General features: G+C 47.5%; 1 protein-coding gene, 2 long non-coding RNA genes and 1 other non-coding gene across 15 annotated transcripts; 2 read left to right on the top strand and 2 right to left on the bottom strand.

Moving 5' to 3' along the window:
- Nucleotides 1–17,091: 17,091 nt before the first annotated feature.
- LOC123595506 lies at nucleotides 17,092–17,198 on the top strand. Its single transcript, XR_006711207.1, has one exon. It is a non-coding gene; the product is annotated as a U6 spliceosomal RNA (small nuclear RNA).
- A 9,920-nt stretch (nucleotides 17,199–27,118) lies between these two features.
- On the bottom strand, nucleotides 27,119–56,103 carry LOC123594148. Its single transcript, XR_006710692.1, has 3 exons — nucleotides 56,017–56,103; nucleotides 52,108–52,113; nucleotides 27,119–27,161 (listed from the first exon to the last, which is right to left on the bottom strand). It is a non-coding gene; the product is annotated as an uncharacterized LOC123594148 (long non-coding RNA).
- On the bottom strand, nucleotides 28,751–40,807 carry ZNF75D (zinc finger protein 75D). Of its 3 annotated transcripts, none has more exons than XM_045470800.1 (6): nucleotides 40,542–40,807; nucleotides 38,280–38,800; nucleotides 36,847–37,039; nucleotides 36,020–36,111; nucleotides 35,559–35,685; nucleotides 28,751–29,708 (listed from the first exon to the last, which is right to left on the bottom strand). In XM_045470800.1, the coding sequence occupies exons 2-6, from the start codon at nucleotides 38,724–38,726 to the stop codon at nucleotides 28,999–29,001; spliced, it is 1,569 nt and encodes a 522-aa protein (XP_045326756.1). In that variant the 5' UTR covers nucleotides 38,727–38,800; nucleotides 40,542–40,807; the 3' UTR covers nucleotides 28,751–28,998. The 3 variants fall into 3 exon arrangements, with proteins under 3 accessions (XP_045326756.1, XP_045326755.1, XP_045326757.1); XM_045470799.1 differs by having other exon boundaries at nucleotides 40,305–40,796; XM_045470801.1 differs by lacking the exons at nucleotides 36,020–36,111; nucleotides 36,847–37,039 and having other exon boundaries at nucleotides 40,542–40,797.
- Nucleotides 52,443–64,585, top strand: LOC123594147. 10 transcript variants are annotated; one of them, XR_006710686.1, is made up of 8 exons: nucleotides 52,444–52,574; nucleotides 54,700–54,770; nucleotides 56,637–56,891; nucleotides 58,035–58,226; nucleotides 62,804–62,835; nucleotides 63,227–63,272; nucleotides 63,353–64,420; nucleotides 64,476–64,582. It is a non-coding gene; the product is annotated as an uncharacterized LOC123594147 (long non-coding RNA). The 10 variants fall into 10 exon arrangements; XR_006710688.1 differs by having other exon boundaries at nucleotides 54,700–54,788; nucleotides 56,795–56,891; XR_006710684.1 differs by having other exon boundaries at nucleotides 54,700–54,788.
- The last annotated feature ends 6,347 nt before the right edge of the window (nucleotides 64,586–70,932 follow it).

Below are 70,932 nucleotides of genomic sequence, written 5' to 3'. Positions count from 1 at the left end.
TGAGCCACCCAGGCGCCCCATGAAGCATGTTAGATCACTTTAAACAGTTATGAGAAAGGGGTAGTTTCCTTTGTTCCTACCGGGTGTATTTTACTTGTTGAATTCATCCTCTGTCTCTCTTGCTGAATAACGGGACCGTCTGGTGCTTTCAAGAAGCCAGGTATCACAATCAAGAACAATGTGGCAGCTTGGCATCATATGTGATCTTTGTACTTGGCACTGTTGCCACGAGGAGCAGTCCGCATGGGGAGTGGGGGGTGGAATGCAGAGATTTGTATTTAAACATGACTGGCCAGGTTCTGACACTGTTTGCAGGCATAGACACAAAGCACGGGTTTTTAAAACCTTGACAACAGACCAGAGATGTAGGTGAGGCAAACGCTGGAACGTAAATGACAATATTTTATACAGTTTGGCTTTCACCATAATAAATACACATACGTATTTGTGGGCTTTCCTCCGTCACCTCTATTAAAAACGAGACAGAGTCCACGACTTCTGTGTGCCCCGTACTTGCTAAAGTAAGCTACAAAAAAATACAGCACCTGGACAAATCGATTCAATGTAGAAAGGAGCCCAAAGGTGTCGCCAAACACGCACTCTGTAATGGTAGGAGTTGAATTCTACGGGAGTCATGGCATTGCACAGACAGCATATAGTCCCCGTGTTAGGTGTGTGAGGACCCAGCTGTTCTCTCCAAGGAGAGAGTGGAGTCTCACCTGCGCCCTCCCCCATAGTCTGCCAGGCACCTGGAGAAGAGAGATGGCACTCAGAATGGAAACCAGAAGAGATGGGGTGGAAGCCATGGTTAAGCACAGGAGTTAGAATGATCTGTTAGCGTCAAGAGGGCATTTGAAAGCAAGAAACCTAAGCAAGGTAACTGAAAGCTTGACAGATCTTCGCATCCACATAAAATGATCATTTCTGACATGTTAGTCTCCCAGGATCTGCCTGCAAGACCTTGTACTTTCTTATTGTGCACAATCCCCCAAAGATCTCGACCACCCTAGACACTTCTATCACCTTCTATAAGCTTTTGGCTTGCACACCTCTATCCCAAACCCTGATCTCTCTCCTGAGCTCTGATGCCACATTGGCCATTTCCACCTGGAGACCCATAAGCCTCGCAAGTTCCTCACATACAAATCTAGACTCACTTTGACCCACCAAATCTGACCCTCTTCTTGTGTTCTGTGTCAGTGAATAACGACGCCATTTACCCAGTTCACCAGAAACTGGATGCCATTCCCAACGCTCACTTCTCCATCACCCAATGCCTAGTCAACCACCAAGTCCTGCATTTTCCACGGGCCACGTAGCTTTTGAATCAGTCCCCCTTTTCTCATTCTGTCATCACCAACACGACCTTAGTTTAGACAATCATCCTCTCACCTGGGTGATTGCAACAACCTTCAAATGGTGCCCCTGCCTCAAGTCTTGCCCTTTCCTATTGCGGTCAGAGTGATGACGTAAAATGCAATCTGTGTGCTAGGTCTCTTCCCTGAGAACGCCCGGTGACTCCCCGTTGCCCTGATAAGAAAGACTAACTTCTCCACAAGGCTGACAAAGTTGTTCATGATCCAGGACGCTGCTTCTCCCTCCAGCCTTTTCAGTGCTACTCAGGTTCCTTGGTACCCCTCAAGCTGTAGCAGGACGTCCTCAAATATACCAAGCGCTCTCTCCTCCGAGCCTCTGCACGTGCTGTGTGTTCCGCCCAGAGCTCTCTCCCTTCCTCACTACGATGCATCCTACGGGTTTCCACGCAGACCCCCCCCTTCCTCCAGGACGATTTCCCTGTCTGCCACGGGCTGGTTAGGCAGTCCTCCTATGGATTTCCATAGCATTTTACAGTCCTGTACGCCTCACAGATAGTACCTACAGTCCCATTTACATAGGTGAACTGTGCACAGCTCTTAGTAGGTGCTCATATATAGTAGTTGAATGGATAAATGTTCCAAAGATGTGGAAAAGGGACCTGGTTTCGAAGCCCAGGCACTGAGCTGGTTATGGATCTGCCAGATATCAACATTTCGTAACTTGGGCTATTCTCGATATGTTCATTTTTTACGTCTCCTTGTTGTCTCAGCATTTCAACGTCTTAGAAGTGTCAACATGTTGGGGCGCTTAGGCGGCTCAGTCGGTTAAGCATCTGACCGGCTCAGGTCATGATCTCACGTTTATGAGTTTGAGCCTGGCGTTGGGCTCTGTGCTGACAGCTCAGAACCTGGAGCCTGCTTGGGATTCTGTGTCTCTGTCTCCCTCTCTGCCCCTTCCCTGCTCATTCTCTGTCTCTCTCTCTCAAAAATAAATAAACATTAAAAAAAATTTTTTAAGTGTCCACATGTTGAAGCTGTGGCTGAGAGAGTTAGAAAGGACATTTCAGGCCACATTTGGGCCAAAGCCAGTGGGGGAGGGGAGAGCAGAGGGGTGTCGGGTAGCCACAGGAATCACTGGTAGCAATGCTACGAGAATCCCCAAGGGGAAGCAAAATGTAGGGACACGAGCTATGCAGCCCAGCTGCCTTTCTCTGCCTGGACCTTCTCCTTCTAGCACAAACTCTTGGAGACTCTGGAGCAGTGATCCCGTAGTAGGTACAGGCCTAGCCTGGAGAGCTTGAGAAAATGCACCCCAGGTGACCCTGAGACAGGTAAGCTGCTTACCACTCTTGGAGAAATGCTGTTCTGGGTTCTGATCGCATGAGATACATATTTGCTTTATACTGTGGTAAGTGATTAAATCATCTTCAGGGACCTAAAGTGAGTATATTTATAGTGCACCAAGTTTGAATGAGGCTGTTGTGCCATAAAAGCCATTGAGGAACCCACAACAATGAGTTTTTATTTATTTATTTATTTATTTATTTATTTATTTATTAACGTTTATTTATTTTTGAGACAGAGAGAGACAGAGCATGAACGGGGGAGGAGCAGAGAGAGAGGGAGACACAGAATCGGAAGCAGGCTCCAGGCTCTGAGCCATCAGCCCAGAGCCCGACACGGGGCTCGAACTCACGGACCGCGAGATCGTGACCTGAGCTGAAGTCAGACGCTCAACCGACTGAGCCACCCAGGCGCCCCAACAATGGGTTTTTAATCCCATCTGATGTACCGTGCGTTGTTCTCGGCTCCTCCCAGAGAGGCGTCCCTCCTCCCACGCTTCATCACAGTGGTCCCCTTCCATCCAGCAGTGGGTGTTTCTGACCCACCCCCAGACCTGGAGAGGCTTCAGCTCTCAAAGTACAAACCTCAGAAAGGAAATAAAACCCCTGCCTTACCGGGGTCCAGGAAGGGCTGGCACTCCTCAGCGGCACCATAGCTCAGCTCCTGCAGCCCTGCCTGTGGGATCCAAGGCTCTGCCACTGGGCCCTCCGGGGCAGGTCCCATTACTTGGAGTGGGGGTGACTCCAGGTGGATGTTTGGTGGTACGTGTGCCGTTCCCACCGGTGCCAGTTCTTCCAAGAGCATTTCCTGCCTATCGATCTGGGGCAAATGGCAGAACCCATCACTCTAAAGTCTAGACCAGCAATGCCCGGTAGCGACAGTGTGACCCGTGTACGTCATTTTGCTTTTGCAGTACCCGCATAAACAAAGAAGAAAGCGATGAAGTCAACCTTAATAACATGCCTCGGTTAACCCAGTACCGCTAAAATACCCTAAGTTCAGAATGTAATCAACGCCAACCATCACTAGGGAGATATCTCACCTACTTTTTTTCTCACGCTCAGTCTTCTGAATGTGGCCAGCATTTTCCACTTAGAGCGCATCTCAGTTTGCACTGGCCACATCGCTAGCGCTCAAGGGCCACCCACACTTGGCGGGTGGCGGCCGTACTGGGCAGTGCACGATTAGCCCACAGGCACGTAAAATCTGCTATCGTAAGCCAAACCCGGAGGACAGAGAGAGGAAGGGAAACCATAAATTCCTTACGCCCTGGGGCGGGCGCAGGAAATCTTGCAAGGCTCCGGTTCAGTGAGGCTCACTGCACAGCCCCGTCAACACACAACACCGGGCACCTCAGGCCCAACTCGAAGCCCTTTCTCCCTCCTGCCACAGGTTCTGCCCTGTGCCCTTCTGAGCAGGGGACAGCAGCGCCACCACCACAGGGTGACGTGGCATGAAGGCAGGTGGCCGGTGGCATTCAGCGGGCAGAGACGGGAGTATATACCGTTCACGGTGCGGCACTGCTCCGGGTCCCCGCCAACTCTGTAGTTCCCCCTCAAACTTCCATCCAGGTAAAAAGAACCTGTCAAGGACTTCACACTGTGGCTCATCTACACGCCAAATAGTTTTGCATATGGTAGCGTGACCTGAATTTTCTAGGAAAGCCCTACCTGGGAAATCAGACAACCACTGTATTCCTTGTTGTTCAGATTGACTGACACTCGTTGCCACTGTGGAAAATCACACGACCAACGGTGCCACCCAGTGTTTGAGCTGTCCCAGTCTGAACTGGTGGCTGTCGCCTTCCCGGTGACTTTAGGCACAGATGCGGGCATCTGACAACTTCAAGTCTTCTGTGCAGTCAAGCCCGAAAAGGGAGTGTGTTCACATGCTGATTCGGTTATGGCAAACTATGTCCCCTTCCCTTGATATCCTTTCTAGACTCCACCTGACCCGGGCTGGCAACATTTTCTTGTAAAGAGCCACATAGGAAACATTTTAGGCTCTGTGGGCCACGTTCAGTCTGTCCCTTACTGTCCTTTCTTCAAAAAACAATAACCCTTTCACAGCTTAAAACTCCTATCAGTTCACTGGGTATACAAACACAAGCTGTGGCCAGATCTGGCCGGCACACCCTAAAGCACAACATTGATGCTATTGGAGGATGAATGTGGGTGGGTTGTGTTACCTATGAATTTGTGTGCCCATTTCTTTGTGTACACGCATCAGCGGGCACCAGCCACAGCTGAGGACAGGACAAAACAAGAGGAACGGCAGTGGTTACCAGAGGCTGTATTTACCTGCCTTAACTTACTTACTTTGCACCAAAGCCCTAATGTAGCAGACGGAGCTTTCCGGTGGTTTTGAGAGGCTGACAACAGCCATGCGCTCACTTCCTGGAAAAATACCCATGCAAATGCAGTTCTGCATCCAATTGCCCAAAGGTTCATAAAACGTCCAAGACCCTTCTAGGACTGCGCTGTGCAATAAGGTAGCCACTAGAGCCAGGTGGACATTTAAGCCTAAAGGCATTAAAATGCAAAATTCTGGCCCTAGCCACATTTCAAACGCTCCGCAGCCACCAGTGCAGAAAGATCTCTTGAACAGCTTGGCTCTGGAATTCCGCCAAGGCTAAGAGCACCTGCCTTAAGGAGAACCCACCACACGTGTGCTGGCCTGTAACCCCCCTCCCTGTCTGATACAGGCTGTCTTGTGTCTCTGAATATACACAGGCCACAAAAGAAATGGGGAACGATACTTACCACACTGGTGAACACCCTGAAAGTTCATGTAGCTCTGAGGAACCCCCGGTCACCTTCAACGGCAGGCATCTTAGCTAGAGCCACGCCTCCAAAGGCGGCAAATCTGTACCCCTCATCCTTCTCCACTCAATGTGTGTGTACTTCAGTCCACATCGGCGTGCCCCTCATCCTGCTGTGGCATGCCTCGTGGCTTTCTCGTGAGAAAAATACAGTGCCACAGGGCAGGCCATCAGCCATCTGTTCTGCATTAATAACCAGGGACACCGATCACGTTCGTCGCTCTCTGTCCGAGTGCTGTTCTCGGCCTCCTGCATATATGAGGTCATGTGGCCCTCACCCAAAGCTAGGAGGTGGGGACTAGCGTTATCCCCTAAATGGAGACGAGGGGACTGAAGTTGGAGGCTCAGGAGGACTGAATAACCTGTCCCATGTCACCCAGTGAATGCCAGAGGGAAATGGTGACGAGGCTAGAGTGGATAGACCCTTGCAACGCTCACGTCTAAAACCATCCAAATGTTCTTAGTGCGATGTCTGAGGTCGCAGAGGTGGTCACATGCACATCTGCACAGGTCTCCAGACCTGTGGGTACCTGCCCCCATGCTCTCCCTGTATTCACCCACACAATTCATGTATCCTTCCTCCTCCCATCCCTGGGCAAGTCTCTTAAAGGACACCCAGTGTCTCTCCTTGTAACAGCAGCTTCACAAAATTTCCTGTGTCGGATGCAACTGCACGGAAGCGAACGACAGCATGCGGGGCACAGAGGAAGCACTCAGGAAAGGTTATTGTCCCGAGCACTGATTCCTAGAAAGCTTCCCCATCTCCCGCCTAGGCACCTAACCGTCGCTGGAGGGCATCCAGGAACTCGGCCGGCTGGCGCTGTGGACCCGCCCTTACCGTGCTCAGCCTCGCAGCCCGCAGCCCTCCCCAGACGCGCCGAACCCTCCACCACGTCCACCAGGGCCCTGACCGTCCCGCTGTCCCCCCATCCGCCCTTCCGCAAAGAAACGTCACTGCACCCCGGGACTCACGGCTTCTCCCCAAAAGCCGCCTGAGCGAGCCTGCTCTCACCCGGCCCACGGATAGAGAGGTGTTTGCAGAGCGGGCACTCGGAGAAAGGCGAGGGGGGACCCGTCGTGGGAACGTCTATTTTTATTTTTTCTTTAATTTTTTTTTATTTATTCAATTTCAAGTGATCTTTTTTTTTAAAAAAAAAATGAAATTTATTGTCAAATTGGTTTCCATACAACACCCAGTGCTCATCCCAAAAGATGCCCTCTTCAATACCCATCACCTCCCCTCCCCTCCCTCCCATCTCCCATCAACCCTCAGTTTGTTCTCAGTTTTTAAGAGTCTCTTATGCTTTGGCTCTCTCCCCCTCTAACCTCTTTTTTTTTTCCTTCCCCTCCCCCATGGGTTTCTGTTAAGTTTCTCAGGATCCACATAAGAGTGAAAACATATGGTATCTGTCTTTCTCTGTATGGCTTCTTTCACTTAGCATCACACTCTCCAGTTCCATCGTCGTGGGAACGTCTAAAGGCCAGTCACCAATCGGCTGCCGGGGTAGCGGGCATGGCCCCAGGGCGCTCCTGCCCACGATGTCCCGCCTCCCGGAGGAGCTATCCCAGCCCCAAACAACCCTGAAGGCCTGGCCAGGGCAGAGACCCCCGCGAACTGGGGTTGGCAGCCCGTCTCTAGTCCCTGGGCCTCTGGAAGAATGAGGCACCTCACTAGTCGCTCCTATTCGTGCTGAAGCCCAGATCAGGGCTGGAGGTGATTCAGGTCCCCTGGCCTCAGGGTCAAGGGATCTCAGCTTTCTGGAAAGTGTCTCTGGGAGGCACAGGGACCCGCTTTATGTCCCACCTTTCTTTGCAGCTCCAGAGACTCAGGAGAATCTGCCTCCGCTTATGTTCCTGTGTCCAGGGACACACAAGGACCCACTACTCGATGGTCTGTACGTTCCCGCACCCTGGGACTCACAGGGATCTGCCACCCCTTCCATTTCTGTGTCCAGGGACACACAGGACCATGCCACGTGATGGTGTTTCCATTCCCGGGTCCAGGGATGCACAGAGATCAGCCTCCAATTCCATCCCTGGGTCCATGGGTGCACTGGGTCCCGCCATGCAATGGTCTTTCCATTCACACGACCAGGGACCCACAGGGACCTTCCATTCCTGTGTCCAGAAATGCACAGCGACCAGCCCCGCGACTGTCATTCCATTCCTGCACACAAGGACACACAAGGGCCAGCCTCCCCTTCCATTCCTTTGTTTAGGGACCCACAGGGACCCGCCGTGCAAGTTCTTTTATTGTCTCACCCAGGGACACACAGGACTCTGCCTCCCCATCTGTGCCTGTGTCCAGGGAAGGGTATTGCCTTCACCCGCCGAGAGAACCACGGAGACGCGAATCCGTTCCATTCCTGTGTCGAGCAACGCAGAAGGACGCGTCACCAAAGGCTGATCGGTCACACGCGCTGGGCCCCACAGCAACCTGCCTCCACTTCCATTCTCGTGGCCAGGAGGACGCAGGTACCCGTTCGCCACATCCTTTCCATTTCCTCACTTCTTGGAAGCCAGGGACCTGCTGAAATTTCCAGTCCTGCTTCCCTGGATGGGACGTCCCTGGAGGGCCCACAGATGCCTTTCTCTTCCCGCCCTCAGGGACTCCCAGGGACCTGCATCTCCTACTCTTCCTGTGCCCAGCGATGCACAGGCGACACCTGCCATAAGATGGTGTATTCATTTTCCTGTCAAGGAACCAGCGGGACCTGCCGCCCCATCCATCCCTGTTTCCATGGCGCACAGGAACACACGAAGCCCAAGTTTTGTCACCTGGTGAGCGCGAGCACGGTTGGGGACCAGCCTTCCCTTCCGTTTCTTTGTCTCGAGGTGCACAGGGACCTGCCACGACATGGCCATTCCATTCCTGCACCCAGGGAAGCACGGGGACCTGCCACCCTTCCCTTTCTATTTCCGAGATGCACAGGGGTCGGGTACACAAAAGTCCATCCAAGTGCGGCACGCAGGGATGCACACCCACGGACTGTCCTCCACTTCCTTTCTGGTATCCAGGGGGACACAGGGGCCGGGCACTTGATGATCATTCCATTCCCGCGCCCGGGTCCCCACTGGGGATCTGCCTCCCCTTCCATTCCTGTGTCCAGGGACACACAGGAACTCACCACAGGGCAGTCTTTTCATTTCGCACCCAGGGGCGCAAGGATCCTGCCTCCTGTCGCATTCCTGGGTCGAGGGACACAAGGGGCTTCGCCACGCATTGGCCCATCCATCCCTGCGCCCAAGGACGCACAGGGACCCTGTGCTGCCTCTCCCATTCCTATGTCCCTGGATGCAAAAGACCGGCCACGCGACGCTCTTTCTATTCCTCTGCTTTCGGACTCACACTGACTTGCCTCCCCGTCCACTCCCGCGTCCAGGAGGCCGATGGTCACGCCCCCGTGGCGCTCTTTTCCTTCCCAAGCGGGGACGCACAAGGCCGCGCCCACCAGAAACAGCCTCCCTTTTAATGTCTTAGTGCAGACACCGGAAAGGACCCCCCCCCCCCCCCCGGCCCGGTTTCTCCATTTCCGCCACTTGCATTCCTGTTTCCCAGGCACAAGCGATCCAAGCCTCAAAAGTTTTTATTGTTGTTGTTGTCTACCCCAGCCCAGCGATGGAACAGGAACAGGCTCTCCTTCCATTCCTGTGTCCAGGGATGAATCCAGGGAGGCCAGGCGAAGGTCATCCCATTCCCGTGCCCAGAGACGTACAAGGACCTGTCTCCACGTGGATTCCTGTGTTCCAAGAACCCACAGGGACCTGCCCCGCGACGGTCTCTCCCTTCCCGCACCACGGGATCCACAGGAACCTGCCTCGACTTCCATCCACGTGGCCAGGGAGGCACAAGGCCCTGCTGCCACTTCCCTTACTGGTTCCCTGGATGCAGCGGGAGCCGCCAAGCATCGCCTTTCTCTTCCCGCGCTCAGGGTCTGGGGACCTGCATCACCTACTCTTCCGGTTTCCAGTGACGAACAGGTGTGTTCCTTCCCGAACACTCCGGGAACAGCCTTCCTTTGAATGCCTTTGTTCAGGGTCTTGCAGGGACCCGCTCTGGCCTGGTCTGTCCATTCCCTTGCCCAGAGACGTGCAGGAATCTACCTGCACTTGTATTCGTGTTTCAGAGGCACAGGGGGACACAAGCTGCGAAGGTTTTTTTTGGGTTTTTTTTTTTTCTTCCCCAGCCTGGCGATGGAAGGGAAGCAGGCTCTCCTTCCATTCCTGTGTACGGATGAATCAGGGCTGCTATGCGATGGGCATCCCATTCCCGTGCCCAGGGATGTAGCGACACCTGCCTCCACGTGGATTGCTCCTATGCTAGGCCTGCCAGTCTGTTTTTTCCTTTCTTGCATCAGACATGCATGTGGAGACGGTGACTTTCTCCCATAGGGACTCTTGATGTCTGACTCCCAGGTAGCTATCCCTGCCTCTAATTTGGATGCGGGGAAGGAGAGTAGGGCAAAAATATAACCAGCCTCCTACTCGCTACTTGGAGAACACAAATAGAGTTGGAAAGCAAGAGGAAAAACGTGGAAACTGGGCTCTGAGGTGATGAGAAGAGGGAGACCAAGCTATGTGAGAAAAAAAGAAAAACATTCACAGCTTCATTGCAAATTGTTGAGAGCTCGCTTGGAAAAACATGGAGGTGGGTGTTTATTCACCGAGTAAACATCCAACGAGCACCTTTTGTGAGCCAGGCATTGGCTGTCGAGCAATGAATAAAACGTGATCCTTGCCATCAATAGTCTGAGAGGTCCCACCAACTGAATAATTGATGGAATTCGGTCTCTTAAGTACATCAGTAGTACTACCAAGTATTAACCATCCATCTTGAATTACGTAGCAACAAGTAGAAAGTTTCATAAAATTAAATCAAAGTAGTAGCAGCCTCTACAAAGAATTCTGGAAGCAAAGAAGGTAAGATTTTTTGTGTGGGTTTAATGTGGAGGGGCTGACAAGAGCTGGGTGTTCAGCTCTTTAAAGCATTTTCAGCTTTCTACCTGAGCCAGGTTCTGGGCTAAGTATTGAGGATGAAAACGCTGGATAGAACACATTTACTCATAATAAAAGAGCACACAAGAGAATGGAAGCAGACGTGTCAACTAGCAAACATATCTTATAAAATGTGTTCAAAATCTGACCACAGAATGTTACTGGAGCACAAAGGACATACTTAAAGCAAACTTGGAAGAAGGGAAGGGTTTCCCAAAAGACATGATGGCCCTTCAAGTGAGTTTCAGAAGGTGCTGAAAAGGAGTTTATTAGGTTTTATAAAAGGGAGTGAACAATGAGGGGAGACATTTTAGAAGGAAAGAATAGTTCTTGGACAAGGCAGAGATTTTCAACAATTGTCTTAGGGAGTTTCATGTGTCCAGAAGATATAAATACTTGTGGGTATGTGGGAAAAGATGAAGTCAGAGAAGAAGGCAGAGGCCAGGTCAGGAAATATCTTGTGCCCTAAACTAAGGCCATTGAACTTCATGCTGAAAGCATTGGCGAGCTCTTGAAGAATTTTCAACAAAGACTATTTTCATAACTGTACCCTGTTCTACTCTGAAAATCAGGGTATAGGATGGGTTGGGAGAGGCCAGAGCAGACATAAAGAAATAAGGAGGCTAGAGTAGACACATGCTCTTTGTCCAACATCCTGGTCATCGAAATACTAGCCCTCTCCCATCCTAATATCCTTCTCAGCCCACATGACTCAGGTGGGGGCTCATATGCTTTCTTTCAACCTCAAGAATGGACAATTGACCAGAGGCCTGAACAATCAAAATACGTCTTTATCATCTTACCCCTGCTCACTCTAGCCAGTCATTGGTCTGGGCTTGGGCCTGTAGCACAACCCAAATGATAAAACAGATTTTGCTGAAGCCATCAAGAAGGATGTTTTGCTCTTTTTTGGAAAGGCTGACAAAAAGGCTCATGTAGCCTTAGGGCTGCCAGTGACCATCTTCTGACTATGGAGAGCTGCTGCTGGAGACAAAGGGTGGGAAATAGAGTCCTGGCAACACTATATGAACCTTTGCATCCAGGAAAGCCTGAAAACATTTCTACTCTTCTGACTTCTCAGTTACATAAGCCAATAAATAATAATAATAATAATAATAATAATAATAACTCTTTTCATTTTTTGCTTAAGTTAGTTGGAGTCCAACTTCTTGGACTGAAAACCCAGAGTCCTGATTAATACCAGGTCTATCACAGTAATCCAGACCAGAAATAGAATTAAAATAATGCCACAGTGGATGAAGAGGGAAAAGAGACATAAGAAAAAAAGTAAGGAAGCACCATCTATAGGATCTGGTGGTTGATTACACAGTGGGTGTGGAGAGGTAAGAGTCTTTGATAATGTCATACTTATTGGCTTGGAACACTGTGTGGCTAGTGGTGATGTCCAATGACAAAGTGAACGTAGGTGGGAAAACAGGTTTCAGAGGAAAAATAGTTAAGTTCACTCTTGGATATGTTTATGGAGATGAGGGTCAGACTTGGGCTCTAGATTTAGGAGTGGTAGATAGTGGTAGATAGAGCTATCATTGTGAATATGTTAAGCCAGAGAGAATAAAGAGAGCAAAAAAGATCACTTTTCAGTGAAAAGAGAATGTCAAGGACCCAGCCTAAGTGGATGACTGTTATATGATGGCACGCAGAGGAAAAGGAACCACAAAGGAGACTGAGGATAAGACACTGGAGAGGTTGTGTGACAACCAGGTCATGTGCCCCAAGAACTTTGACAGCAATTGAAGGAGTAAGAGTTTCAAGAGTGAAATTCTGTTCAACAGACTCTGTACTAAAAAAAACAAACAAGTGACTTATTTTCACTTCTGACTTCTAAAGTGCTTATAAATGATGTCCTTAACAATTAGCAAAATTTGAATGAACTGTATGTAAATCATAACCTTTTCTTATACTCCACTGAAAATTAAGGTTGCCGGGCAAACTGCCACCCTAACATCTGGGGACAGGCCAGGACAGACAATCACAGCCAGGGACATTTTGCCTGGAGCCCAAGCCACTGGAGCCATAAACTGGTACCAACACTCAGCAGGTAACTTTGACACATTACTGAGTCTGAGTAGGACTAGCAGGACAGTGAGGGATACTTGGGGGCTGCAGTCTTAGGAGGGTCATCACACTTTCAGGAGTTTTACCTCCAGAACCCGCCCCCCACCCCCCCGCCGCAAGTTTTCACAGGAAGACATAGGAAAACTCAGGTTTCTGATAGACTAGGCTGGCGGTAGCATTGAACATTTTGAAAGACAGGCAGTATTTTCTCCATGACAGAGTTCCCCTATTCAGCAGGGGAAAATTACCAGAGTTTTGCCATACCTGAGACCAGGGAAATTACTCAATTCTACCCCCTCTAGACTTTCAGTCTTAACTAGAAGGAGGGAAAAAAAATTCTGAGACACACCAGTGAAGGTCACAGTCCAGGGACAGGGCCTACTAAAAGATAGATATTTAACATAATATTATAGAACAATTGGATTCCCCCTGCATCATACCACCACAGTAACAGGGTCTAGAATGATAGCAGTGGACTATTATACTGTTATACTGCAGTGGGAAGAGCTGTAAGGCCCAGATTCTTATTTAAGAAGGAATTTTTAGGGGCGCCTGGGTGGCTCAGTCGGTTAAGCGTCCGACTTCAGCTCAGGTCATGATCTCACGGCTCGTGGGTTCGAGCCCTGTGTTGGGCTCTGTGCCGACAGCTCGGAGCCCAGATCCTGCTTCGGATTCTGTGTCTCCCTCTCTCTCTGGCCCTCCCCCACTCACGCTCTGTCTCTCAAAAATGAATATACATTAAAAACTAAAAAAAAAAAAAAAAAAAAAAAAAGGGGGCGCCTGGGTGGCGCAGTCGGTTGAGCGTCCGACTTCAGCCAGGTCACGATCTCGCGGTCCGTGAGTTCGAGCCCCGCGTCAGGCTCTGGGCTGATGGCTCAGAGCCTGGAGCCTGTTTCCGATTCTGTGTCTCCCTCTCTCTCTGCCCCTCCCCCGTTCATACTCTGTCTCTCTCTGTCCCAAAAAAAATAAATGAACGTTGAAAAAAAAAAAAAACTAAAAAAAAAAAAAGAAGGAATTTTTAGGGACGACCAAAGACCACAGGAGAGTTACAAATAAGGATGCTGGAGGAAATTGAAACCTTGGCACTTACGGCTAGACAACTAGAACAAGCACTAAACAAAGCCCAACTCCAAGGCAGATTGATAACACCTTACAGCAAAGTCCTACTTCCTTAGCTCCTATTATCCAAGTATATCATTCCAGCTTTCAATAAAAATGACAATGTATGAGACAAGGCAACAATATGCAGTCCGAGGAGACAAAGCAAACATCAGAACAACATTCAGACATGGTATAGATTTTAGAATCGTCAAACAGGGAATTTAAAATAACTGTGATTAATATGTTAAGGGCTTGGGCGCCTGGGTGGCTCAGTTGGTTGAGCGTCCGACATCGGCTCAGGTCATGATCTCATGGCTCGTGGGTTCGAGCCCCGCGTCGGGCTCTGTGCTGACAGCTCAGAGCCTGGAGGCTGCTTCGGATTCTGTGTCTTCCTCTCTCTCTGCCCCTCCCCCTCTCTGTCTCTCTCTCTTCCTCCAAAAAAATATGTTAAGGTCTATAATGTGAAAAACATAGGCAATGGGCAAGAACAGACAGGTAGAATACGGAAGAGTGACATCTGCAAAAATAGTAGAGTAGGGAATTTGAAGGGTCTGTCCCTTCACAGAAACACCAGAAAATGGGCAAATACTATCCGAATTAACTTTGTCAGACTCTAGGAAATAAAGTTTTCTAGCAACCAAGTGAATGCAGAAAAAAAAAAAACAACAACAAAGAAAACTGAGGATAGGAGAACTCTGTGGCATTTTGACTGAGCCTCAGCCCACTCCCCTCCCCTCTGTGACAATAGTCCTGAAGACAATAAGCTGGCATTCCTGGTGTGGGTACCCTGTTCTGAGGGAGCAGAGGAGATCTTGTTACCAAGGAATTGTATTTGTCTACTTTAACCTGTCTGGGGTTTCCCTGAGGACCGATGCAAGGTGCTTGCTTTTTTTTTTTTTTTTTTTTTTTTACCTAACTCCAAACTCTCTGGTGGTGACAGAGTAGCTGGATAAGGACAAAGAGAATAAGAACCTTGAAAGCAGCAAGAAAGCGAGGGCGCCTGGGTGGCTCAGTCAGTTAAGCATCCAACTCTTTTTTTTTTTATTTTTTTTTTTTTACATTTATTTATTTTTGAGACACAGAGAGACAGAGTGCAAGCGGGGGAGGGGCAGGGAGAGAGGGAGACACAGAATCCGAAGCAGGCTCCAGACTCTGAGCTGTCAGCACAGAGCCCTATGCGGGCTCGAACCCACGAGCCGTGAGATCATGTCCTGAGCTGAAGTTGGTCACCCAACCAACTGAGCCACCCAGGCACCCCTGAGCATCCGACTCTTGATCTTGGCTCAGGTCATGACCAGACGGTTCATGGCATCGAGACCTGTGTTGGGCTCTGTGCTGGGATTCTCTCTCTCCTTCTCTTTTTGCCCCTCCCCCACTCATTTTAGGCCCAAAGACAAAAATAGGTTTAAAGTGAAAGGATGGAAAAGATATTCCATGCAAATTGTAATCAAGAGACCTGAGGTGGCTATGCTAGTATTAGGCAAAATAGATTTTAATCAAAACATGTTACGTATTGATAAAAGAGTCACATTATCAAGAATTAATACAACAATTATAGACATATTCACACCTTATAAGAGAGTCCCAAAATATATGAAGCAATGTTTGATAAACTAAAAGGAAGAAATGGGTTTACAGTTGTCAAAAACTTCACTTCTCACTTTCAGTACTGGATAGAACACCTAGACAGATCAATAAGGAAATAGAAAACTTGAACAACACTATAAATCAACTTGACCTAGCAGACATATATTCCACCCCCAAACAGTAGAACATGCATTTTCATGTGCACATGAACTATTCTCTGGATAGATTATATGTTAGGTCTCAAGTCTGTAGCCCACTTTTTGAGTTATTAGCTTTTTGCTGTTGAGTTGTAGGAGTTCCTTATATATTTTGAACATCAACCCCTTATCCGATATATGCTTCACAAACATTTTCTCTCATTCCATAGGTTGCCTTTTAACTCTGTTGATTCCTTTGCTGTGCGGAAGCTTTTTAGTTTGATATAGTCCCACTTCTCTATTTTGGCTTTTGTGGTCTGTGCTTTTAGTGTAATAGTATGAAAGCATGGCCAAGACCAATGTCATGAAGCTTTCCCTCCTATGTTTTCTTCTAGGAGTTTTACTTTCAGTCTTCCATTTGTCTTGAGTCCATTTTGAGTTGACTGCTGTTGTACAAGATGTAGGGTCGGATTTAATTCTTTTGCATGTGGATACCCAGTTTTGCCAGTTCCATTTGTTGAAGAGATTATTACTGCCCCATAGCAAATTCGTGGCACCCTTGTCAAAAATCAATTGACCATATATACATGGACTTATTTCCAGGCTCTCAATTCTGTTCCACTGGTCTATATGTCTACTTTTATGCCAGTACCATACTGTTTTGACCAGCTTTGTAATATATTTTGAAATAAGGAAGAATTATGCCTCCAGTTCTGTCCTTTTTTCCTCAAGATTGACTTGGCTATTCATTGTCTTTTGTGGTTCTATATGAATTTTAGAATTGGTTTTTTTCTATTTCTATTTTTAAAAAGTCAGTGGGACTTTGATAGGATTGCGCTGAACCTATGGATTGCTTTGGGAAATATGGACATTTAAACAATGTTAAGTCTTCTGATCCATGAACATGGGGTGTCTTTCCATTTGTTTGGGTTTTTAATTTCTTTCATCAGTGTTTTGTAGAAAACGGGCTAAGAACTTGAACAGACATTTCTCCAAAGAAGACATACAAATAGAACAACAGATATATGGGAAAAAAATGCTCAAAATTATTAATCATCAAGGAAATGTAAATCAAAACCACAATGAGGTATCACCTCACACCTGTCAGAATGGCTATTATTTTTTTAAAAAAGACAACAAGGGTTGGCAAAGATGTGGAGAAATTGGAACCCTTGTATACTGTTGGTGGGAATGCAAAATAGTACAGTCGTTATGGAAAATAGTGTGGAGGTCTCTCAAAAAATTAAAAATAGAACTATCAGATGATCCAGTAATCCCACTTCTGAGTATTTATCCACAGTTGCTGAAATCAGGGTCTCAAGGAGCTATTTGCACTCCCATGTTCATTGAAGTACAATTCACAACAGCCAAGATATGGAAACAACCTAAATGTTCCTTGATAGATGAATAAAGAAAATGTGGTATATACATGCAATGGAATATTATCCAGCATTAAGAAAAGAAGGGCGAGGGGCGCCTGGGTGGCGCAGTCGGTTAAGCGTCCGACTTCAGCCAGGTCACGATCTCGCGGTCCGTGGGTTCGAGCCCCGCATCGGGCTCTGGGTTGATGGCTCAGAGCCTGGAGCCTGTTTCCGATTCTGTGTCTCCCTCCCTCTGCCCCTCCCCCGTTCATGCTCTGTCTCTCTCTGTCCCAAAAATAAATAAAAACGTTGAGAAAAAAAAAATTTAAAAAAAAAAAAAAAAGAAAAGAAGGGCGCTCACTTTGGCAGCACATATACTAAAACTGGACCTATACAGAGGAGATGAGCATGGTCCCTGCACAAGGATGACACACAATTTGCGAACTCTTCCCAAGAGTTTCTCAAGAAATGCCACGCAAAAAAAAAAAAAAAAAAAAAAAAAAAAATCTGCAAAATGGGACAACATGGATGAACCTTGAGGACATTATGCTAAATCAAGTAAGGTAGTCACAAAAAGTCAAATGCCATACTATTCCACTTACATGAGGTACCTTTAGTCAAATTCATAGAATCAGAGTGGAAGGGTGGTTGCCTGGGGCTGGGGGGAGGGGGAAACAGGAAGTTGCTAAGCGATGGGCATCAAGTTTCAGTTAAGCAAGATGAGTAAGTTCTAGAGATCCACTGTACAATGCTGTACTTATAGTCAACAATAATGTAACATCCACTTCACAATTTTTAAGAGGGTAGGTCTCATATTCAGCATTTTGCTAAAATAAAATTTAATTTAATTTTTTTTTAATGTTTTTATTTATTTTTGAGACAGAGAAAGACAGAGCATGAGCAGGGGAGGGGCAGAGAGAGAGGGAGACACAGAATCTGAAGCAGGCTCCAGGCTCCGAGCTGTCAGCACAGAGCCCGACGCGGGGCTCGAACTCACACACCGCGAGGTCATGACCTGAGCCGAAGTCGGACGCTCAACCCACTGAGCCACCCAGGCGCCCCAATAAAATTTAACTTAATTTTTAAATTAAGCCCCAGTAAATTTTAAATGATTGATATGACAAAATATTTTCTCTGACCACAACAAAATGAAGCTGTCAGTAACAGAAGGAAAACTGGAAAATTAACAAATACATGGAAATTAAATAACACCCTCTTAAGAACACTGATTCAGAGAAGAAAGCAGAAAGGAAATGAGATGTATGAAATTAAAATCACAACATGACAAAACTTATGAGATGTAGCAAAGAGATTCAGAGCTGTAAATACATTAAATAAGAAGAAATGTCTCAAATCAGTAACTTTACACTTTAAGAAACAAAAAAAAAAAAAAAAAAGAAGAAGATCTAACTAAATACAAAGCTAGTAGAATGAAACAAATAATAAATATTGGAAGGGTGCGTGGGTGGCTCAGTTGGTTGGGCGTCCAACTTCGGCCCAGGTCATGATCCTGCGCTTTGTAGGTTCAAGCCCCACATTGGGCTCTGTGCTGACCACCTGGAGCCTGCTTCAGATTCTGTGTCTCCCCCTCTCTCTGCCCCTCCCCTAGTCTGTCTGTCTCCCAAAAATAAACATTAAAAAAACTTTTTTTAAAAAATACATACTGGAGTGAAGATAAAAAGAGAATAGAAAAATATTACAGTGAATCAACAAAACAAAAAGGTAACTCTTTGAAAAGACCAACAAAGTTGACAAACATTTACCTAGAGTAACAAAGAAAAAAAAGGAGGAAAGATTCCAATCAGAAATGAAAGTGGCGGGGCGCCTGGGTGGCGCAGTCGGTTAAGCGTCCGACTTCGGCCAGGTCACGATCTCGCGGTCCGTGAGTTTGAGCCCCGCGTCAGGCTCTGGGCTGATGGCTCAGAGCCTGGAGCCTGTTTCCGATTCTGTGTCTCCCTCTCTCTCTCTGCCCCTCCCCCGTTCATGCTCTGTCTCTCTCTGTCCTAAAAATAAATAAACGTTGAAAAAAAAATTTAATAAAAAAGAAATGAAAGTGGCAACCTTACATAAATATAAAGGATTATAAGAAAATACTATGAATAACTGCACACCAACAAATTAGGCAACTGAGATGAAATGGACAACACTGTACCGGAAGTTCTGGCCAGAGCGATGAGACAAATGAACAAACCAAAAAGTCCTCATATTGGAATGGGAAAAGTAAAACTATATTCACAGGTTCCATGATCTTAATGTAGAAAACCCTAAAGAATTCACACACAAATTACGAGAGCTAATAAACAAATTCATCAAAGTTGCAGGATAAAATATCAACATGCAACAATCGGTTGTATTCTTATATAGGAGTAATGAACAATGTGAAAAGGAAGTTAATAAAATATATTTACAGTAATAGCAAAAGGAATGAAATACATTGGACCAAATTAAGCCAAGGAGGCACAAAAGTTGAAACAAATACTACAAAACATTACTGAAAGAAATGTTAAAACACCTAGCGGGAGAACCTGGGTGGCTCAGTTGGTTAAGCGTCCAACTCTTTTTTTTTTTTTTTTTAAGTTTTATTTATTTTTGAGAGAGAGAGAGAGAGAGCATGAGCAGGGGAGGGGCAGAGAGAGAGGGGGACAGAGGATCCAAAGCGGGTTCCACACTGACAGCAGCAAGCTCGATGTGGGGCTCAAACTCATGAACCTGAGCTGAAGTCAGACGCTCTACTGACTGAGCCACCCAGGTGCCCCATTGTCTAACTCTTGATTTCAGCTCAGGTCACGATCAAGCCCTATGTTGGGTTCTGTGAAGACATCCTACGTTTATGGACTGAAAGACTTATTGCTAAAGTGGCAATACTACACAAAACAAAACAATCTATAAAATTCAGTACAATCTCTATCAAATGTCCAACAGCCTTTTATACAGAAACAGAAAAACCAACCCTAAAATTGATATAAAATTGCAAGACATCCCGAATAGCCAGAACAACCTTGAAAGAGAGGGAAAATGTTGGTAGATTTCTACTTTCTGATTTCAAAATTTATTAGAATCAAAACAGTGTGGTACTGGCATAAGGCTATATACAGACAAATGGAATAGAATTGTGAGTCTAGAAATAAGCCCATACATCTACAGTCAACTGCTTTTTGACAAAGGTGCAAGAGCATTCAGTGAGGAAAAATTGGCTCTTCAAAAAAATAATGCTGAGACAATTGGATATCCAAATGAAAAAGTATGAAGTTGAACCCCTACCTTACATTATACACAAAAATTAATTCAAAATGGACTAAAGACCTAAGTGCTCAAAGAGCTAAATGATCGAGGAGTTAAAACTTTAAAATTCTGAGGAAAACACAGGTCAAATCTTCATGACCTTGAGTATGGCAGTAGTTTTTAAAAGATGACACCCAAAGTATAAGCAACAAAAGGAAAAATAAATAACTTGGACTTCAGTACAAGTAAAAACTTTTGTGCACCCAGAAAGAGATGCATTTCTCCAGAATGGGAGAAAATATTTGCAAACCATATAAATGATAAGGGTCAATTATCCAGAATAAAGAACTATCACTATTCAACTATAAAAAGACAAACCACCCAATTAACAAATGGGCAAGGGCTCAAACAGACATTTCTTCCAAGAATATATACATATGGCCAACAAGCACATGAAAAGATACTCAACATTATTAGTCATTGGGGAAATGCAAGTAAAAGCCACAAAACCTCACACCCACTAGGATAGCTATAATTAAAAACAAATGGAAATTAACAAGTCTTGGTGAGGCTGTGGAGAAATTGGAACGCTTGTACATTCTGGTAGGAACGTAAAATGGGGCAACTGTGGAAAACCATTTGGAGGTTCCTCAAAAAGTCAAAAAATACAATTACCAAATGACCCAGGTGTATACTCTACCCCAAGGTGTATACCTGAAAGAATTGGTATTTTCAATTATTTTGAAAACAGCCATCCAAACAAATACTCGTTCATGAATTTTCATAGAGCACTGTTCACAAAGCCAAAAGATGAAAATAACCTAAATGTCCTTCAATGGAAGAATGAATAAACAAAATATGGTATATCTATTCAATGGAACATAATTCAGCCTAAAAAGGAATCAACTGATACATGCTACAACGTGGGTGGACCTCACAAACAAGTGTACAATTAAGTAGCATTTATTTAGTACCTTCACTATGTCGTGCATTCATCACATCTGCTTTGAAAACATTCTCATTCCCCCAAAGCAGACGCCCATCCTCCCCAGCCTCTGGCAACCACTAATCTGTTTTCTGTCTCTATGGATTTACCTATACTGAATATTTCACGTAAATGGAACCATATAGTACATGCGCTTCAGTGCCTGGTCAGCATATTGTTTCTTGAGGTTTGTCCACGTCATAGCATGTATCAATATTTCATTCCCTTTTCTGGCCAAAGAATTATCCACTGAATGGATACACCACCTCTTGGGTATGAAGTCAATTCCAGATGAATTTTATATCTAAATATATAAGGTAAAATAATATGACTTGTAAATGAAAACATAGGAAAATATCTGCATGACCTTGGCGTAGGTGATTTTTTCCTAACCAAGACTCCAACAGCACTAATGACAAAGGAAAATACTGATGAACTGGAAGACATTACAACTGGCAACTCTTCTTCAACGGACATCATTAAGTGAGTGAAACAGCAAGCCACAGAGTGGGAGAAGACATCTGCAGCACACGTATCCAACAAAGGATTCAAATTCAGAATCAAACACATCAGTAGCAAAAAAAGAACCCAATAGAAATACGGGCAAGAGACTTAACAGGCACTTTGCAAAAAAAAAAAAAAAAAAAAAAAAAAAAGTATATTCAAATATTCACTGACCATGTATTCTACATAGGAAAAGGTGCTCACCTTAACTGTTCCTCAAGGAAATGCATATTAAAACCATAATCCTACTACTCACCAGGATGGCTGAAATGAAAGAGCCAGCCAATTTCAAAAAAAGTTGAGAAGAATAAGGGGCAAGTGAACCCCTCGCACACTGCCAGTGGGAATGCAGATTGTACATTTTGAAAAACATTTTGGCAGTATCTAAAGAAGGTGAACGTATATAAACCCTATGACCCAACCATCCCACTCCTAAAGTGCTGGTAATGATCTTTTCCTTGATCCGGGTGGTGGTTACAAAGCCATGCACTTAGTGAGAATTCACTGAGCTATACACTTACTAGTTGAGCATTTTTCTGTTTGTGCATCATGCTTCAATAAATTTCTTTTAGAATACATACAAAGAGGTGGGAAATGTCCTATAACCACGAGGCTCTAAGTGTTAATGTGTTTCTTTTGATTATTATTATTAAACACTATTGATTAAACATAAATATATTATAAATTTGGGCGCTTATAAACAAAACATGCTTATTGAATATCCCACTCCTAATGGTACAAATGAATTTCTTGAAATTAGTTCATATCATGAATGAATATTAGTTATCTCCCGAATGAGGTCTGGCTCATCACCAATTATATCTCTATTTCCCATCTTCCAGAGATGATATGTCAATGAGCACAGGCAGAATTTTGTTATAGCAGGGTCGCTCAAAACTTTTAAATTTCCTTTGGAGTTATATGGCTTAAATCAAATACTGAACTATCACCAATTTTTTCCCAATGATCTATCAGCTGATCAATTAATTAATAAATCCTTCTTCTGGGACGCCTGGGTGGATCAATCAGTTAAGCATCCAACTTCAGCTCAGGTCATGATCTTGCGGTTTGTGAGTTTGAGCCCCGTGTCGGGCTCTGGGCTGACAGCTCAGAGCTTGGACCTGCTTTGGATTGTGTGTCTGTCTCTCTTGCTCTGCCCCTCCCCTACTTGCATTCTCTCTCCCTTGCTCAAAAATAAATAAACATTACAAAAAATGTTAATTAAAAAAAATAAATCCTTCAATTTTAAAAGAAAAAAAACCCAGGAAACTATTTGATATGCAGGATTCCCTACCTAGTCATTCGTCATTCAGTTCCCCAGGCAGGATGGTTTAAAGCCTCTTTGGCTCCTCGGATGCCTTAAACCCTGGGGCAACACACCATGGCAAGATCAGAGCAGGTAGGAGTGGAGGCTGGGTGGTGATGAAGGCGAGGTGGGGAGGGAGAACCTCCCTCAGAGTTTTCCTCAGGATCAGTTTTAGGAAGAAGAACGTATGGAACCAAGGACTTGGAAATAGTTGCCTTTAAAGCTATTCACGTCCAATCTCCCTTGGACAGTCTTTACGCAGCCCTGCCAGGCATGAGCGAACCTTGGTCCCAAAGGACCCCTCAGAAGCGGCTCCTCAAGACTGCATCTCTAGGAGGCCTCTCTGGGTCTCGGGCACTCAGCCTGCCACTGATCTGCAGGCCTCAGTGAGGGTGCAGGGTCTCCCTTACTACACTAACTGTCCAGTTCACCTCTGAAGTGCTGGGTGGTTTTTGCTCCCACCCATGTCCTGCATGAGGAAGGAGTTAGAGCACTCAGAGAAAGGCGAGTCTCCCTAGGGAGAACCAGGCCGCTGTGCTTCCATGTTAATCCTTTCGGGTTGCTCCAGGACTTCTGCGAAGGAAGTCATGCGTGGACCCGCGTGCCAGAATGGGCTGAGTTGCAAAGGGCTGGCAGGCAGGCAGGACAGTGGAGGAGACAGCACCAGGGAGAAGGAAAACCAGTTAGCAGAGATGCCTCTGAGGTGTTTCCGTCAAATCCACTCCCAGAGGTCACCAGATCCCAGAGGTCCTTGCAGTGCAGCCAGCTTCATGGTGACCAATGTGGGCCCATGTCCAGAGAGCCGGCAAGGAGGCCAGGCACGCTGGCAGTCCCAGAGACTGAAATACACAGGGAAATCAGGGAGACGGGATGGAATCCTCAAGACTCAGGGAACACGGAGAGTCTTTTCGGCCACACTTAATTTTTGGTAGTGATTTGCCAATTACATGAGAGTAAAGTGCATATTAAGTTCACATTTAACCCTAAACTGGTCAGCCCCATATGTTCAGGGAGTTTATATGGATATCCATCCAGTCCTGGGCGAGCCTTTGCTAGTTACTGAGGTTCTAAGACCATCTCTGGCCACAGGAGAAAGTACTCGAGAGGTATTCTAAGACAGCAGTTCTCAAAGGGGGAATGCTGGAAAATCAGCATCATGCGGTAACTTGTTAGAAATGCCCGTTTTCTGGCCAACTCCAGGCCAACTGAGGTAGAAACTCTGGGGTGGAGCCCAGCAATTGCTGTTCTAACAAAATCTGGGTTCTAAAGGCTGTTCTAAGAGGAAAGTCAGTATGGAGTGAGTTTGGAGAGCCAAAGAAGGAAGATGTGATATGCCATCGAAGGAAGGATTAGGGCAGGCCGGGAGGCAATACTGGGAGCTAAAAGCAAGGAATAATTGAAGGCGCATTGGCAGCTTGACCCAGCACCGGATCTGTGAGCTGGGGGACGGGAAAGAAAGTTGGCTGTCACAGAGCCAGATGAACGGCCTAGAAAACCAAGGAGGGAACAGGACATAAAGGATGTGGGAACTGGGGGCTACCGAAACCTTGATGGAAGAGTGACTTGGTGACCACGGTCGTGGAGGAAAATTAATGAATGTGTAGCACAGAAATAAGGAGGTGGGTTGTTTTGAGGAGAGGCGGCCTCTCCAGGAACATGCCCCCCATGTCCAGCTTTTCCTGTGACTCTCTTACGAGTCCCAGACCCCTTTGGGCTTGAGACTGGGTAGAAGGGGGACGGTTCCCCGGTCCTCGTCTGTGTACAGGGACAAGACATACTTTTGGAGGCCTGGCACCCTCTGTTAACAGAGCAGCTCTTTCTTAAAGAGCTCAGAAGTGGGACTTCCCGGCTGAGGGGTTATCTTGAGAGAAAAGGGTTTGGAGCCCTCCAAGAACAAAACAGATCATGGCTGAGAAGGGATTCCTCGCTCCACAGGAAACAGCTAAGAGGTTTAAGAATGACACTTCCCGAGGGGCGCCTGGGTGGCTCAGTTGGTTAAGCATCCAACTTCGCCTCAGGTCATGATCTCACAGTTTGTGAGTTCGAGCCCCACGTCAGGCTCTGTGCCGACAGCTCGGAGCCTGGAGCCTGCTTCAGACTCTGTGTCTCCCTCTTTCTCTACCCCTCCCCTGCTCACGCTCTGTGTCTGTCTCTCAACAATAAATAAACTTTAAAAAAAAAATTAAAGAGTGACACTTCCAGAGAAGCCATTGCCAGGAGTTGAATATATCATGTCTGGAGAGAGACCAAGAGTTCCAAGGCCTGGGTGTTGGGAGACTATTTCAATTCCTCCCTCTGCCACAAGGGCCCTGGGAAGGAAAACCCCCTCAGCTTCAATTGAATCTTCTGCAAAATAAGAAGCATGGTCTCCTCGGCTTCCAAGGGCCTTCTCCAGTTACCAGGAGAAAGTAGGGGATACGGCTTTAAGCGATTGCAGCAGTAATTGCGGAGGGACCCCAACAGGCTCTTGGGTAGAGGCCATGTCACTGTTTGCTGAGGGGGGAGAAGGTAAAGGCCTGAGTCCTACATGAACTGGCCTGAACCCAGCCTCAGTCACAGCAAGTGGCAGTGCTGTGCCCTCTGAGCCCTTGACTTCCACCCTCACACCTTACCGATGCAGACCTGAGTGGAAAAGGCCTGCTGTCCTCTACGCTCCCAGCTCCCTGCCCATCCTCTCTGTCCAACCCATCTTCTCTCTGAGGTCACCTCACTTCCTGAGGACGGGAGCACAGACATTGGGGTATGAACCCACAACCCTCACACCCAGCTCGGGCCAGCCTTTGTCTCCTCAGTTCCATCTCTGCCTGTGGGATCTGAACTTGGAGCCTTCTGCCTCTTTGTTCTGTCCCTTGGATGAATTATCAGCCCGTTTCTCCAGTCTCCAAGCTTCTGTGTGCCGTCTTCTTGTTGTGTCCTCAGAAAGGCAGTGGAGTGTTTCCATCTCTCAGCTACATGCTGGGGATGCGGTGGGCAAGTATAAAGCAGAGGACATCTCCCCCCTTTATGCCATTCTGCCATTTCTCTCCCTAGTGCCCATGTCTCTCTCCTCCGTTTGCTGAGACAGTCAGGGCTAAAATGAGTAGTCAGGATGCATGGGGAATAGAACCCTAGGAAACTATGTCAGAAGGCTGAAAGGGAAAGATAGGTACCGACGAGTCAGCCAGGAAGCCCAACTTCTAAACCCTGTCCCACAACCGCAGGGACAAGAACGTCCTTTCTTCCTGGAGCCCTTGTATTCAAAGGGCAGCAGAGTCCGAATTCAGAACCAGGAATCAATTCTCTCTTCCTGTTTCTGCCCATTTGCACCTAAAGGCCTGCCTGCCACTTGCCTTCAATAACTGTCTCTAAAACAGAACCCATGTTTCCTGGTTTTGACCTCTCCTGGGGATGCCAGCACAGACGAGGACCTCCAAGATGAGCTTTCAAGCTAACGGGTTTTGTAACAGATTTTGGCAACTTGATGAACATGGAGGCCTTATGCTGACTCATTTTCAGGAATTTTGAGGAATCTCTTAAATGGGCAGTAACTGCTTGCTCCATTGATACAGCACTTCCTTCCATTTTTGAGTCAATCTCCTCTTTCTAAATGCCACATTAATAAAGGTCCTTTGAACAGTGATACAACAGTAGGTGTCCAGGATGGTACCAAACACATTCACACAGTGACTGCCCTCTGCAAAAAGTTGAATTTCCCCTTAATTCCAAGGGCACAATCTCAGATGGTTCTGGAAGGGATGGTGGGGCAGTCAGTCTCCAAGCCTTCAGGAACATAATGGGATCCTTTCCTTCCAAATCACCTTCTCTGGCCTTAGCGCTTGCATTCTTTTCAGTGGCCATTCCAGTCACTTCCTTCCTTTCCCATCAGTTTGAGGATACACCTAATAGTGTAAATACTGTCCACAAATAGTCCACCCCTAGCCATCACCTCCCCTCCCCGCTCTGCAGGTATCTCAAATTGGGGGCATCTAGTCTATTTTGGTTCTGTTACTCATTAGCAATATATCTAGCTGAATGGGGACATTAGTTTATTGTTTCCCAATGACTAGAGAGAAGTATCTCTAGAAAGGAATGTCATACCAGGCTACCCTTCTGACCACCACTAGCAGGCTTATAAAACAGCTGGGAAGGAAGGAAACACCACTAATTAAGAATGCTTAAAAGCTGGATAAGTAGACAAAATTGATTTTTTTTTTAATTTTTTTTTTCAACGTTTATTTATTTTTGGGACAGAGAGAGACAGAGCATGAACGGGAAGGGGCAGAGAGAGAGGGAGACACAGAATCGGAAACAGGCTCCAGGCTCTGAGCCATCAGCCCAGAGCCCGACGTGGGGCTCGAACCCACGGACCGCGAGATCGTGACCTGGCTGAAGTCGGACGCTTAACCGACTGCGCCACCCAGGCGCCCCTGATTTTCTTTTTAAAATAACTACTTGGAAAGGGCGCCTGGGTGGCTCAATCGGTTAAGCGTCCGACTTTGGCTCAGGTCACGATCTCATAGTTCGTGGGTTTGAGCCCCGCGTCGGGCTCTGTGCTGACAGCTCAGAGCCAGGAGCCTGGAACCTGAGGCCTGATTTGGATTCTGTGTCTCCCTCTCTCTCCGCCCCTCCCCCACTCCCGCTCGCTCTCTCTCTCTCTCTCTCTCTCAAATAAACATTAAAAAATGTTTAAAAACATTTTAAAAAATGTTCAAAATTACCAGCTGAAAGACAAAGGAAGAATGTTCCAAATGTTTGTGGAACACCCACTGTGGCCCATCAGTGTGAGGCATGTTCACATCTCATTTAATCCTCGCAGCAGCCCTGAGAGTACATAATTATTATCTCCACTTCGCAAACCCGATAGCAGGCTCAGAGGGGTCTCTTGATGGAAAAAATCTCTGGAGATATCTATTTCAAAAAAGTGACTGTTTGCCATCTCTGGGTGATTCGGTAACCATGGAGTTTTGTTTAATGTTTAATACGAAACAACATTCCATTTTATTAAAAGGTAAAATGTTATGAAATAAATTATGTAGGAGCCTCGGCCAACATCTTAAACTAGGATCTGATATAGCCATAATGCCCTGTCTTCCAACTTCCCTGCCCTTCCCTTGACATCACATGGTCTTCTCAGGAGATAAGCCCTGAGGCTGATGGGGAAGGAAGAGAAACCACCAACCTCAAAAACCAGGTTCCATCTGACCTGGCTCTCACTGGGGCCATCACTCTAAGCCACAGGCCTTCTTTTGCTCCGACACGTCTCCCTCCAGGTATCCAAGGTGCACTAAGGCTATGAAGGCCACAGGGCTCACCTTGCCATTCTCAGTAAATCACTTTATAAAATGTCCAGACTTTCCTGCAGAGCATCCAAAGTGTATGGGGTTGTGGCTGAGCTTCCATAAAAATGGGCTTCCCTCTAGGCCCTGGAGCAGTGTGGCACCAATCTGAAAGCTTCTAGTTCACACAGTGAAAAGTCAAAAAAAAAAAAAAAAAAAAAAAAAGGCCATTTACCACGGCCCTGGGCTTTCCACAGAGACAAATTCAGGGATGAGGGCCCAGACTGCCTCCATCATCGTTTCATTCTATGTACCTCAATGCTGAGAGGAGCGGCGGGAGAGATATCAAGCGCTTGCAAGGTCCCTAGGTCTGTGCTGGCATTAAGGCCTTCCCCTGCGGCTTGGGATTCCTTGACAGAAAAACACTGTGGCAGCGAGGGCTCAGTGGGGAGGCCGCTGGAATGGGGGCACTTTCCTGTTGCAGAATAAAGGTCCCTCAGCCCTGGGCTTGGTTGTTCCTGTCGACAGAATGCTAGCCACAGAAACTCTGTCCGGCTTAGTAATTTTCTCTGAGCTCCCTTCGGAGGACCTGAATACTCCTTTTCCACCTCTACCGAGAGAGGATGAGAGTAGGACCCAAGACTCTCACGTATTTGCTGAGCACCCGATCCTTGCAGAATTTAGATCACAGAGGGTGGGGAAGCTGGGTAACCAGACAGATACACAGAGAGAGAGAGGAGTAGGTAACTACAGGTATTTGATAGCTATGTTTCCACTCGTTTATTTAGCAAGTACTCATTGTGTATCAGTCTCGTGCCAGGCGCTGAAGATACGCTGCTGAACGAGAGAGACAGCTTAGACTCCTTTCTGTGACGTATGGCGTGTACCCCTCCAAAATGTCCCGTTGGTGACAAATTCTTTATCGTGGGTGCCTCAGTTTTACACTCTTTCATCGCCTCTGGGGTCAAGAGCCGTACGGTGATTTTCTTCAGACTGGAGACCCTGGACACGATTCCCTTCTCCTGTGGAGCTTCTGGTGTCTGAGGAGGCTTGACCGCCTGCTGAAGCTTCTCCTGCATACGCTGCAGGTATACGGCTGCTCACCCGTGTGGGTTCTCTGGTGTTTAATAAGGTGAGAGTTCTGAATGAATCTCTTCCCACATTCATAACATTTAAAGGGCTTCTCCCCTGTGTGAATTCTTAGGTGTGTGTGTAGATTTGTATTGTGACTGAAGCTTTTGCCACACCATGAGCATCTGTAGGGTTTTATTCCTTGGTGTGCCATTAAGTGCTTATTAAGATCTGAACTCCATCTAAACCTCTTATCACACTGTTGACATTTGTAGGGTTTCTCTTCAGTGTGAATTCTCTGGTGCTTAATAAGGTCAGAGCTAACCCTGAAGCTTTTCTCACATTCCTGACACTTAAAAGGTTTCTCTCCTGCATGGCCTTTCCCGTGAAGATCCATTTGTTTTGGAAGCTCTTGTTTACAAGTTGAAAGTTTCTTTCTTTTCCTCCCTAGGAAAGCTCGATGCCGTTTCCGCAGCCTACGTGTAGCACCGTGATTTTCTTTGCCTGTTGTTTTCTGGGCAACTTTCATTCTGGCCTTTCTTAACACTTTGTGTCCTGACGCTTGTATTTCTAATGCAGAAACAGATATAGGTTGGTCATTTCCAGTGTCATTTTTGAGCTTTAACCCTGTTGGGATAAACAGAAGAGTCAGCCGTCTGTGTCCCAGAACAAGAAAACTATAGGAATGGAGAGAGAAATCTATGATGACTGCTTTTTTAAAAACAAGTGATTCCTGGTCCGATACGGACAAATGGCATAGACGCATTTCCTCCGGATCCTCCTGGCTAGGCACAATAACGAACCAGTTAAAGAACGCAAGCCACAACCAACAGAGAGTTCTAAAAGATGCTAAAAAGAAAGCAAAATGGTTTGGGCTCCCAGGACTAGCAGAGTAACACAGTAGAGCGTCTTACGTCCCCACACCCACCAGAAGATGGCAACCCTGATCTAGTGTTTTCCCACCGTCAACCTAGCAACAGAAGGCTGCCTGGATAGGCTTATCCCTGCACCGGTCTGAATGGGAAGCCTGCCAACATCAGAACCCCAGCTAGGAGACTCCAAAGTGGGCAGGCAGAACTAGCAAGAGGCACCTAGCCACAGTGGCCTGGCCCAGAAAGCCTCTTCATCCCTGAGGGTCTGAGATTCCCCTTTTCCCACAGAGAGGCACTCTATCCTCCGAAATACCTTCCTCCCCGTCAAGCAACACCAGCAGGCACACATGGGAGCCCTGGCAGGAACACGAAAACCAAGGAAACCACAATAACACCGTGAAGCCTCTGAAAATTAAACTGTCACTGGAAGCATAACCCACAAAAGCAGCAAAGAACCTATGTGCTAAACTAAAATAGGGGGACTGCTCATTAAATTAAAATATTGAAATGTGACCCAGACTCTCCTAACGTTAATAGATAAAATGATCAGGATACAATCAAAAATCACCTGTTGGAGCAAGAACAACAACAACAAAAAATCACAACTTCTCACAACAGTGACAAGAGGCAACCTGACAAAAATGGAATCAGACCAGAAATCAAAAACAGAAAGAGGAAAATCTAAAAATATGTGGAAATGAAATAATACACGTCTGAAAGTTCTGTGGTTCAAAGAGAAAGTCTCCAAGAAAATGTAAAAAGACACAGTCGAATGAAAATGAAATTTTAATATATTAAAATACGTGGCACTCAGAGGAAAAGGCATAGCCCTAAGCACTTCCAACACTAAAGGAGAAAGGTCTCCAATCAATACTCTGGGTTTCCACCTCAACAGACTAGAGAAAAAAAAACTAAAGTAAACCCAAAGCAAGTTGAAAAAGGAAATAATAAAGATCGGAGCAAAAGTCACCACCAAAGGGCTTGTTCTTCAAAGCAATTGGTAAAATTGAGAAACCTCTATCACAACTGACAAAAATAAAAGGAGAGGAAACCCAAATCACCAATGTCAGGAAGGAAATCGGGTCCATCACTACACATTCTGCAGCAACTAAAACGATGGTAAGAGAATACCATAAACAGCCTTATGTTCGTGTCTTTTAAAAGTTGGGAAAAAATGAAGCAGTTCCTCAAAACCACAAACTAGACCAACCAACACGAAATAGATCATCTGAACAGCACCATCACCATTACAAAGTGAATTCATAGTTGAACTAGGTCTCCTCCAAATCCAGGCCCGTATGGTGTTACTGGAGGGTTCTACCAAATATTTATAGAATTAACACCAATGTCATACAATTTCTTCCAGAAAAGAGGAGGAAATACTACCCAACTCTTTTTATAAGGCCAGTATTACCCTGACAGCAAAATCATAACAAGTCAGTACTAAAAAAGAAACTACAGACTAACATCCCCCGTGAACTTAAATGCAAAAATCCTGAACAAAATATTGGCAAACTGAATACAAAAATATGTAAGCATGATATACCATGATCAAGAAGGATTTATTGCAAGTAGGCAAAACTGGCTCAACATGTGAAATCAATCAACATAACATACCATATCAACAAGCTTTTAAAGATCATACTCCTATCAACGGACACAGAAAAGCGTTTGACAAATCCCCCCATCCATTCATGATAAAAACACTAAGTCAGGAATTGTATTGACTTGATAAAAGAGTATGAACAACAAAAAAAAACCATACTAACATTAACAGGTGATGGTGAAAGACTTAATGTTTCCAAAAGACTGGGAACAAGGCAAGGGTGTCTACTCTTCCCACTTTTACTCAACACAGCCGGAAGTTGGAGCCATTCCAACTAAGGCAAGAAAAAGTTAAGGCAAGAAAAAGAAATCAAAAGGCACTGCGGATAATGTGATGACCTAGGTATAAGAATCTCAAGGGATCTACAAAATAACTCTTAGAAATAATAACTGAGTGAGTAGGGTCACAGAAGACAAGATCAAAATACACAATCAGTGGCATCCCTGTATGAAGAGAGTGCAAGAAACCAAAATTAAAAACAATACCATTTCCAAATACTCCAAGGAAAATGAAATGCTTTGGCACGTACTTCACACAACATTCAGAGGATCTGTGCACTGAAAATTACAGAAAGTTGATGAAAGAAATCAAAGACCTAAATAGAGACTATGTTCACCGATCAAAAAAAACATCAACATAGTAAAGATACCAATCCTCCTCAAACTAATACATAGGTTTAATGTAATTTCTAGCAAAATCCCAACAAAGTTTCTTGCAGACATTGATAAGCGTACTCTGAAATATACGTGGAAAGGCATAGGCCCTAAAAGGGCTAAAATAAAATTTTCTTTTACAAACAAGAATAAAGGGGGAAGAATCCGTCTACTTGACAGATATTAAGTCTTTTGTATTATATAGCTACAGTTACCAAGACAGTACACTGTTGGCAGAGGAACAGACAAAGAGCTCAACGGAACAGAATAGATACATACAAATATACCCAACTGATCTTTGAGAAAAGTGCAAAGACAATTCAGGGGAGTATCTAGGGTTAGTCAGAGTTCTAGCTTTGACACCAAAAATACAACGTATAAAAGGAAAAAATGAGAAACTGGTCCTCATGGGGCGGCTGGCTGGTTCAGTTGGTGGAGCATGTGACTGTTGATCTCAAGGCCATGACGATGAGCCCCATGTTGAGTGTAGAGATTACTTAAATAAATAAGAAGTCTTTAAAAAGTTGGTCCTCATTGGGGCACCTGGGTGGCTCAGTCGGTTAAGCGTCCGACTTCGGTTCAGGTCATGATCTCATGGTCCGTGGGTTTGAGCCCCAGGTCGGGCTCTGTGCGGACAGCTCGGAGCCTGGAGCCTGCTTCGGATTCTGTGTCTCCCTCGGTCTCTGCCCCTCCCTGCTCACGCTCTGTCTCTCTCTCTCTCTCTCAAAAATAAACATTAAATAACATTTTTTTAAATAAAAAATTGGTCCTCATCAAAATGAAAAACTTTTACTCTATAGAAGCCCCTAGGAAGAAGATTGAAAAGACATTATACAGACTGGGAGAAACTATTTACAATCTGCATATTCAACAAAGCGCTAGAATCTATAATATATAAAACACTCTCGGGGCGCCTAGGTAAGTCAGTCAGTTGGGCATGACTCTTCATTTCGGCTCAGGTCTTGGTCCCAGGGTTTGTGGGGTCAAGTCCCTAGTCAGTGGTGTTGGGCTCTGTACTGACAGCGCAGAGCCTGCTTGGGATTCTCTCTCTGCCCCTCCCCACTCACGCAGACCTGCACACACTCTCTCTCAAAATAAATAAACATTTAAAAAAAACGCTTTGTTTACAGGGGCGCATGGGGGGCTCAGTGGGTTAAGTGTCCAACTTGGGTTCAGGTCATGATCTCACAGTTCACGAGTTTGAGCCCCACATCGGGCTCTCTGCTATCAGCACAGAGCCCACTTCTCTCTCTGCCCCTCCCCTGCTCACATGCATATTCTCTCTCTCTCTCTCTCTCTCTCTCAAAAATAAACAAACATTAAAAAAAGACTTTGTTCATAAAAATATATATGTATATATATATATAAAACTCTCAAAACTCAACAATTAAAAAAGAATCCAATTAAAATACGGGTAAAAGACATTTCACTGAAGAGAATACACAGATGGCAAAAAAGCACATGAAAAGCTATAAAACATCGCTGGCCACTAGGGAAATGCAAACCCCAAACCACAATGAGAGAACACTACCTACCTACCTATCCGAATGGCAAAAATAAAATGGAGACAAACCGAACACTGGCAAGGATAAGGAGAAACTAGATCACTCATTCACTGCTGGTGGGGAATGTGAAATGCTACAGCCACCACGGGGAAACAGTCGGGCACATTCTTGTGAAATTAAATATGTAATTGCCATATGAACCAGCAATTGCACTGTTAAGACATTTACTCCAGAGACATGCAAACTTATCTCTGTAAAACATCCTGTACATAAATGCTCATGACAGCTTCATTCACAATAGGCAAAAACTGAAGACTGCAAAGATATCTTTTCAATGATGAATGGTTAAACAAACCACGCTCTCTCAGTATCACGGTGTGCTACTCAGTAGTGTTAAAAAAAAAAAAAAAAAAAAAAAACAACTATGATACACACAACAATTTAGATCAATTTCCGGGGAATTATTCTGAATGAAAAAAGCTAATGCCGAAGACTCACACGCTTTATGATTCTATTCATATGACATTTTGGAATGGCAAAATTTTAGAAATGTGGAACAGATCAGCAGTTGGCATGGGTCAGTGATGGGGTGAGATGTAGGAGGCAAGTGCGTGTGGTTCTAAAAGGGCAACAAGAAGGTCCTTGTGGTGGGGCGCCTGGGTGGCTCAGTCAGTTAAGCATCCAACTCTTGATCTAGGCTCAGGTCATGGGCTCAAGGTTCTTGGGGTATGAGCTCCAGTCTCTGTCAGTGCAGAGCCTGCTTGGGATTCTCTCTCTCCTTCTCTCTCTGCCCCTCCCCCTGGCTTGTGCATACGCGCTTGCGTGCTCTCTCTCTCTCAAAATAAACTTTTTTTTAAAAAAAAAGAAAGGCCTTTGTGGTAATGTAACTGTCCAGTATCTTGACTGCAGCGGTGAATATGCAAACTTACACTTGTAATAAAACTTTCCGAACTAAATACACACACAAATCAACACAAACTGAAAATGTGAAGGTCAGAAGACTGTATCAATATCAATATCCTGGTTGTAATATCATATGATACTGTTGCAAAAGTTATCATTGAGGGAAACTGGGTAAAGTGTCTGTACACAGGTTCTCTTTGTATTACACTTTAAATCTGCATGTGAATCTACAATTATCTTAGTAAGAAGTTCCGTTAAAAATACACAGGAGTAGAATCTTGGGCTATTAATCTCCTGTAAAGGTTCTTATCAAAGAACATTTCTCCCCTTCCCATGTATATACTTACCTGCAGGAGACCCTCCAAGATTGTCCTTGAACTCTTGGGGACCCTGGGTCTGCGATTTTCCCCACTGTTCTAAACAGATTTACTTCAAGTTTAGGGGGTTAACAATAATGTTCTGAGAAGAAAACCTTGAGGTCATGGACTGCTATCATAATGCCAGATTACTTTCAGGGACAGTGACTCACTCTTTCGTACTTTCATTTACTCCAGGTGTTTAAATGGGCAGAATCTTAGACTCAGTACCTTCTTTCTAGTCTCCTATGGTTGTGAGTGGACACACAAGGAGGAAGCGGACAAGGAAGCACCAGGCGCGCACGTGAAGCAGTATGGGGAAGGGAAGTCCCATGCTGCTGAAGCAGACACGGTCAGGGATGATGGCAGCTTAGACCAGGACGGTGACAGCAGAAGACGGGGAGACATGACTGTAGTCAGGATCTACTTGGAATGATCCGGATATGTCTTTCCTTTCCCCTACACCATCCAGTTGAGACCCAAGCAGCTACTGGAACACTGGACTCTCCCACAGGAGATGATTTTCCACAAACTGCGGCCAGATCACTCAACTTCCACACAAAGGAAAGGAAGAACCTTTACCTAGAGAGATGACGGTCTCGTAGTTTTCCTGCATGACATCATTGTAAAGGATCTTCTGAGCAGGGTCCAGTAATTTCCACTCTTCCTCAGAAAAAGACACGGCCACATCTTCAAATGTCAACAAGCTCTAAAGAAAAGAATGGGTTTGGGTTCAGTACTTGCCACTATAGAAGCCACCCTTTCACTCATTTCTGAATTACACAGCAGGCCAGTCACCAGAGAAGAGTATTAAGATTTAGAGGGAAAAAGGTGATATGGCAGGAAAGGAAAAAGCCAGAGATCGGGAAGCAGCGTGGGCAGGGCCCGGTCGCCACCGTGCCCAGCCTAGTTACCTAGAGGTGAACATCCGGGGCTAACACGCCTCAGAGCACCCGCCGAGCACTGTGGGTCATGGGCAGCAGAGAAAAGCACAGACAAGGCCATGTTCAGGCTGCCTGAGAAAGCTGGAAAGTACAGCTCACCTGGAACTCAGGCAAGATGAGCTCAGACGCCATCTTCCAGTTTGGGGGGCTTTTCTGCTCAGAAAAGGCTAGAATCTGTTGGGCAGGCAGCGCTGTGGATGGAAAAGAGCCAGAGAAAATTTCTCTCTTTTAGGTGCACAAGTACCCTGAGTTGATTTCTACACCACAGAACATCAGGAGTCCTTCAGTAAAGATGGCTCACCTTCACAAGTGTGTGTGTGGTGCCAGAGTGGCCTTCTCCTTGTCAATAAGAACCAAATATCCACCGCTCCCAAGAACCGGTTCCCCGGCTGACTGTTCCCCCCAGATTTCATGAGAGAACTTGACAGAAGGAAAGCCATTATGGTTTTTTTCCCCCTCTCACCAAATACATCGTTTACTGGGGTGGGCAAGAATTCGAGGTGGTTGAAAACGAAAGGCTTGGGTCCTCTAGTGCAGGTGGTGTGTCTCATACTGTGTTTCTTCCGGTGCGCCATTTCCCCCCCCCCCCCCCCCCCGTTCTGTCATGACAATCCATTTCTGGCCCCAGTTTCTTCCCTGACAGAAGTAAGTGTGAGATGATCCCTCTGTCCCTGTTCCGTCTTCTCTCCTCTCAAATTTCTAAGGAGCAAGGTCCACGCCATCAATACCGGGGTTCTATGGTTTGGACATTTCTGTACGCCAGGCTGACCCTCACCGCCGCCCACCGTTAGCCTACTGTACTCCCAACTTGAGAGACGTCCGAACAGCCGGCCCGGCTGGGCGCCTGGCAAATTCCCATGACATTCCAGCTGGACCGGTTGCCATCACAGCTCCCAGGAGAAGAGAATTATTATGAAGCTCCTCACCTCTTTCATATACAGGCTGGGTTTCTTTGTGAGTATTCCAGCCCAGCTGTTCCTGTAGTACCTGGTATGTACTCCAACATTCTTTCTGGAACACACCCATGGGTGGGGGCTCTGCGGGCTTCCACTTAAAGCCTGGGGCCACTGCTGTTCCTCCCAAGGGCACTGCCTCCTTTCCCCGATCATGGGCTGTGACCTAGAAATAATCCCCATCCTCATTAGCACAGAACTTACTTTTGGTTTCGGGGTGGTGGCGGAGGGATGAACAAGAGAGCCCAGATTCAGGAAAGGGCGTGGCACTCAAGGAAGTAACAAAAAAAAACCTAAAGCGATATTGCGTCACCATTTCCTCACAGAGAACCATATACATCGTTGGGGGAAATTAGTGTAAGATGAAATGAGCTGTGACTGCTGCCAGCCTCCAGCCACACAGGCCACAGCTCAGGCCACGAGCAGGGTGGGGGCAGGCTGCCTTCACGAGCTTGCTTTCTGGACGTGGATCCTCATCCAAGGGCATTTCTATCTTCTGAGTTTTTCTCTAAATAATAGTGAGTTGGATTAAAAAAAAAAAAAAAAAGATTCTCAGATTTTTTCCAATCCTCTCATGGCCAGGGAAGGATGTCATGGAGAAAGGGGATGCGGGAGAGGAAAAACCGGGGGAAAATTTGGACTCTAACCTCCCTCCGTAGGATCCAGTTGTAGAGAGTCACCAAAAATAGACCCTGCCCTGTGTTCCTCAAGGCGGGCTCCCCATGGAAAGGAAGGGTGCTGCCTTCTCCCGAGGGCATATCCTGGTTCCCCACTCCCCAGCAAGGCCAAGGGCAGACCACTAAGGGAGAGTGACGGAAGGTTTTCTTCTGGCCCAGAGATACGTGCGCCCACCAGACAGGGCACTACCCTTCAGCATCCTGATTCTGTCCACTCCCCTGTTGGCATTTTCCCTTTCTTTTTTTTTTTTTTTTTAGTCATTTTTCTTCTTTCTGGATCCTTGTTTCACTTTTTCCTTTCCATTTCTCCTCTTCCTTCAGTCCTCCCAGAGCTGATTGATACTTCTATTAACCACCCTCTCTCTCCTTTGCTCTCTAAGTGGTGTGCATTTTTCCCCCGGATTTTTCCTCCTTTGCCTACTCGGTCTTGCCTTTTATTTCTCTGCCTCCACGAACTCAAGTCCTCTCTCCTTGGCCATGCCAGACTAGGCCCACCAACTCTAGTTCACCCCGGCCCGAAAAAGGGCAAAAGGCATTTCTTTTTTCTAAGGCCCAGAAAGATGGCCAGAACTCTGAAACCTGCCGTCTGCAACTGCTGCCCGCCTGTGACTCCAGACCCTGCCTAGCTGTCCTAAAGGAACAGAAGAGTGGCTTAATCCACCCCATTCCCCCACCCCAGATATATCCACCTTTACCCTATTTTATCGTACATGTAAGGAATCCTCTCACCTCATCACTTCTTCCACCAGTTTCCCTCTGAAAGCGCTCGACCAGGGCCACAGCCTCCTTGATGCTCTGTGGATGATGCTTCTGCACCCAGCTCTGGGTGCTCCTGGGCAGAATGGTCAGGAACTGCTCTAACACCAGCAGTTCCAAGATCTGCTCCTTCGAGTGGATCTCTGGCCTCAGCCACTGGTGGCATAATTCCTGAAGCTGGCTGACAGCTTCGTGCGGCCCAGGGGCTTCATGGTAATAGAAGCTCCGGAAGTGCTGGTGAGCGCTCTCAGGACCAAGACTGTCCATTCGTGGGCTGGATTTCTTCCTCTCACCGGAGCCCTCTTTCACGGACTCCTTAGTCTCCCATAAAGCCTCCATGTGGGGGTACAAGCATGCCTTCACCTCTAGATGGCTCATCATCATCTGCTCTAGGAACAGTTTTACTCCTATGTGTGACATCCTCCTGGGGCCTTGGACAACTGAGGCCTTGTCAGGTTTGGTATAAAACCAATGAGCTGATCTTCTCAAGGGCACTGAAGGAGGGGAGAAAAGAAGTACATGTCAAGAAGAAAGCCACATGGCACACATTTACTTGCCATTTACGGTTAGAAGAGAAGAATGAACAGAAAAGAACCTGTCCAATCTCCCTTTTAAAATCAACCGCCACGTATTAGGGCACTCGTGATCACAGATTACTTCAGGATGCACATTTCTCTCTTTTTTTCTCTTACTCAGCTTTGACACAAAGCAAGGCTCAGAAAAAGCAAATGTCAATTGATAACTTTCCTTTTTAAAAAAAAAAATTTTAATGTTTATTTTTGAGAGAGAGAGAGAGCGAGAGCGAGAGGGGAGGGGCAGAGACAGGGAGACACAGAATCGGAAGCAGGCTCCAGGCTCAGCTGTCAGCACAGAGCTGGACACGGGGCTCGAACCCACAAACCGCGAGAGCACGACCTGAGCTGGAGTCAGACGCTCAACCGACTGAGCCACCCAAGCGCCCCAAGAACTTTCCTTTTTTTTGTTAAAGGTCGAGGAAAGGCTGGTGGGTGAAAATATTGGCACCACTCTCTAAAAGGAGCTTTGAGAGTAGCCAATAGTTAATCTGTGTGCTTCCTGTCCTATCTTCACAAACAGGGCGTGTCCGAGTTTCTCTAAACGTTAACAAATCATCCCAGGCTTTTGTCTTTAGTTAGGTGGAAACAACTTCTTTGCCCCTTCATCCTCTTAGAAGACTGAAACCTTTACTTCGTGGAACATTTGATATTCTCCTTCCCGTTGCATTAATACTGGCAGGAGAACTGAGACAACCCGATCGGAAGGAAGTAAAGCATTTAGGCGAAAAAAAATAACCTTACTCCCCTCAGCAAATACCCCCAACTGAGCAACCAGATGTCAACATTTTGGGGGGTACTTTTGGGGAAGACTTAAGGGCACGGTGCAATTCTGGACCTGTGTATTCGTTTTTTGCTTACTTTTCTGGAAAGCCAAGTCGGCCCTGTTTACTAAATACAATGTCGGCTTGTAAACATAGAAAAAGAAAGGGTGATGATTAAGGCTCTTCTGAGACAGGAAGGGTCCTAGTAAAGGTAGCCCTTCTCTTGACTTTACATTTCCTCAGGGTCAGGGTCGTATAGATCTTTAAGTAGGGCTAAGGGTGGCCTTGAGAGACCGATTTTCCCCGAGGTATGCCAGCAGAAACAACAAAGTTCTTTTGAGGATGTCACGGGCATTCAAACAAAAGCTTGGTTTCCTGCTGCCTATCCAGGCTCAGAGGGTACGGGGGGGGGGGGCGCCTCCTCTATTTCTAGGTTACTAGAAGCTAACGTCTTTGAGGCTGGGATGCCCCTTCCTCCGGCGACCCAACCACCAGCCGGCGGAAACGCGGAAGTCTCGCGGAGCGCAGCGGAGACACCGCTGCACCACCCCCACCACGAGTCCGAGACGCCCTCGGGCCCGACCGCAAACGCGCCCCAGAGCGCTCCGCGGGTGGCCGGCCCCCAAAGGTGCCCGGGGAGCATCCCTGGGTTGCACGCGCACCTGGGGGACCAAGAGGTTGCTGGCGGAGGCGGGACGCGGCGGCCGGAGCCCGAGGACCGGCCGGGCCGAGCCGCCGCGGGGCTGGGACCAAGCGGCGCGCGCCGCGGGAGGCTGCCGGCCCCGCCCCTGCTCGTCGCCGGGGGGCGGGGGGGAGGGGACTGCCACTGGCACGTGCCGCCCCGCAGCGCCGGGAGCGCGCCGAACCGAATCCCAGGGGCGACGCGGCTTCTCCATTACCTCCGCCCAGCTCTGGCTTCCGCGGACGCCACTTCCCTCTTCCTCGGCTCGGCTGCAAGGTCGACAGGCCTCCCCGCCGCCCTAGGGGAGGAGGCGCCCGCTTCCCGCTCCTCTCCGGGCCTGGAGAGTGGAGCTCCGAGCTCCGGAGCGCGGGGCCCTGGGAGGACCGGTCCCCCACTTGATCCCTCTAGCTCCCTGACCCCGTACCCCGACTCGCCATTTTGGGCTCTGTGGACCGGGCCCAACCGGAAAAGAAAGGATGCGCTTCCGGTGGCTTTGTGACAGCCACGCCCAGCCATCCCCCTCTCTCTACCTGGCGCCGCCGGGCGGGAACGGAGCCGCTGGTCCTTCCCACCCGAGGGGGGAGCCGGCCTTCTGCTCCGGCTCATCCCCGGGCGCGAACACGCCTTCTCCAAGCCGGCTGGAGGCCTAGGGGAGCCCCGTAAGCTGTTCGTCGCCTGGGAGCCGTGCCGCGATCTTGTGGCCCTGATCGCCAAGTGCAGATCGTGCCTGGTCTCGTTCTGGCGGCCGGCAGCCCTTTCTACTAGAAACTCCCCAGTGAGGGCCACCGCCCCGAAAGTCGTCCCCAGATCTGTCCTGAGCCTCCTGAGATGTAGGACGTGACGTCCTCGGGGTCACATAGATTGCCAGCGGCAGATTTTAGACAAGAATTTAGGTCTTGCTGCTTCATCGCATGCTTTTTTCTTTTTCTTTCTTTTTAAAAAAATTTTTTAATGTTTTTATTTATTTTTGAGAGACAGAGACAAAATATGAGCAAGGGAGGGGCAGAGAGAGAGAGAGAGAGAGAAAGACACAGAATCTGAAGAGGCTCCAGGCTCTGAGCTGTCAGCACAGAGCCCGACGCGGGGCTTTAACTCATAAGCCGTGAGATCATGACCTGAGCCGAAGTCTGACGCTTAACCCACTGAGTCACCCAGGCGCCCCACCGCATGATTTTTCTAGGGCATTATGCTTCTCTGAACGACAGGACCCTCGTTTCATTTGTATATCTCCTGTAATGTTCAGCACAGTCCTCTGGATAAGTCATCTTTCTAAGAATCTGTGTATCGTGGGTTGTCAATATCCACATTATCAGTGTTTACCTAGCGTTGAGCCGTTTGGACGAAAACTGTCCCTGTGAATCAATAGAGGGGAAACTGTAGCTCAGTAGGGCAGTGAGGATGAAACTGACATCTTTTGAAAGTCACTGCCAGTAACTACTCCGCAGGCAAAAAAGAGAGTGCCTAGGAGAAAAATAACACCTATGCAAAAGCAGATGAGACTCAAGCCAAGGTCAATCCCCATTTGAAAAACAAAGCTGCCCCAAAAGCGTGCTAGAGGAGACAGTGCGTTATCTGTGATATATAACCCTAGTAAATATGTTTGCCTCAGCAGAGAAACCATTTTAGAATGGTTCTTTCAAAGCTATGTTCCTGAAGTCAGGCATTTTCACCTAATGTTTTTTGACAATGAAGAAGTCAAGGCATTGTTACTTGTGAACAGTTCCTGGGCTTACCCTTCAAATTGAATCACTCACTAACCTATGGGGGCAGTTAGATGAAAGACATTTTCTTTTTCTTTCTTTGTTTTTTTAAATCGTAAGTTTTTAAACCATATGGGGTTTATATATTAATCTGCACAAAATTATTCCTTGTAATTGTCTTCAATAGAAATTATCTGTAGATTAACAGCCATTTAGAATGACTATAGAAATAAGTATAACGCTCTCTTCAACCTACTATGGTTTGTATGCTTCAAAGAGAAGAATCTTATTTAAAAAGACTACAGGGCGCCTGGGTGGCTCAGTAAGGTAAGTGTCCGACCTCAGCTCAGGTCATGATTTCACAGCTCAGTCGTGGGTTTGAGCCCTGCGTCGGGCTCTGTGCTGACAGCTCGCGGAGCCTGGAGGCTGGAGCCTGCTTCAGATTCTGTGTCTCCTTCTCTCTCTCCGCTCCTCCCCTGCTCGCACTCTGTCTCTGTCTCTCAAAATAAATAAACGTTAAAAAAATAAAAATAAAAATAAATAAAAAGACTATAGACTCCAGGAAGACAAGTTGTAATTTACTTAAAATACATTTCATTATATATTGTTAATATTATTAATAGGAAAACCATACATTGAGCCATGTTCTCTTTTATAAAATTGCAAAATTAAAGGTTTCTAATTAAACCCATGACACCTAGATGCCATTTATAGTTAAATTTTGGCCGATATGTTTGAAACACTAAAAGAGAAACTACGTAAAATCTGTAAGTCATTTTCCTTCCCTTAAACACTTCAACCTTGCTTCACCCAAGGAATCAAGGTATGATCCTTAACTGGAAACAACTTGAAGAAAGTCATAATTTTGAATAAGATTGCTATGAGCAAGACAAGGAAAAGGAGTTTCCAGAATTAAAATCCACAACACAAAAATGTGATTTTTAACTGGGCCAAGAGTTGAGATGAAGTAAAACAAATAACTATAGCAGCTTCCTGGGAAATCTTTATAGAAAGGAAACTGAGTAGGGTCTGAAAGGCTTTGAAGAGGACAGTTGTAGATAAATTCTTGAGAAATGTGGAGAATTAGAAGCCAACTTGGAAAAAGATAGGATGTGGCTAAATGGGAATGAAAACTACAAAGGCAGTTGTCCAGTAAAGAGAGACTAATGAAAAACAGACTCCAGTATTTCGAGTATCTACTGTAAGACAGTGGACTATCTCCTTGATTTTGTTGATACTACAAATGAATTCCAAAGGTTTCATTTTGAGCTGAAGGAGATGCAACAAGTAGTAATAAAAAACAAAACAGTTGTGGGGCATCTGGGTGGCTCAGTCCGTTGAGCGTCCAACTCTTGATTTTGGCTCAGGTCATGAACCCAGGGTTGTAGGATCGAGCCCTGAGTCAGGCTCTGTGCAAAGTGTGGAGCCTGCTTGAGATTCTCTCTCTCTCCCTCTCTCAAAATAAAATACATCTTTTAAAAAATGGTTGCAGAGGGGTGCTTGGGTGGTTCAGTCGGTTAAGCATCCAACTTCAAATCAGGTCATGATCTCGCGGTTTGTGAGTTCCAGCCCCGCGTCAGGCTCTGTGCTGACGGCTCAGAGCCTGGAGCCTACTTCGGATTCTGTGTCTCCCTCTCTCTGCCCCTCCCCCACTCATGCTCGCGCGCGCTCTCTCTCTCTCTCTCTGTCAAAAATAAATAAACATTAAAAAAAAATGTTTAATGGTTGCAGAGTAGATTCCATTCTAAAATTGGTAACTTTTGAAACTGAGGCCTGACAATATTAATGAACTATTAAACATGACTTAGACTTCTAGTTCTAGTAATTAGATTTTATAACAGCTTTATTGTGCTATATCTCACAAATCATACAATGCACCCATTTAAAATATGCTAAAAGTCAGTAGTCTTTAGTATATTCACAAACTCGTACCACCAACGTGGAAAGTGATTACGGAATATTTACATCACCCCAAAGAGAAACACCAAACCCTCAACCTGTAACTCCTCATTTCCTGTAATTCTCTTCCACCAACCAGAGCAACCAATGATCTATTTTCTGTCCATATACATTTACCTATTCTGGATGTTTCATATAAATGGAATCATGCAACATGTGGCCTTTTCTGTCTAGCTTCTTTCATTACGCCTGACGTTTTCAGGCTTTATCCATTTTGTAACATATATCAGTACTCCATTGTATTTTACTGTTGAATGATTTTGTATAGCTATGCTATGCCATTGTACGGATATAGCACAGGGCATGAATATATACACTGAAGCGTCCAGGAAAAAGAAGATGCCTTTAAATTTTTCATACTTTCTCCTTTTACTTCGTGTTTCAAAATGTGGTATATCCATACAATGGTATGGATAAACAAAATGGACCAGTTAAAGGTTATTGGGGTCTTTCCCTACCTTTTAGCTACTATACCTAATGTTGTTAGGAACATTCACGTATAAATTTTTGTTTGGACATATGTTTTCATATCTTTTGCATATATATGTAAAGGTATGATCACTGGATCATATGGTAACTCTATGTTTAACCCTTTGAGGAATTGCCAGACTGTTTAGCAAAGGGGATACACCATTTTACATTCCCACCAGTAGTGTATGAGGGTTCTAAATTCTCCACATCCTCACTAACACTTGTTATAATCTGTCTCTTCTATTATACTCATCACAGTACTGTGACATAGTACCTCCCTGTGGTTTTGATGTGCGTTTTGTTGATAGGTAATGACATCGAGCATATCTGCATGTGCTTACTGGCCATTTGTATAAGGATATTAATGTTAACTACAAGATTTATCAACTATTTTATGGGTGTGATATGAGCAAATTTTCAACAGCCATTACCTAACATTAACTTCCCTAGGTCATTCCTACCTGCCTCCTTTCTATGTACCTGTGTCAGGCAAGAGGCGATCTTAAACCTTTCTTCTTGTAGAAGAAATGCATATAATCCCTTCTTTGTAAAGACTTACATGATCACAAGGAAATGAGTCTTCTTTTCCAGAATGGAAGTCAATTTTTATTCAAAAGTGCCTGTAAGCTAGATTGAAGGATAAAGGAATAATGCTTCAAAACAAACGTTTTTCCTTTCACTGATCTTGATCTTGATATGCTTGAGCTCCTGGGGAGACAGAAAAGTTAGAAATTCTGTTAGTGCTAACAAATTTGCTAGTTGGTTTTCTTATAACACATATTTAAGACTTAACCGTTTCAGGCACTTGCGAAACATATAGATAAACCGTGGCTCCTAAGCAGTGGTGGTGATTTTGCACATTCCAAAAGCATATAAATTGATATAGCGATTCCACTGTCAGCTCTGAAATCTTTCTCAAAAGGACGCTAACTCTGGGCACTGGCACGGCTCAGTGGGTTGAGTGACTCTTGATTTCAGCTCAGATCATGATCTCACAGTCATGAGATTGAGCCTCACGTTGGGCTCTGCCCTGAGCATGGAGCCTGCTTAGGATTCTCTGCCTCCCTCTCTCCGTGCCCCTCCCCTGAGGATCCTGACTTTAAATCCTCAAATTTCTTATTATGATGTTTAGAACCATATGGTCCTTCATTACAGCAGTAAACATTTTAAAGTTATTTCCTGGAAGAAAAAAAAAAAACAATTCGGTTATTGTTGTTATACAACAATATAACCTCCTGACTTTGTTTCCATCAGTGTAGAAATGTGGCACTGATTCTCTACCCAGCAGCCTTCCGCCCCTCTCTCACACTACCTCTGCCGCAAAAAGGCATGGCTCCTGCTCAGGGTCGGCTCACATCTCACAGACACTCTTTTGTGGCCCCTGTGGTCCTTACTGTCCCCAGCATCAACCTCACTTTTGTATAAAACCAGTTGAAATCTGTTCTGGTTTCCTTTACAGACTTGTCAGAGCATAACAGCGTGTAGTACATGATGTAAAAGTAGGAACATAAAAGGTAGGAACGCAGCTGCCTCTTTGCTGTGCAGTGGTTTGGTATTATCTCAAATCCACTTGCTTCGGACAAGACAAAAGAGTTGTTTTGAGAGAAGAATGGGCAGATTGTGTCGGGACGTCATCATCTGCCTGTTCTCACTGATAAGCACGCAGCAGCTCAGCTGCTGAAAGCCCTCGCTGGGGGCTTATCTATAAAAAACATACGAAGAAGCAACATGTCCAGATAAGGGGACATTTTGGCTATCAATACGCAGAGTTTGGGAGGGCAATCCAAAAGCGTTTGGCCTGGGCCAGGCCACACTTTGCTGATCTAAACAGTTCTCCAGAGACCTTGGGGGCAATTAGCTACTGCCACGGTAAAGGCACCTCTTTTTCCAACAGTGATGAAAGCCACCCACTGGCCCTGGGAAGGCCATCCTCTTGCCCAGCAACACCGGTAGCCACATTGGTTCTCTAGCAACCTGCTCTAGCCACGGGGGTTTTGCTTTTGCGGTGGTAGCTGCATGCCAGCTGGCAGCTGGCTAAGTCATCTCTGCCTAGTACCAACTCACAGAAAGGTACAGCTCAACTAAATCTGCGCTTGGTTCCTCTCATCTCCCTTACCTGGAACAACAGTGTGGTCGATTTGGATCATGACGCTTCTGTATTCATTTATTAAGAGACATTACCCTGGGGGCACCTGGGGGCCTCCGTTGGTTCAGCGTCTGACTTTGGCTCGGGTCGTGATTTCGCGGTCTGTGGGTTCGAGCCCTGCGTCCGGCTCTGTGCTGACAGCCCAGAGCCTGGGGCCTGCTTCAGAGTCTGTGGCTCCTCTCTCTCTGCCTCTCCCTCACTTGTGTTCTCTCTCTCTCTCAAAAATAAATTTAAAAAAATTTTAAAAGACATTACCCTGTGTGCGAGTGGCTTATGAAATTCCCAAGCGAACCTGTGTTAAATACATTGCTCAGTCTCTGAGCACAATTTGCTTCCCAAAACAAAACACCCTCACAGGGACCTCATGGGATCCTCCAGGAAGGGGCTTGGGCCTGCTGTATGAAATACCACTACGAAAGCATGGGGCCCATCGATCCTGCCTTCCCATAGCTGGTTATCACCACAAAGTCCGGCCAGTGTTATCTGACATTGACCCCAGGGCCAGGGACTAATAAGAAAGGAAATCGGCCAGCTTACTTGTCCCCGGTCAGCACAGACACACGTGTGCACCTGGCCCATGTTTTACGTGTGATGTTTCGTAGTGACACCATCTCACGAAAACAGCAGAGAATAGCTATGCCGGTGACGTTTGCCAGCAGCGGCACAAGATTGGGGCTGGGTGAGGACTCTCATCCGGGTGACTTTCTAGTGCCTCTCAAGTATCTGGGGCTCCTCACTGTTCTAGGTTCAAGACACAAGGCCTCAAGGAAGAGCCACATCAGTTTGATGACAGGGGAAGGTCTGCCTGGGGGAGGCGACAGTGGGGAGAGACGGTACGTTCCTTGAAGCGTGGGTTTAATACGATAAAAGAGCCTTAACTCTCCTGTGTCAGTATCAACCCAAACTGTATGTGACTGGGAAACTCCAGAAGGAGAAAAGAAGATGGGTAACCAGAAAAGGACCTGGGGTTCAGAGGAAAATGAGGTCAAGAATCAAAACTCCAACTGGCGTGTGCTACGCTACAAAGAGAAACGGCAAACCTCCCTCCACCGCCTGCAGACAGAGACTTCGGACAAGCCCGATGGCAAGAAGCGGGGATCTGGACTCCCCTCCGTATCTGGTGCTCCCTGAAGGGGCTGGGCTCCAGCTTGGGCACCGCAGCGGTTGAAGAGTGACATGGTGACAGTGGAGATGGTCCCAGTAAAAGGAAACAGAAACCGTGACCCCTTTGCAGAATTCGTGTCGATGTTTTCACAGTTGTGACCACTTCGTGTACTTGATGCACGAAAGCAGGTTGAAGGGTGGTTCTTCCTTCCCCTGTACTTCAATGTGCTTGTGATCATAAGGTACACGGGTCTTGTTTTATGAGGTTTCCCCTTTTTTGTGTGGGTCCCTGGGTGGGCATGAACCATGGTATTCTTAAAAGACTTTCCCCATTGTCTACACACAGAAAAGTTGGAAAACTTGGACAGTGCACAGTGTATGCCCTCCACCAAAATCCAGGGATGAGCTTTGTGTCATAGTTGATCATGGTGTCCCTTGAAGAGAAGCAAATGGACAGTCTACTAAATTCTTACTTGAGCTATTTAAGTGGAAGTGTTCCCGGTTGAGTGTGCAGAAGTTGAAATTGATTGACCAAAACAGTCACAGCCCCTCAACCGACTGCCAGATTTGAGCCAGTTTTTTTTTTAATTCTTTTAAATGTTTATTTATTTTTGACACAGAGAGACAGAGAGACAGAGCATGAACGGGGGAGGGTCAGAGAGAGAGGGAGACACAGAATCCGAGGCAGGCTCCAGTCTCTGAGCTGTCAGCACAGAGCCCGACGCGGGGCTCGAACTCCCAGACCGTGGGATCAAGACCTGAGCCGAAGTCGGACACTCAACCGACTGAGCCACCCAGGTGCCCTGAGCCAGTTTTTATACCCAGCTCCCTTTGAATGAAGGGGACACAAGGCCCCTAAGGAAAGACCTCACCACACTGCCAAAAATATAGAATGTTAATCTTTCTGCCAGCCTTCCCCCGAAGGGACCTAGGGCCTATTACCAGGGTGACTGTGCATTAGGGAAAAGGAGATGAGCAGACCTTTGGGGGAGTAATGAACACTGCTTCTGGGCTGACACTAATTCCAGCAGACCCGAAGCATTGCTGTGGCCCACCAGTCAGAGTGGGGGCTCATGGAGGTCAGGTGATTAATGCAGTTTTAGCTCAGTACTGTCTCACAGAGGGCCCATTAAGTCCCCAAATGCACCCTATGATTATTTCCCCCATTTCAGACTATAACTGGAACAGGTATACCCACATTTCTTCCCTGACCTATGGAGTGACAGCTATTATGGTGAGAAAGGCCAAGTGGAAACCACTAGAACTTCCTTTATTTACGAAAAGTAGTAATCCAGAAGCGATGCCACATTCTTAGAGGGATTTCAGGGGTGAGTGCCACCACCAAGGACCTGAAACACGTAGGAATGGCGATTGCCACTGTGCCCCAATTCACTTTGCGGATTTAGCCTGTGTAGACACCAGACGCATCCTGGGGGATGACAGTGCCTTACCGTAAACTCGCCCAGGTGGGGGCCACAGTTACAGATACTATTTCAGATGTGGTTTCATTGCCGGTACCTGGTATGCAGCTCCTGGCAAATGTGTCTCCTCGATAACTGTTAGTAAATACCACCAGAAGCCATTTGATTTCAGCCAGCAAGGCCAGCAATACATTTTCATTGTCCCACCTCGGGCATTTGTCAACTTCTAAATCTGTGTCCTCATTTAGTCCCTGGAACTTTTTTTTAAATTTATTTTTTTTAAGCTTTTAAAAAAAGCTGATATATTAGAGAGAGAGAGTGCATGAGTGAGCAGGGGAGGGGCAGAGAGACAGGGAGAGAGAATCTCAAGCAGGCTCCAAACTCTCAATGCAGAGCCCGACACGGGACTCGAACCCATGAACCGCGAGACCATGACCTGAGCCAAAATCAAGAGCTGGACGTCCAATCGACTAAGTCACCGAGGCACCTCTAGTTCCGGGAATCTTGATCAACTTTCCCTTCCACAAGACATCACCAAGAACTACTATATTGATGACGATAAGCTGATTAGACCTAACGAACCAGAAGCAGCAACTACTCTAGGCTTCAGGGCTTCCCTGAGTGTCCACTGGCCACAGCTTGAAGCTCAGTGATGTTAACGCTGTTCCCTGAGGCAAAGTTTCCCTGGAAAGCATGTCTGTTCCCAGCCCATTGTTTGTGACCTAAAAGCCAACCTGCCATCACTTATCATAAAAGGGCCAAACAGCAAGGGCAATTATGACAGGGATCTGAGGACAAACTGTCCTAACAGACGACCGGTTTGTCACTTTGGACCCAACGAGAGCTTCAAACGGCTTCAAGAGTGGAAATGTGTGCATGTGATTGTATGTGGAGCGTGTGGGGAGACGTTCCCAGGGCACACCTTCCCCCCATCCATCTTCCGATGTACTCCACTCCCTCTTTCCTTCCCCCACCAGTTCCCCCATTCCTCACTGCTGGATAACCTGACTTGGGGGGGGTGTGGGGGTAATGACTTCAGCGCCTCAAGCCAAACTGCTTTTCTGGGCTCACCGTCAACGGAGACCCAGCTCTGCGGACGGGACCGGACTGCTGACCCTAACGTAAGAACGGCTAACCGTTGTGTTTGTTTCGAGACGGGTCTCCCTATGTTGCCCAGGATGGAGGGCGGAGGTCATTCACAGGCACAAGCGCACTGCTGGTCCACCTGTGAATTTTCACCTGCTCAGTTTCCGGCCTGGGGGGGTTCGCCTCTCCTCGGGTAACCTGGTGGTCTCTCGCTTCTGAGAGATTAACCAAAGAGATGGCGACCTTGGCCCACGCACCCCGCCAGCATAGCGCTCTCCAGCCCAGAACTCCTGCGCTCCAGTGATCCTCCTTGGCTCAGCCTCCGGGGCAGCTGGACCGACAGGTTTGGCCACCAGGCCAGGCCAGCTAACAGCTTTAAGCACCAACATGCCAGCAGTGCCGTCAAATGGACACGGTGCTCCCCCTTTAGTCCTCAAAACCACCGCATAAGCCTTTGAGCCACGCGGGAAGCGAGGCCCAAGGGGCAACGGTCACCTGCCCAAAGTCCCATCGTCAGTGGGCAGTGAGCAGAGCCAGGACCTGAACCCCTAGGATCTACCTCGAGTGGACACTGACCGTTGTAGCAGCAACACTGCCTCCCTGTGGAACAGGCCCTCTTCCCCGTTCACTCTGCGCCTGGGGAAAATCTGGAGGATCGCAGCTCCAGACGAAATGAGAAAAAGTCACTTGCCCAAGGAAGCTCTACTCAGGGGAATCAAGCAAATCCGAATGGGGAAGTAAGTCTCCGTGGTGTCCCAGTCTTCGGGGCCAACCAAACCAGATAAAAGCACTCTCTCTGTCCCTCTCTCTCAGCTATTCCCTCATCTCTCAAGCTCTCTGCATAGACGCTGCAAGAGGCAGAAACAGCTTCTGCACCTGGCTGTGGATGTCCTGGGACAGGAGGGCCAGGGACCGCTCGGACACCAACAGATCTAGGGCCTGCTCCAGGGTGCGCGTCTCAGGCCAAAGCCACCTACGAGTGACACAGCTCCAGGAGCCGCCTGACTGTTTCCAGGGACCTAGCGCCAGGAGCCACAGAAGCGCAAGTGGGAGGCCACCAGTCTGGGCCATCAGGTGCGGGGGGCAAGGGGGTGGGTGGGCAGGGCAGGTCCTCACTGTAGGCACAGTAACTCCTGGGGTGTCACAACAGGGGCCCTTTTTGCTCCTGGGAGCCAGGGCCAGATGCCATGGTCAGGTTCCTAGACATCCTGACCCCGAAACCAGCCGCGACCTCCGGCAAAGGTGTCCGGAGCCCCGTGCGACAATAAACAGCATGTGCAGGATCCGCATGCCCCTGGCCCCCAGTCCCAGCCCACCAGCCCAACTCCGACCCGGGGGGAGCTGTCTCCAGTGCCCGGGGCCTCTGCGTGTTCGGGGCGGTGGGACGCCTGGTCCCTCATCTCACTTCCACCCAGGTCTGGGAGGCACAATCACAGGTGGCTCTCCGTCCTGGTCCCAGGAGGGAAGTACCAGCTCTAAAGTCTGGCGTCCGAACGCCATCAGCACTAGCTGGGGACCAATGTGAGGACTAGGTCTCCCAGAAACAGCATCGCCTCTGGCCTTGCGCCAACTCACCCAGGACGGAAAATGTGACCCCAGCACGGGGTCCGCGAGGGACCAATCAGAAAACAAGAGGCAGGGCCACTGGACGAACCCAAAGTCCCACGAGCCCTCTAGTGGCGGCGGAAAGTAGAGACGAGCACTCGGGGTAGCGAGGTCGAAGCTCGGGGTGTTCAAAAGAAGAAACTATAAAGGTAGCCCAAGGCCACTGTCACCCGCGAGACCAAGACCAGAGTCATAAGCCCAGGAAAGTTTATTAAAATGAGAATTCTTGAGCTCATGCGAGATGTAGTGCATCAGGGTGTCGGGAAGGGGCCCAGAAATCTGAACTTTTACCAAGATCTCCCAAGAAATTCTTGCCTCACAGAGAGGTTTGGGAATCCGTGACCCAGTCTTAAGAGTTAAAAGGGGTCCCCACCGTTCCGATTTCTCTAGGGCTGCTAGGATCAGATCCCACCCAAGCTCCCGGGCTCCAGAAGCGCTTAAGACCGGAAACCGGAACGCTTCCAAAGTGACTGGGGGCCCGGAGGAAGCCAATGAAGTGGCGTCCTCTCCCACGTCGGCTTGCTAAGGGAACCAGATGGCAGGGCGGACGTCTCGGGGCCTGCCGGGAAATGTAGTCCGCAGGGAGTGCGGGCGCGCGCCGGCGCCCTGCGCAGCTGCCGCGGGGAGCCTGAGAGAGCCTTGTGCAAAGATGGGGAGTCCCTAAGTGGCCACAGGGCGTGGTCGTCCCGCGGGCGGTGGGAAGGGGCTGGCCGGTCCCGCTGGGGCTTCACCTACTGGCCGCCGCCAGACCTGACCCGGTCAGTCGCCGCTGCAGCTCCCTACGACCCGACCGGGCCTTCCCTTGATTGTCCGGGACCGGGATCCGTCCCTGGGGATTGTCCCTCAGGGCGGCGGGACATCGTGGGCGGGAGCGCGCTGGGGCCATGCTCGCGCCCCAGGCAGGCGATTTGTGACTGGCTTTTAGACGTTCCCACGACGGGTCCCCCCTCGCCTTTCTCCGAGTGCCCGCTCTGCAAACACCTCTCTATCCGTGGGCCGGGTGAGAGCAGGCTCGCTCAGGCGGCTTTTGGGGAGAAGCCGTGAGTCCCGGGGTGCAGTGACGTTTCTTTGCGGAAGGGCGGATGGGGGGACAGCGGGACGGTCAGGGCCCTGGTGGACGTGGTGGAGGGTTCGGCGCGTCTGGGGAGGGCTGCGGGCTGCGAGGCTGAGCACGGTAAGGGCGGGTCCACAGCGCCAGCCGGCCGAGTTCCTGGATGCCCTCCAGCGACGGTTAGGTGCCTAGGCGGGAGATGGGGAAGCTTTCTAGGAATCAGTGCTCGGGACAATAACCTTTCCTGAGTGCTTCCTCTGTGCCCCGCATGCTGTCGTTCGCTTCCGTGCAGTTGCATCCGACACAGGAAATTTTGTGAAATCGATGCGATCATCATTTTCATGTTACAGACAGAAGCGCTGGGTGTCAGGCTCACAAAGCGAGCAGGTTATCCCGCCTGGGTGGTCTGCCGCTGAAGTCCAGGTTACCATCGAGATAAGGGGTGATAGGGTCACAGTGTACATTTGGGATGACTAGAAGGGATGATTTGAGATGATTAGGAAGACCATGAGTATTTTTTTCCTTGTCCCACTCCAGGGAAGAGGACAGGTACAGGAGACATCTTGGCAAATGCAGAGAGAGTACCCATAGCATAGGGTGGGTGCTGGTATTGAGACCCATGTGTGACCACGTGGGTGGCCTCAGGGATTGCCCTGAGAACATTTGGATGTTTTTATTTTATTTTATTTTTTTTAACTTTTATTCATTTTTTTTTATTTTTATTAATTTTTTTTTTCAACGTTTATTTTATTTTTGGGACAGAGAGAGACAGAGCATGAATGGGGAGGGTCAGAGAGAGGGAGACACAGAAGCTGAAACAGGCTCCAGGCTCTGAGCTGTCAGCACAGAGCCCGACGCGGGGCTCGAACTCACGGACCACAAGATCATGACCTGAGCCGAAGTCGGCCGCTCAACCGACTGAGCCACCCAGGCATCCCCATTTGGATGTTTTTAGACACGAGCATTGCAAGGGTCTATCCCTTCTAGCTTTGTCACCATTTTCCTCTGGCATTTCCTGGGTGACATGGGACAGTTTATTCAGTCCTCCTAAACCTCTGTCCTCAGTCCCTCATCTGTATTTAGGGCATAATACTAGTCCCCATCCCCTAGCTCTGGGTGAGGGCCACATGACCTAATATATGCAGGAGGCTTAGAACAGCACCTCGACAGCCACGAACGTGATCGGTGTCCTTTGTTATTAATGCAGAACAGATGGCTGATGGCCTGTCCTGATGCAGTGCATTTTTCTCACGAGAAAGCCACTTGGCATGCCATAGCAGGATGAGGGTCATGCTGATATTGGCTGAAGTACACGTCTTGAGTGGAGAAGAAGGAAGGATTTTGGATTTGCAGTCTTTGGATGCGTGGCTATAGCCAAGATACCTGTGATTGAAGGTAACCAAGGGTTATTCAGAGCCGTATGGACTTTCAGGGTATTTCCCAGTGTTTTAAGTATTGATCCCTATTTCTTTTGTGGCCTGTATATATTCAGAAACACAGGACAGCCCATGTTAGACTGGGAATGGGGTGACAGGCCACCAGATGTATAGGGGTTCATTTAAGGGATGGGGTTCTTAGCCTTGTGCCCATGGAATTTCAAAGCCCACTTGTGGCTTTGAACTACAATAGAACTGCAGTTATGTCTATGGAACACTTGAAATGTGGCCAGTATGAATGAGAAACTGAATTTTTTAAATAATTAATTTAAACTGAATCTGCCACATGGGACTTATGACCACCATATTGGGCAACACAATTCTAGAGGGTCCGCGGATTTTCTAGAACATTTTGTAAAATGTTTAAATTGGATGTGTATGTGTGTGTTTTCCTAGGAAGTGAGTCCATCAGCTTCTCATAACTACCAAAAAGATGAGGATGTGGTGCTTTATGGTTTCAGCAGAACGTAAGCAAGTTAAGGGAGGTAACTATGGCCTCTGGTAACCACTGCTGTCCTTTCTTTCTCATTTTGTCGTGTCCTTAGCTGTGGGTGACTCCACATGATGAACCCCTATGTTGTTTACTTCTTCATAGCAGGCTGGGACCAAAGGGTCCCAAAGCCCAAAGCCCACTGGTGTCAAACCCAAATTCTCATACATCCAGTTGTTTTAAATAGTCCAAAAAACATATTTCCAAAGCCATTTGGAGCCTACCTACTTTACATACTCCACAAACCTTCACCCATCATCTACCAAGCACAGATAAGTCAAACACTGGAGCTACAAAAGACCCCAGACTGCTGCTACCCTTTGGAACTGCCTGACCCAGAGATTCCCCACTAAGCCGCTAAGAGACATGAAACCGTTTCTTCTCTCATTGTCCCTTCTTCTCTGGAAATTTCCTTGCCCCATTCCCCATGTGGGTGGTGGCCCCCATACCTCTGTCTCTGGAAGGTCTCTGGCTGGGAGGGATTTCCCCTCTCACATAACCCTGTCCTCGTGCTGCCCAAATAAGGTTTGTGTGCTACTCCCTCTCATTGTCCTGTGTCTTCCTTGATCACCAACCGCCACCCTCCCCCCCCCCCCGCCAAAATCCCTCTGCTCACCAAGCATCCTTATATAAGGAAGAGGCAGGAGGGGTGGAGTTAGTAATGGGAGATATTACCATGGAAGCAGTAGCTGGAGTGATGCCAGGAAGGGGTCATGAACCAAAGAATGCAGGTGGCCTCTGGAAACTGAAAAAGGCAAGGAAATGGATTCTTGCCTGAAGCCTCTGGAAGGAATGCAGCCCATTAACAACTTGAGTTTAGATTTCTGAACTCCAGAAGGCTAGGAGAAAAAAAAAATTCTTTTGTTTCAAGCCACTGGGTTTGTGCTCATTTGTTACAGCAGCAATAGTAAACTAACGTAACTTGTATATGCACAAATCTATAAATATTCCTGTATCTATCCATTTGTGTCTATTAGAGTAAATATGACTTTAGTCCATTGCCACATGGGTCATCCTAGCCTTTCCTTCTTGCTTAACTGTAAATTTCCTCACCAGCAGTGGCTCCCACCATCCAGCCTCCGTAAACTATACCTGTACGGCCATTTCTGAAATGTTCATCTATACCCCCATGAGAATGTACCACGCTGAGGACAGTGCTTTGTCTTTAGCCAGTCTGCCGACTTTTATTTTTTATTCATCCCCCACCTTTTACATTTTGAAACATTTTAAACACAGGGAGAATTTGCTTTCTGCTTGGCAACCTTAGTGCTGTGAATGCCGCCTCTCTCTCTGCTCCACCCGTTCCCTCTGGATTTCAGTCCCCTTCCCCTGAGGAGCTCCCCAGCAGGGGCACTGCAGGGGTGTAGACCTGCTTGACCCACATCCCTACCCCGTTGCCTCACTCTGCCACCCAAGCCCGCGGCTTTCCCAGTTCTGCCTGACTCCTCTCCTGGTGGCGTTGTGGCTCCCGTCACTTCCCTCCTCAACCTCCAGGCTCTCCCAGGAGGTTGTCCCCAGGTACACACACCTATATAAGTGTATGCAATGGTACTGGAGAGAAAAGGCTACGTGTTGAGAGACTTGGAAAGGAAGGGGAGAGTATCAGGATAGGAAACATGAACAGGACAGACATTCAAGACAGGTTGGAAACCCTAGAGCAGAATGGCACCTGGCCCCAAATTCTACCTGGAGCTCTGGGAGGGAGACACCCTCTCAGTGCCCCACACCAACAGAAGGAGGCAAGAGGAGGCCAGAAATGCCAGCCTGGCACTTAGGCGAGGCCTGAGATTATTTCCTTGGGTTCCACATGGCTCATTTGTAGCATGAACGATTCCCGCTGCAGGCCTCAGAAAGACTCCATAGAGACGCCCAGGGGAGCCTGGGTCAACAAGAAGAGGCCTGGGGTAGGGAAGCGGATGGCCCAAGATGGACAGCTCTCCCTATTGGGAGCCACAACAGCAACCACGGACACCAGAATCGGATGCTGGTATGTGCTCACAGCCAGCCAGGACCAGTAATCCAATGGCCAACATTCAAACACCAAGGAAGACAAGAAAGCAAAGGGAATGAGTCTGTCCTTTGGCCACAATCATCTTGTGTAAGCATCTGTATCCAGATACCTTCTTGGGGAGAGAGAAGAGGGTGAGTAAGAGGGAGAAGATGGGAGGAAAGAGGAGGGGAAAAAGAAGAGGAAGGGGAAGAGTAGGAGAGGCAGAGGAGTAAAGAAGTCTTCTTGAAGATTTCGGTGCTGGTGGATACTGTGCATCACCTATATAAGGATATAACATGGTGTAGACTTTCCCAGACATACTGGTCAAGGGAGTACTTTGTTTACAGCACAGTTACTCATATCTCCTAGATCCAGTACTCCCTGAAAGAGTTTGGGATATGTGGCTCTATAAAGAGGCGAACAGAATATCTGGGCCTAGGGTACAGATGGGGACGGATGGGGGTCCCTAACGGAGAGGCAGTGACACATTGAAGACACTTTCCCCTCTCAAATTTGCTTTGAGTGCCCCTGGGCTTGTCGTGGTCCCTTAGCCTGTCTTACTGTAAACAGGGATTGCACTGGATCTCTTTTAAAGGGAGCAGCTCGGGGCGCCTGGGTGGCGCAGTCGGTTAAGCGTCCGACTTCAGCCAGGTCACGATCTCGCGGTCCGTGAGTTCGAGCCCCGCGTCAGGCTCTGGGCTGATGGCTCAGAGCCTGGAGCCTGTTTCCGATTCTGTGTCTCCCTCTCTCTCTGCCCCTCCCCCGTTCATGCTCTGTCTCTCTCTGTCCCAAAAATAAATAAAAAACGTTGAAAAAAAAAATTAAAGGGAGCAGCTCTTTTAGAGTTCATTCAGAGGGCAAGCATCTGGGGCCCTCTGAGCCACTAGGACTCCCCAGTCATTTACAACTGCAGCCTGAAGTTGTGACAGCTCTTAGGCATTTTGCCGACAGTCGATGACTGGTGGTACTGGAGACAGAAAAACAACAGACAAGGGAGCTGGACGCTGAAAGCCTAATCTGAACCATGACAAAGATTCATAGCTGGACTCCCATCAAAGCTGAAGAGGGCCGCTGTGGCCACGTGGGACTGTGCTGGGGACCTAATGGAGTCACCACGGAGAACAGCCTTTCTGAGACCCCTGGGCCAGGAAGCACACACTAGGAGGATGCTAGGCCAGGGGTGGTCATGGATGCGCCGGGGTGGGGGAAGGAGCAGCCTAAGAGAGGTTAATAACAAGGATATAAATACAGTTCCAGCTACCATGGGAGACCAGGAGAGGAGGTTCCTGGCACACTCTGCACTCTCAGGAGCCCCTCACACAGGACGTCAGACGTTGCAGCTTGGGCCCCTCTTGACTGGATGGCAAGAACAGAGCTGCTGACATCCACAGCCCAAGATCCTTCTGAGATCCCAGGGAGAGATAGGAGCCCACGTGCCCAGCGGTGAGTATCTGTAGGTAGAACAGAATACAAAAGTCTTGCTCTCTTTTCCCCTGAGAGAAGATTTTAATGTCTGCAATGCAAACGTTCTTTAGACAGCTGAAACCTTACAACATTTTCCGGGACTGGGGCTCCTGAAACCCGATTCCAATTAGAAATGCTAATCGGTTTAATGCATGATCAGCTTTAGAGAAGAAATGTAATTGCAGTTCATTGAAAACTTTGCACAAACAGTGGATAGAATGTTGACATATCTAGGGAGCAGACTATGTCAAAAAGATTAGGACACTGACATGTATTTTGATTCTCGCCTTTCAAAACCAGGTCTCACGTCTATACCCACAAGGCCGCTTACTACAATCACCCATGATTCTCTGCCTGAGGGTTTTTTCTTACCCTTGGAGCATGCTGGACATGACCCAAGGCCACTGGAAGTGTCAGATATTTATTGCCTCTGCAAGTAGTGAGCCCTTTATTAATAATGGTGGGGGGGGGGGGTGGCACCTGGGTGGCTCAGTCAGTTAAGCGTCTAACTCTTGATTTTGGCTCAGGCCACAATCTCAGTTTGTGAGATCAAGCCCCCCATCAGACAGTATGGAGCCTGCTTGGGATTCTCTCTCTCTCTCCCTCTCTCTGTCTGCCCCTCCTGTTCTCTCTCTCTCTCTCTCTCTCTCTCTCAAAAATAAATAAAATAAACTTAAAAAAATAATGTTTGGGTATTTGGCAGCTACATACTCTAGGTTCCATATCCCATACTTGGGATGGATGTGAAATGTATTCTACCCAGTCTCCCATAGTCCCCCCACTGAATAAGCTCCACTTGCCAAAGTGGTAACTTTCTAGATCATCCCCCCCTTAATTGGCTGCCTTCCTTGCAAGTCTCACTTCATCACACACCCTTACCAGTGTTACCTGGTACTTCCTTTCAAGTAAGCTCTTTGTACTGATGGTTGGCCTCAGGGTCTGCTTCCTGGAAACCAGGACTTGGACACCTTGTATATTAAAAATGCATGCAATTCAATAACACTGATTCAAAAACATATATGTTCCCCTATGGTTATTGCAGCATTATCTACAATAGCCAAGATATGGAAGAAACCCAAGTGTCCATCAATAGATGAATGGATAAAGATATGACATTACACATGCTCACACAACTCACACACACACACACACACACACACACACACACACACGAGTGGAATATTACTCAGCCATAAAAAAGAAGGAAATCTTGCATTTACAACAACATGGATGGACTTAGATGATATCATGCTAAATGAAATAAGTCAGGGAAAGATAGAAGCCATATGAGTGTACTTATATGTGGAACCTAAAAAAACACTGAAAACACAAACAGAAACACATTTATAGATACAAAGAACAGACTGGTGGTTGCCAGGGAGGACGTGGGGGAGGGATGGGCAAAATAGGTACAGGGAATTAAGAGGTACAACCTGCCAGTTATAAAATAAATAAGTCATGGGGATGAAAAGTGCCCCATATGGAATATCAGTAATATTGTGATAACTCCATGGTGACAGATGATAGCTATACTTCTGCTGAGCATTGAGTAATGTATGGAATTGTTTGATCACTTACGCTGTATACCTGAACTAACCTAATATTATATGTCAACTATACTTAATTAAAAAAAAAAATTTTTTTTAATGTTTTTATTTATTTTTGAGACAGAGAGAGACAGAGCATGAACAGGGGAGGGGCAGAGAGAGAGGGAGACACAGAATCCGAAGCAGGCTCCAGGCTCTGAGCTGTCCGCACAGAGCCCGACGTGGGGCTCGAACTCACGGACCGGAAGATCATGACCTGAGCCGAAGTCAGATGCTCAACCAACTGAGCCACCCAGGCGCCCCAACTATACGTAAATTTATTTTTAGATGTGTTTATTTCACTCTGAAACTCATATATTCGGTTGGAAATAGAGTTCTACACTCAAAGTTATTTTTTACCAATATTTGAAAGATAGGCTCTACACCATTCTTTTTCTCTCGGTCATTGTTGCTTGCTTCATTATCTCCCCTTTTCTTTTTCCCAACGGATGAAACGTATCAGGAACACAGAAATGTATAGAACATATAGGGAATAGCATAATGAATGTGTGAACACCTCCCAGCTAGGGAAATAGAACTTGCAACACAGGGAATCTATCAGCCCTGGGGTGAGCACCAGCCTGAATCTGGGATTTCCCATGTCTGTGTGACTGTTACGTAGAGCAAGCAGGGGCCAAACCACGAACATGGTGTTTCCTGACCCCTCTGGATGCCCCAGCAAACCTCTGCGGGCCTCCTTCTTCTCTATTTCCCATCATCAACTGCAGGATCAGGCCTCATGATTTTTGTGATCACTCTGCGGTGATAGAATGTGTTTGGTGAGCTTAGTATTCCACACGGTCAGGGGGTCAGGGTCCTGTCCAAGGTAATAACCACAGCTCTGATGGATTTTCCAAATCTATGCCTCCGCTCCCTCCCAGCTCAGGCCTGGCCCGGGCTAAAGGCCTAAGTGGGAAAGGGGGACCAGGTGTGGCACGTTCATCCCACTGCGACTCAACGAGAATATGCCTCCCTCCCCGTCTCCAACCATTAGACCCCCACATGGAGAACTGTCCTCATTCCCCCCAGTCACCCCCTTTCGAAACTTATTTGGATTCTGACTTCTTCCCACCGTCCCCCGCAAACTCTGAGACCTCCGAGCGGCCTCCTGCAAGACCCGTCTCCTTAGTAAGTTGGAGGTGTGAGGCCTTTTCGCTCGGACACTCAGCAGCCTTTCCAGCTTCTCCAAAGGGGGCCCCTCTCGATTCCAAATCCCCCAGACGCTGCCGTGTTAGTTAGGAAACACCGTCTAAGGGGGAATAGCAGGACTTGACACGTCGGTGGCCTTTGGCTGGCACAGAGTCGGAAGCACGGAGAGCACGAGAACAAGCAACACACGAACCCAAGAGAAGTGAAATCAATGTTGCAACTTGAATGGTTTCCTCAGGGGAAGGATTCGTGGACCCACACCATTTCCCGGGATTTTTCATGATCCCCAAGGACCTTGGGTGGGTCAGTCCCATGGCTTTTTGGCAAAGGCCACGTCCACCCTGGTGACCGTTGTGCGAGTGTCCACAGCCACCGGGTCGGAGCCTCATCCTTTTTATGCCTCCCCAGCTGCCGCCCCAGTAAAAAGCTCAGCACGTTTTAACAGGCCCAGGTGGGTTTCAGGTATTCACCTGCCTTCTTGATGCTCTGCGTGTCCTTTCTCCATGACTGGTTGACCCCAGAGCCGGCTTCGGGAAGAAGCACGACCGAAAAAGCCTGTCAAAGTGGACGGGATCTAGAATTACCTCTAGGAGAGATAACAAGTGGCCCCAGAAGCTCCTCCGCACTTTAAGAATACACACAACATGTGTATGCAAGGGCACGCACACACACACACACACACACACACACACCAACTTAGTCATAAGATACTGCTTAAAGGTGACATCTGATGTGAAACGCCAGCTTTATCCCTTACTTGATCCCCACATATATATGAAAATATTTCTAGACCTCTGGTTTGTTCCACTGACGTGTTTGTCAATTCCTGTTTCATTGCTAATCCTATAGAGTAAGTTTTAATATCCAGTAGGGAAAACTCCCCCGTTTGGATAATCCCTCGCATTTTCTCTTCAAGGTCATTTTATAACCCAGGTACTGGTTCCAAGTATACACTCAAATTCCTGTTGTGGTTTATGATTGCGATCACACTGAAATCACACATTTAGAGGGGAATTTAGAGCAGAATCGACAACATTTCAAAGATTAGCCTTCCTTTCCCCCCCCAAAATAAATAAAAATGTTATTTCAGTGTCCAAACAGGAAGCTCATGAAAAGGTTCATGGACATTTTCCCTAGGTTTTTTTTTTTTTTTTTAAGTTAATTATATTTGGAGGTATTTTACAATGCTCATGACGCGTTTGAATAAGACATTTTCTTTGTATTGTATTTCCTAATAGAAGTGTCTACAAAACTTATTTTCTTATGTGTTTAACTGATGTCAGCCAACCTTTCCTGATCTACTTCCTGGGTGTTTACTTTGGTTCTCCTAAGAAGGAACTCCATTAAGACAAAGGCAGTTTTGCCACTGTCTTGTGTTAGTCGGACACTAATAATAGTTCTCGTCCCTTTCTGAGGTCTTTTAGAGACTGAACTCCGTATCTTAGTGTCTTGACCTGGTTCTACTCGGTTTGGGACAATAGCTTGGAGGCTGGGTCCTCCCTGCCTCTCAGGCAAAGGAGGTCTGACCTGGTTCTCATAGTCCTCAACTAATCCAGGTGTCACTGAATGTGGGTAACAACTGACCCCCCCCCCCGGCCCTGGCACCACTGGCCCACTTGCAGTTTTCAGCCGTGAACCAGTAGTAACCAAGGTGATCGTGTCCAGCGCTCGGAACTTGCGTGTGGTCAAAAGGTTCTGAGAGCCATTGTGAGTCACCGTGACACCTCTGGGCTTAGCCAGTCAGGCCCTGGGGCTCAGGGCAGGAAGGATAAGACAAGGAGGAGAAGAATCCTCTCTCTCACTCCTTGACCTCTCTTCCAGACGTTCCTGAAGCGAGCGCGGTGGTCTGAGAGGTAAGACATCCATATCCACCAATAACATGTAATATTTCTTTGTGACGTTACCTCACCCACCCACCTGATGACCCCCAACCCTACTGGATAAAACGGGCACTGCGTCGGGTTCAGAAATACAGCACAAAGCTTTTGGGGGGGGGGCAGTCTGGGGGTCGTGGTAGGGATCAGGGGTGTGGGGGTCAAGGTCAGGTATTAGGGGTGAGTGCGGTCTCCAAACGCAGTTTGTCAGCACACTCACAGCCCTTGTCCTTTGCTCCTCTGGGCCTTACACAGATCCTTTCCTTAGGAAAGGATCCTTTCTTTAGATTCCTAAGGATCCTTTCCTTACATCCTTTCCTTCTTGAAATGCCTGGAGTGGATTCTCTTTAACTGTTCTTGCCTGTTGCAGGGAACAAGGCAGATAAAGCGATCTCTGAGGACTCCCCTGGAAACAGGTGCATGTGGTGGGGGGGGGGTGGAGGGGGAAGAGCCCCCCGGGTCCCCTGGGTCGATTGACTTTCATCATCTTTTCCAGGAGTGGTGCTCCTTCGTGAAGCCGTCTGTGGCGTCAGCGAGTCATGGAGAAAGAAAAACCTGAAGTGAAACCCAGCACACCCGCACCCAGCAACGAGGAGAACACACCTAGACCCTCAAAACGCCCCAGGCCTTCCCAAAATATTGTGTGCTTTTTACTGAATAGGCAGCTGGGGAGGCACAGAAGTGACGTGGACCTGTCCATGTGGGTGTGGATGCTGGACTGAGCCACGCCCCGGTGCAGGTGGCCCCTTCCAAACAACCATGGGTCTTGCCTGCTCACCCCCACCCCCACCCCCACCCCCACCCCCACCTCTTGAAAATGCGAAAGAAAAATTGATTTAAAATAACAAACACCTCTCTCGTGTCAGCTCTTGAAATAAAAGCTACGTTTTCCTCCTTTTGGTTCGATGTGTTCTTATTGCCCGAACAGCATTCTTAGGTCAGTTACACCGGACAGGGGATCGTACTCATGGTCACACGGAGCGCAGGAGCTCTCCTACACCGGGGGATGGCGAGGTCACACTGCAGGGCAGGTCTCTTCCACCTTTAACCCGGGACAAAAGGGAACCGAGATGTGGAAGCAGGTCCCTCCAAGAAGGGAGACTCCTCTCCCTAGGCGGTTTTGAGACATCCTCTGGGTTCCCCTGGAAAACCCAGGTACTAGCCTAGGGACACGCATTGTTTCAGAACAGGCCACCAGCAGGGCGGGAAGTTGAGGACACTCCTTTGGGGTTTCTTATTCTGATGCTCAGGAGATTATCATTTAGACACGACAGCATTGCGTCTTTGTTGGTTCTATTTCATATTTTAAAAGTCAGAGCACAGGGCATTTTAATATGGGAATGTCACACCCTCTGGGCCCCCTGAAGGTAATGGCTCTTCTCACTGTCCCCAAAGTCTGGACCGGCCAGACCCTTATCCGGCCGGGTGGGGAAAACCTGGCAGTCGGTGCTGGTGGCGGCTGGAAGCCGAGAATGTACTGGACTGAAGGCCCCAGCCCATCTTGGCAGTACGGGGCCCTGGATCCCCTGTGAGAGCGTACAGGGCTCCACAGTCCCTCAGGGAAGTCGGATGGGAGTGAGAACATCGGGCATTGAGAAACAAGCTGAGGCCCAGGGGAGAGCGCCCTGGGTACATGGCCCGCTCAGGGGACCAGCCAGGGACCAGCGAGAGAAGGTGCAGGGGCAGCGCAGGTGCGGGAGCAGTGAGGCACGGGCAAGACTGTCCTGGGCAGCGAGGACAGCTGCCTGACCCCAGCCCCACTGCTGGTAGGGGAAGGCCCCCACCTCCCCCCACCTGCCCGCAGGTCGGGGCGCCGGCTCCTCCCCTCCCCTCCCCTCCGACCTTGGGTTACACAAGACCACTCAAGGCCTCTGCATCCCACCACCTCCGCCCCGAGCCTGTGCCCTCCCCGAGTGGAATCTGACTCGGCCTCTAGTGTTCCTGGAGGGCGGCTTCCGGCGTCCTACCTCTCACGACTCACAGCAAATGGAGTTGCGATGGGCCGCGAACCTTGGGACGCGGGGGGCCACGTTCCAACAGGGAGGACACTCACGGATAGCACCTTGAGCGACAGCACGAGCGGCGCAGAGGGACGTCGCAATGTACCCTCTGGTGCCGGGCACCGTGGGTGCACGTGTGTGCACGCAGGTCTCGACCTGGTGCAGCAGGTGGCACTGTCGCTCCTGGGACTCGGGGCCCCGTGCAGCAGCTGGCACCGCCTACCCTGCATCTCCCAGGGGTGCCTGAGCCAAGCAGCAGCCCAGCGGAGGCTCCACAGAGGCCCAGCCCTGGGCAGTGACACTGCGGTGGCAAATGTGACAGGTCCGCCACTGAGGGGCCTGCTGTGAGGGGGGAGGGGGGAGGAGGGGGGGCTTGGAGGTCAGAGAGGCCTCCCCGCGAGCCCCCATGGTGTGCAGATCGGACCGGAGAGACATCCCTCCACCACAATGTTACTGGAGGGATGCATTTCAGCGTCATTTGTGTCTCCAGAAGTCAGAAGCACAAGTAAGACATCCAAAGGGGCGGCGGCGGGCAGAGAGAGACCGAGTCGGAGGAGAGGGAGCCAGAAAGGGGGAAGGAAAGAGAGATTGGCCCCAGAAGTCGATCCTGGGCCCCCTGCACAGGACCAGCCAAGTCCACACCCATCCCCCTTAGGAGCCTCCCGCCTTCTGGTTTGTCCAGGGGCTCAGACCCTCTTCTAGAAGAGTCCTTCCTGGGGAGCTTGACAGCATCCCCTGTCCAGTGCCTGGAGAAGCAGCGCCAAATGGCCAGGGAAGACCCTCCATCGCTCCCAAAGGCTCTGGAAGAGGGGACACAATGCCCACCCCTCCTCTGTCTTCCTGGGGTGGGGTCAGGAACAGGAAGTGAAAATGTAACCAGCAAGGGGTGGGCCACCTCTCTTTCCCTCTACTCAATTGGCTGCCCTCCTCCCCTCCCCCCCCCCCATTAGAGCAACCTGAAGGAGAGAGGAGGCAGGGCTCCCTGATGTGTGTAAAGGGGCCTGTGCTGTCAAGGACACCAGAGACCCTTCAACAGAATGGTGCACGGACACGATACTTGTGCATTACAAATACACTTATGATCGGAAGGAATCTTGCGAAAGAAAACATGCATCTGTCCAGGAACAAAAGTTCTATTAGCATCAAATACAGACTCTGACACTATGACTTCTCTCTGGAAGCAAAATTGCCATAAAAAGTACTTTGTTCCTTGGGACACGCAGTTCTCATTGACACAGGCCAACGTGAGGCCATCAGTCAAACAAACAAACAAACAAACAAACGTTGGCAACATACTTTTGCCTGTTCAATCTCCTACACATAGCACACTTAGAGAAACCTTTCAAAAAGTGTCCCTCTTCCCTGAAATAATTCAATTGTGGTTCATGAAATCACATTTACCGTTGTAACATTTTAGAACTGTGGAAGGCTTAGAACGGACTTCCTCTAACCCCTCCGTGTTACACGCAAGGAAGCTGAGACCTGAGCAGGGCGTAGTGACTTGGGGCTGTCCCTGGGCTGTGGCTCAAACGTCCTGATGGAAGCACTCAGTCATGCTGCCTAGAGCTGTATACTGTGTTCCTCCATGAGGTTTCAGCAGATATTTTAGTTTCCCCAACTTGCCTCCCAGTGGCTTTTTGTAGAATTGCGAGTAGAGACTCATTGTGATAGCTGTGAGCCAAAAGTTAAAATATTGGGAATGAAATTCCATTTGCAATAATAGTAGGAATAGAATCAGACACAAACCACATATAGAGGAAGGATGCAGAGCTCTGACAAGATCTGCAGATATTATACAACGTGCAGATGTCATTAAATGCAAGAAGGGGGCGCCTGGCTGGCGCAGTTGGAGAAGCATGCAAGCCTTGATCTCGGGGCTGGGAGTTCAAGCCCCACGTCGGGTGTAGAGATTACTTAAATAAATAAACTGAAAAAAAAAAACAAGAGAAGAAGACATTAAGGCAGGCAGGCAGGCGGGCAGGGAGCCCTCTAGATTCTAGCGCCAACAAAAGCGAGCAAAATCGGGGGCGCCTGGGTAGCTCAGTCCATTAAGTGTCCGACTTTGGCTCACATCAGGATCTCAGGGTTTGTGAGTTTGAGCCCCCTTTGGATCCTGTCTCCCTCTCCCTGCCCCTCCCCCACTCGTGCATGCGAGTACTCTCTCTGTCTCTTAAAAATAAAAATAAAAACATAAAGGGGAGTAAAATCAGAAGTGGGGATCACATAAGAACTACCTGTTTAACTACCAGTGACCCTCCCTGTGTTCACACCCCCCGCCCCGCAATCTGTTGTTAAGCAGTGTCGGGCTGAGTTAAGGTTGCTGTAATTGAAATCAAGTAGTAAGCAGAAGTTTAAATAAATGAGATGGGGGGTTGATGCTATCAGAAAAAAGTAAGAAAGAAAGAAAGAAGAAAGGGAACAAAGTAACACAACAAAAAAATACAAAAGGCAGAGAAAGTATCATTCTAGGGAAAAGAATCACTACCAGGTAGTGTAAGAGAAAGTTATGCATACTCTTTTTTTAATAGCATTAAGAAATTTTAAATAATGGAAAAAATGAAAATAAAGGAGAAATGATAAGATAAAGAAGGAAATAAACAGATAACAATGAGCTGGCAAAGTTCATGTAAAAATAGGAAGAAATAGGGGTTCAGTCCGTTTGAGTGTCTGACTCTTGATTTTGGCTCACGGCATGATCCCAGGGTCATGGGTCAAACCGTGCCTCTGGACCCCGTGCTGAGCATGGAGCCTGCTTGGGATTCTCTCTCTCTCTCCCTCTCTCTCTCTTTCTCTGCCCCTTTCCCCCTCCTGCACTGCTCTCTCTCTCTCTAAAATGAAAAATAAATAAATAAAATAAAATAAAAAATACTTCTTAAAAAAATAGTAAGAAATAAAGCCATTGCTGAAATGAAGCCACATTAGAAACATCAGGAATCAGAATGAACTGGTACAAGTAAATAGAATAGAAAAGAAAAAACACCTAAGAAATAACAGCCGCTTTAAAAACGGCCATAAACGTGGAAGAAAAGGACAATGCGTTAACCTCTGGGTGTTTGTTATCCTCGCAACAATTGGGAACTGGGGAACTCAGTTTTACAAGGGGGAAAGAGCAGGCTGCTTTTTAAATTCTCTTCTGCGACTTGTAGCATCAGAAGGTTCATTAGTTTGCCACAATCTCGGTGGAGGAAATAACAGAAACGTATGGAGTCACAGTTCCGGAGACGAGAAGTCAGAGGTCATGAGTGGGCAGTGTTGTTCCTTCTGAGGGCTGGGAGGGAGCATGTGTTCCAGGCCCTTGCCTAGCTTGCTGGCGAGATTTGGCATTTCTTACAGTATTAGTCAGGGTTGTCTGAAGAGACAGACCGAATAGGATGGACAGACAGACAGGTAGGTAGGTAGGTTGATAGAGTCAGATTTATGAGAAAGAATTAGGTCGTGGGGAGCCTTAATAAACAGTATTTATGGGATGCTTGGCTGGCTCAGTCGGTAGAGCGTGCAGCTCTTGATCTCAGGGTCGTGAGTTTGAGCCCCACATTGGGCATGGAGCCTAATTAGAAAAAAGCATAAATTAAAACAGTAAACCAAAAAGCAACAGAAACAGAATTGGCTTGTGTTCTTATGGAGGCTGAGAAGTCCAGTCAGCAGAGAGCTCACGGCATACGTATAGGTTGTAGTCTGAAAGGCAGCAGGCTTGACACCCCAGACAAGCAAATGTTTCAGTCCAATTTGGAAGGCCAGAAAAGATCCAATGATAGCTCAGGCAGGCAGGAGGACATGCCTCATATTCATAGGAGGGCCAGCTGTTTTTTTATCTTCAGATCTGCTGCGGATTGGAAGAGGCCCACTCACATTAGGGGACAATTTGTTTTACTCAGTCTATCAATTCAAATGTTAATCTCATTCATAGCATCCTCATGGACACACCAAGAATAATGTTTGGCCACACATCTGGGTACCCTGTGACCCAGTCAAGTTGACACATAACATTAAGCATCACACTTACTTCTTCATCGCCGTGATCTCTGCCTTCACCTTCACATGTCGGTCTCCCTGTATACATACCTGTGTGCACACATCCCGTTTTGACAAGGACACCAGGTCATATGGAATTAGAGGCCCACCCGAGTCCAGAATGACCTCATCTTAACTAATTACATCTGCAACAACCCTATTTCCAATAAACTCACATTCTGAGGGTCTGGGGGTTAGGATTTCAACATGAATTGTTGGAGGCACAATTCAACCCCTAACAGAAAGCATATCAGTGAGTTTTTCAGAATTAGGATGGTGGAAATGTGTATTACCTTGTGCCTCTGGAGGCATCACCATTCTATGTGAATAATGCCTCCTGGGCTTACATAACAGGGTTGTTTGCCTACGTTGTAGGCAATAGAAAATCTTCTCAAATGTGCACTGGCAGGAGAAATGCAGATACCCACAAAGCCGCCTCGCAAATTTGTCTTAAAGGCAAAGTATAGTCCATCATGACCTAAATCAAGGAAAATGATTTAGGACTGGATGAACAATTATATTAAAAGGAGAGTAGGATGGGAATCCAAGCTGGTGCAGCCACTCTGGAAAACAGAATGGAGGTTCCTCAAAACACTAAAAATAGAACTACCCTACGACCCAGCAATTGCACGACTAGGCATTCATCCACGGGATACAGGTGTGCTGTTTCGAAGGGGCACATGCACCCCCATGTTTATAGCAGCACGGTCAACAGTAGCCAAAGTCTGGAAAGAGCCCAAATGTCCATCGATGGATGAATGGATAAAGAAGATGTGGTATGTATATACAATGGAGTATTACTCGGCAATCAAAAAGAAGGAAATCTTGCCATTTGCAACTACATGGATGGAACTGGACGGTATTATGCTAAGTGAAATTAGTCAGTCAGAGAAAGATAAAAATCATATGACTTCACTCATAGGAGGACTTTAAGAGACAAAACAGATGACCATAAGGGAAGGGAAACAAAAATAATATAAAAAAGGGGAAGGGGACACAACAGAAGAGACTCATAAATATGGAGAACAAACTGAGGGTTGCTGGAGGGGTTGTGGGAGGGGGGATGGGCTAAATGGGTGAGGGGCATTAAGGAATCTACTCCTGAAATCATTGCTGCACTAGATGTTGACTAATTTGGGTGTAAATTTTAAAAAATAAAAAATAAAACAAGTTAAAAGAAAAAGAAAAAAAAAAAGAAGCAGGAAAAGCACCTTTCCTCTCTGCCATACATCTATTGTTTCAACAGGAAGTCTCACAGACATGGTAATTGCTTAGCAGAACATCAACAGACATGCAAGTAAGTCAGGTCACCCAGCGGCCTACGCCCTTCTACTCAAATACATGCGTGAAAGAGAGAACCTTTAAACATATCCAGACAGATTCTTGGTTTTGTCCTGGTAACCTTACAAAATAAAAGTGCCAGTTATTTTGCCAGCAAAATGGGTTCATTTGGGATTAGCAGAGAATTGCAATCTGGGACAAACAGGCTACAGCAAAACCATAGGCAAGTCCAGAGAACAAGTTAGAGGAAGACTCCTTTGCAGAGGAAAGGGGGCAGGTGGGAGGGCGGTTGTAAACAAGAAGTCCATTGGAGTAAACTGGGAGTTGGAAGTATAATGACTTCTCATTGGCTGAGCTGTGACTGTCTCACAGTTATTTGCTTGCACCTAAGAAGCCCACACAGTGAGACAAGAGACTAAAAAGGTGGGTTGAGGTCAGATCATTCAGTGTTTGCAAACCTGGACTTGATTCTCTAGGCAGTAAGGATTCACTGAAAGTTTGAGCCATTTAGAAATATTATATAGGAACATTATATATGTTCCAACGATTGGACGGTGTGAAAATTAATAAAGGGAAACCTCACTAAAATGGAGTCGGGAGGTTGGCAGGGGCAGCCTCTGACTCCCAACCACTCATCAGCGTTTACAGACCCAACAGGAAGAGAAGGACCTTGCATATGGATGGGCTTTACTATCCCGGCAGGAGCAAGGAAGGCTTCCTCCCACCCTGGCAACAGCCCAGGCAATTAGAGATAGTCACAGCTCAGCCAATGAGGAGCCACTAT

This window comes from Leopardus geoffroyi, chromosome X (assembly GCF_018350155.1).
Source record: "Leopardus geoffroyi isolate Oge1 chromosome X, O.geoffroyi_Oge1_pat1.0, whole genome shotgun sequence".
NCBI classification, from domain to species: domain Eukaryota; kingdom Metazoa; phylum Chordata; class Mammalia; order Carnivora; family Felidae; genus Leopardus; species Leopardus geoffroyi.
The sequence above is the reverse complement of the archived record's forward strand: the minus strand, read 5'-3'. Positions and strand labels throughout refer to the sequence as shown.

Excerpts from the sequence above, each read along its gene's own strand:
- ZNF75D (XM_045470800.1), bottom strand. The coding sequence starts at position 38,726 with ATGTCACACATAGGAGTAAAACTGTTCCTAGAGCAGATGATGATGAGC. Across the intron at positions 37,040-38,279 it reads CTGGTGGAAGAAGTGATGAG|GTCACAGCCCATGATCGGGG; the intron begins GTGAGAGGATTC and ends GATTATTTCTAG. Across the intron at positions 36,112-36,846 it reads CCAGCCTGTATATGAAAGAG|CGCTGCCTGCCCAACAGATT; the intron begins GTGAGGAGCTTC and ends TTCCATCCACAG.